The following is a 72,089-nucleotide window of genomic DNA, read 5'->3' as shown; positions in this document are numbered from 1 at the left end:
GGATCGATTGGATTTATGGGACTTCTTATGGGAAGTATCACATCGGTTTCATTCAGATGTTTTTGAACGGATTGCTAACTGAGATATTATTGTATCTAATAATATACAGTATTAAGATGGTCAATACAAATGAGTGGCACATTCTCCAAAGGCTAAGGTGATGTTTTCTCCAGTAATCATTTGCTCAGTTATTGTTAAAACGTCTTCTCCAGGTCAAGAGGTTCCGGATCCTACTGCTGAAATCCGCAGTTTTCCAGCTTGTGTGAAAGCATGCAGTGGATTGTAGTACTGAAAGAGAAGCACAGTGTAAAAATGTGGGCCGGAACTAAGAGGATTGGTTTTGATTCATTAGAGTTTCTCCTTCATCCTGGGTGGAATTCCTCTCCGCATCTCCCCAGGCTTCCCAAAAGGGGGGCAGTGTTTGTAATCGAGCTTCCCAAAATCGTATTATTCTCATCTTCTCCTTCATACCTGAAATCAACTTCATGAGCTTGTGAACTTCACTGTGATTATGAAGCATAGAAGTGGGTATGGATGCCTTACATTTACTGAATTACATTTACTTGTTACTTTTTGGATAAATTATACTTTGTAGAGTAGTTTTAAAGGAGCTAAATTCTATAGTCCCCTCCCCCTCTCCCTGACTGAGGTTGCCAGATACGCAGCCGAATCCAGCTCGATCGACTGGGCTACTCCAAGGAACTTCAAATTTCCACTGCCTCTTACTAAGGATTGAGGTGCTGGGACCATAATGGCTGAATAGACAAGCGTTTTTTTAATAACAAGTCTCTAACCAACACACTTTACACAGAATTAGGCTATTTTCAGGAAGAAGTACGTCATGGCTGTGTACAATATCACAACAAATGGCAATCATATGGTTATTGTTAGTACTATCAGAGAACAAAGACTAAAACGAACTACAACCAACACTAGCAATGGTTATACAGGTGAAAATAAGTAGAGCATGCTTAGCAGCCTAATGTAGGCCCAAAACTAAAGAGGAGACATTTTACCAAGGTATGCCTAAGGCTACTGTTTTAAACGTTTCAGATTTACATATAACTTGGTACATGTAGTCCACAATATGCAAACACGAATTATGAATTCTTTAATCATGTGATTTGGCTGTCTCAATACGTTTCACATTGCCATGATGACAGCTGTGCTAATGTTGTAACCCATTTCCTCAGCGTATCAGCATATTCAGAATGAAATACGCACTGACACTACCCATATCCACATAGGTTTTATTTGTCCAAAATATATTTTGCCCTGTCAGTTGGATGACACATCGACATACACGCTAACGGCCATATAATTCCCCCGTTAGCCTTTATGTCGATTTGTCATTGACCAGGCTAGCATGCCAATTGGCCAGAGAGGGCCAATGAGATGAATAACTTCTTCAACCGGTTCAACCAGCCCGTGTCCTCTCCACCCCTCACTCCCCATCGCAGCCACCCCCTCTTCTTTTCCCCTCAACGCACCTCCCCCCAGCCATGGCAGCACCCTCCTCCACCACCTCTACGCAGACATTAGTCATCTCTGCGGACCAGGTCAGAGGTCAACTGAGGAAGCTACAGCCTAGGAAAGCAGCAGGCCCATACAAGGTGTGCCCCCAACTCCTGAAGACCTGTGCTGCAGAACTGGGTGAACCACTCCAGCGGATCTTCAACCTCAGCCTGCAGCTGGGGAGAGTGCCCACCCTCTGGAAGACGTCGTGCATTGTTCCAGTTCCCAAAAAGAACTGCCCCAGTGAGCTGAACGACTACAGACCAGTGGCGCTCACCTCTCATATAATGAAGACAATGGAGCGGCTCTTTCTCAGCCTCCTCATACCACAGGTGCAACATGCCCAGGACAGCCTGCAGTTTGCGTACCAAGCAGGCGTTGGTGTGGAGGATGCTATCCTTTACCTGTTGCACCGAGCCCACTCACACATGGATAAGGGAAATGGCGCTGTGAGGATCCTGTTCCTGGATTTCTCGAGTGCCTTTAATACTATCCAGCCCCGGCTTCTCCAGGACAAGCTGGACAGAATGCGAGTGGACCCCTGCCTGGTTGCCTGGATTTCAGACTACCTCACCGATAGGCCACAGTACGTCAGACTGAAGGACATCACATCTGACACTGTGATCAGCAGCACCGGAGCACCGCAGGGAACGGTGCTGGCCCCTCTTCTGTTCACCCTGTACACCGCTGACTTCTGCTACAACTCAGAGCTGTGTCACATCCAGAAGTAAGCGGATGACACAGCCATCGTCGGGTGCATCAGGGACGGCAGAGAGGAGGAGTTTCGGAGGCTGGTGAGGGACTTTGTTGTCTGGTGCCACAGGAACCTCTTGCAGCTCAATCCGTCAAAGACCAAGGAGCTGGTCATTGACTTTGGGAGGTCGAGTCCAAGGTCACAACCTATTGTGATCGAGGGAGTCGAGGTACAGACCGTGGACTCATTCAAGTACCTCGGGGTGTGGGTGGACAATAAGCTGGACTGGACTGTTAACACGGACCGCTTGTACAGGAAAGGACAGAGCAGGCTGTACATCCTGAGGAGGCTGCACTCCTTCAACATCTGTAAAAAACTCTTGTGGATGTACTACCAGTCTGTGGTTGCCAGTGTTCTGTACTACATCGTAGTGTGCTGGGGGGGGGGGGGGGGGGGGCAGTATATCTAAGAAGGACAGCTCCTCCAGACTGGAGAAACTGATCAGGTGGGCCGGTTCTACGATCGGAATAAAACTGGACTCACTGGTGACGATGGCAGAGAAGAGGACTGTGGAAAAACTAGAGAGCATCCTGGACGATGCCAGTCACCCTCTGCATACTGTTGTCAGTAGCCAGAGGAGCCTGTTCAGTGCTAGACTGCTTCATCCCAAGTGTAGGACTAATAGACTCAAAAACTCCTTTGTCCCACACGCCATTAGACTGTACAACTCCTCTCTGGGGGAAGGGGGTACTAGGATGACAGGGGATGCAAATCAATAACAGTGCAATACTTTTTCATAACATGGTCACTACTGCCTAGTTTGTCTTGTTATATTTTTATTTTACTGTTATATTTTTATTCTCATTGTTGCTTTTTATTTTTATTCTATTGTAATATTTTTCTATTTTGTTTCCATTTATACCCCCATTATTTACTTTTTACTTTTTACAATTTTGTACACTGCTGCTGGAATTTAAATTTTCTTGAGGGAACTCTCCTGAAGGAATCAATAAAGTACTGTCTATCTATCTATCTATCTATCTATCTATCTATCTATCTATCTATCTAAATGTACTACCTTTGTTAAACAAGATCAGAGACTGCATTGGACAATATAGTTTACATACGAAATGTCCATTTCCATTTATTAAAAGTAATAAAAAAAACATCAATACCATACTTACCTATCAAGGAGGAAATTAGCAAGTTTGGCGTCAGATGAAAAAAATCTTCTCCGCCTCCAATCGTCTCCATCCTTCAAAGGCATCCCCAATACAAATCCTTGTTTTGTTCCTGGCTTTATCATGAATAAGTTGAGAATCACAACGACGCCTTTTAGATTTACTAAGGTCTGACATGTTGAGTAACTTTACTAGTGGTAGTAGCCATATGACGGTGGCGGTGTGTAACTGGCAACCTGGATGTGACACACTCACAGACTTTCTAATTGGTCAAATAGTAGAGGGCGGGACATCGAAATTAAAACAATAACAAGATTTCGGAGCTGTAAATCTAATTTTAAAATGAGCATATCCCGGCTGAACTACTGTTATCAGTTTTAGAGGTATTGGGAAATAACATGATTTATTAATGCCTTTTAACATATCAGGGCCATTCAATGATGACTTGACATGAAATTATTACATATCAATGCAACATAACTTTTACTTTTACTCGAATATTTTTGCGAAGAAGAAACGCTACTTTTACCTCGCTATATTGAGTTTCATTACAATTGCTACATTTATTTATTGTAAGAAGGGAATTCATATGGCCACATTCGCTAGGGTTTACCAAGAAACCCTAAGATTCGGGGTGTGCTCTGAGACTTTAGCTGCCAGATGGCAGCAGAGTGTTGAATATCTTAAAATGCGTTTTGTGGCAATTCCCACTTTGACCTCAGTGTCAGTTGCTATGTAGAGTGGCGCTTTTAATCGTTTTCAGCAGACAGCTTTGCAGAATTATTAGACCCCCTCTTCCTCTCTTATGAGATCCACCCAGGAGGACCATATTAATCCATTCCCTAGTGTATATCATCATCATTTTTACTTATAATCCAGTCCCTCGAGAATTTTGCAGGCTTACGTTGTGATTGTAGCGGCCTAAATTGCATCAACTGGCAGCAGCTTTTTGAGAAAGTTGTGGGGAAAGTCACTATGTTCTGAGTCGTATTTTTTCAATACCATTGACTCAACTGGTGATTTTATGAATTTGTTATCAATGTTTTAAGTGTTCCGAGTAACCTTAAAGGCCTACTGAAATGATTTTTTTTATTTAAACGGGAATAGCAGATCCATTCTATGTGTCATACTTGATCATTTCGCGATATTGCCATATTTTTGCTGAAAGGATTTAATAGAGAAAATCGACGATAAAGTTCGCAACTTTTGCTCGCTGATAAAAAAAAAAGCCTTGCCTGTACCGGAAGTAGCGTGACGTCACAGGAGCTAGTATTCCTCACAATTCCCCATTGTTTACAATGGAGCGAGAGAGATTCGGACCGAGAAAGTGATGATTACCCCATTAATTTGAGCGAGGATGAAAGATTCGTAGATGAGGAACGTTACAGTGAAGGACTTGAGAGACAGTGATGGACGTATCTTTTTTCGCTCTGACCGTAACTTAGGTACAAGCTGGCTCATTGGATTCCACACTCTCCTTTTTTTACTGTGGATCACGGATTTGTATTTTAAACCACCTCGGATACTATATCCTGTCACGTTTCAGTGCACAGTGTCCACACGTATCGGAGAATAAAGTAATACTCTTAATCTTTAGCCTAATGGCATATTTATTACAAGTAGCGGCTGAAAATGGCGCGTCTCACAAAGAGAGCGTAATGACGTCACATCCTGTGTACGTACCGTAAACATATAGAACATACAGCACAACACAATAGGTACCGTAATGCAATGAGTAAGGGCGCAATCCAAACACAACATTTAACACCCCCACTCGCCATTAACTCACTTGGTTACCTTGAGAAAAAATTACAATGCAAGAAAAGAAAATAGGGATCACATGTTGTCCCTTCCCCAATAAACAGAAAAACACACTGCACTTCTAAGTGCCAAACATGTCCTGTTTGAACCTTTTTAGCTTCATCTTGGTGGCTGGCTTTGTCAGAACATCGGCAATCATATTTTCAGTAGGACAGTACTCCAAAATCACTCTGCCACTTTTTATAGTTTCCCTTATGAAATGGTATTTGATATCTATGTGTTTACACCGTTGCCTGTTCACTGGGTTTTTGGCTAGTGCAATAGTGCCTTGATTATCTTCAAATACCTTTGTTTGTGCATAAGGGTAATTGTCAATGCCTCTGAGTAGCTGTCCTAGGTAGATACATTCTTGAATGGCTGATGCCAAAGACATGTACTCTGCCTCACATGTAGATAAAGCAACAGTAGCTTGTTTTCTTGTTTTCCATGAGATTAGAGAGCTACCTTCGCTTAGACTAGCACAATAACCTGATGTGCTTCTCCTGTCAGACACATCTGACGCCCAGTCAGCGTCACTGTACACTCTCAATCCCAGTTTTTCAGTTTTATTTCCTTTGAAACATAACTTGTTTTCTGCTGTACCTTTGAGGTATCTAAACACATGTTTTACTGTGTTCCAGTGTTCGACTGTTGGCTCAGCAAAGTATTGGGATAATTTACTGACCACAAAACTTATGTCTGGACGTGTGCATGTGGACAAGTAGATTAGGCTTCCAACAGCCTCCCTGAACCTTCTTTGATCTGTCATTTTGTGTGCATCACCTGTGTACTCTAGTTTTGGTTCACATGGAGTCTCTCTGGACTTGCAATTTTGCATTTCAAATCTCTCTAAGATTTTGTGAACATATCTCTCTTGAGACATTGTGACTTTACCATTTGTTTGGTCAAAATCTATTCCCAGAAAATGTTTCAATTTTCCTAGATCCTTCATTTTGAATCTTTCAGTGAGCATCATTTTCACACTGTTGAGTACACCATTGTTTTTAGATGCTATGATGAGATCGTCTACCCATACAAGTAAAATCACTTTCTCATAATGCTCCTCTCGTGAGTACACTCTTAGTCCGTCCTCTGCGCTGGATGGACGCTTTTCTGCTTGCTCTCGCTTGCTCTCGCTTCTGCTTGCATTTTTTGCTACTATCTGCTGCTATTTTCTTACACAAAGAGCAACAGCTCTTGGATACTTACCAAACCAGTGGGACTATATTTTCTTTTAGATAACAGAGGCATTTTTCAATATTTTTACGACGTCCTCAACACTACGCGAGGAGGCCTACCATTCAAGATAAGCCTGAGCCCGAGCCTGTGCTACAGTGCTAAAGGTAATCAGCATAAGATGCCTCCTTTCTCTACGGAAGATTACCACAAACTGCTAAAGAAGATTTTACTGTTGGAAATAAAAATGAATCGGTTGGAAGTGAATTTAGAAGTGAATGGACAATGTGGCTACAACACCACTCTAGCACTCCTGTCGACTGAAAACACTGGACAGCACCATGCTACAACCCAGCTAACTAGCAACAATGAAGCTACGAAGAAACGGGAGGTCCCTGTAGAGGGTAATAAATCTACCAGTGAAAATCCTCCCTGGAACACACTTGGTGCAAAGCCAAAGAGAAGACCACCTCCCTGCGACAAGGGAGAATGGATATCTGGCAGGACCCAGCGCCCCGATATCTCTGATCTGACCGGCTGGCCTGCGCTACCATCTTCAGCCAGGCATACTGCGTCATCAACTCCACTGCCACGTAGGACACAGCAGCGGACAGCTGAGAAGAGGAGAACTACCAATAAACCTCCCCAGCAAGCAAGTGTCCAACTAAAGAACAGGTTTGCCCCACTGTTGATGGACAATGGATCCCCCTCTGATTGCCTGAATAACCCACCATCACCACGCAGAAGGGTAAGACCTGCTAACTTTACACCACAGAGAAAGCTAACGAGAGCTCCTGAAAATCTGATTGTGGGGGACTTTTCTGTAAAAGATATGAAAAGCAATAATAACACCAAAGTACTCTGCTTTCCGAAGGATATGGTATCTGACATGGAAAAAAGAATCCTGGAAATTGTCGCTGCACACCCAAATGTGAAAAATATCATCCTGCACATTGGTTTTAATGACATTGTAAAACAACAATCAAGAGAGCTGAAAGAGCACTTCAATAAACTCTTTGAAACAGTCAGCGCTGTGAATGCTGACGTTTTTATCAGTGGTCCTCTACCCCCAATCAGGAGAGGAGCTGAGAGATTCAGTAGACTTTACTCGCTGAATGAGTGGCTATCAAGTGCACTTCTTGCTCGTTCAATGCATTTTATTGACAATTTTAGCTTTTTCTGGGACCGCAGGCATCTTTTTAAGGCAGACGGACTTTGCCTGAATAAGATGGGAGTAAAGCTATTCATGAACAACATGTTTCACTTCCTGCATCTTGCATCTATCATCACTGCCAAGGACAAGAGACAAGAGGAGCCACCGAGGAAGGAAGACACAACACAGCCTATCAGGAACGTCGAAGGAGGACCGCCACTGCAAAAGGAGAACGTCGACCATGAGATACACCAGAGCAAAGAGGAGAGGTGTCTATCCTCCTCTACCGCCCCTCCCTCCATTCTGAATGCATGTGAAGATCCCTCCCCCACATCCCCCAAGCCATCCACGTCTCCATCTTTCTCCCTCCCTCAAGTAGACCTTTCTCCCCCCTTCTCCCCCTTGGAGTTCCGGGAGCTACCCCCACTCATGCCCCACCCTACTCAGATTTTTACCCCCCTAGATCATCGCTCACCTCCACCACCCCCTCCACGAAGGCGTGCTCCACAACCCCCCAGCCATACTTCACCTTTCTCACGCCAACCCCTTACACGCCCTCAACGTCCACCTTCAGTAGTTCGTCCCAGCTCTGACGCTGCTCACTCCCCCTCCCCCTTACGGCAAACCCCGCCTCGCCCTGACAGCAGTCCTGAATATTTCTGATACAGAAAAGGGTTCAGCAGTAGACCACATTATCAGCTGGGCCCAAGGTTGCCTACATCAAATCATGGCACCTTCTACATCCCTGTTGTGACTACCAAGAGAGTAAACATTGGGAAACTTAGCCACCCTGCTAACCTAAACAATCTCATTCCTATTATCTCCAAATCAAAGCCAACATTGAAGCCTGTCAATAACACCATCAGGATGGGTCTGCTCAATGTCAGGTCTCTGAATAGCAAATCATTTTTAGTCAATGATTTTATTAGCACTTCTAAACTTGACTTTATGTTTTTAACTGAAACATGGCTGGAACAAAATAACAGTGCAAGCATTCTGATCGAGACAGCACCCCCCAACTATAACTTCATTGATATATGTAGATCGGGGAAAAGAGGTGGAGGGGTTGCTGCTATATTTAAAAACATGTTTCAGGGGAAACAGATGTCACTCGGTGAGTTTACATCATTTGAATACCTGTGTGCTGTGTTGAAATGCTCTCCCAAAATTCTCTTGTTAATTATCTACAGGCCACCTAAATATTCTGCAAATTTTTTTGATGATTTTACTGAACTATTGTCTAGCATCTCCACTGACTTTGACTGCCTGGTTATAACTGGTGATTTTAATTTTCATATTGACGATTTAAATGACAAGGGCGCAAAAGAACTTTTTACTATTTTAGACACATTTGAACTGTCTCAACATGTGAAAGAGGCTACACATTATAAGGGACACACCCTGGACCTGATTATCACAAAAGGTCTCAATGTTTCTGATGTTCTTGTGATTGATCCTTCATTGTCTGATCATTTCTGTGTTTTCTTTAATATTTCTGTAATTCCGGACACACAAACAGAATCAAAGAATGTCAAAAAGCGGTACATAAATGAACATGCTAATGTCCTCTTTAAAAACGCCATCTCCTCACTACCACCTCTAAACCCATGTCATGCTGATGATCTTGTAAGCAACTTTAATTCCAAAATTGTGAATATCATAGATATCATTGCACCTGTTACAGTTAAAACGATTTCTGGCAAGCAAAAGGCACCCTGGAGAAAATCTGCTGCTGTAACAGCCCAGAGAAGAGAGTGCAGGAAGGCTGAACGAATCTGGCGGAATACAAAACTTCATATTCACCATGACATCTATAAAGAGAGCCTCCAGGCCTACAATTTAGTCTTAAAAAGTGCTAGAGAAACATTCTTCTCCAATATCATAAACAGCAACACAAATAAGGCCAAAACCCTATTCACAATCGTTGATAGACTGACTAAACCCCCAACACAAATACCAGCCGAACTCCATTCCACGCAGAAATGCAATGACTTTGCATTCTTTTATACTGATAAAATTGAAGGCATCAGACGCACCATCAATATCTCAAGTAAAAAAGTTGGATCACCACCCCATTTAGGCAAAAGTAACACAGCAATGATGGCAAGCTTTAATGCCATAGACTCTAAAACTCTAGTGGAAACGGTGACAGCTCTAAAGTCATCCACCTGCTGCCTTGATGTTTTACCTACCAACTTCTTTAAGAATGTTTTTGACTGCCTATCAACAGACATCTTGCAAATAGTTAATAATTCTATTAAATCGGGCAATTTCCCGAAGGCTTTCAAAACTGCAGTCATTAAACCTCTTCTAAAAAAGCAGAGCCTAGATGCCTCTGTTATCAACAACTACAGACCAATTTCAAATCTACCATTCATAAGTAAAATAATTTAGAAAGTTGTCCTCCAACAACTAAATCACTTCTTGGCTTCTACTGGCTGCCACAACAACTTCCAGTCAGGATTTCGACCTCTTCATAGCACAGAGACGGCCCTTCTTAAAGTTATAAATGACATCCGTCTAAACACAGACTCTGGCAAAACTTCAGTATTAATGCTTTTGGACCTCAGTGCTGCATTTGACACTGTCGACCACTCAATACTTTTGGACAGGTTGGAAAACTGGGTGGGGATCTCAGGCACAGTTTTAAGCTGGTTCAAGTCATATCTACAAGATAGGAACTATTTTGTTTCCATTGGTGACTTTGTATCAGAACCAACCAACGTAACGTGTGGAGTCCCCCAAGGTTCAATCTTGGGGCCGACTTTATTTAACATCTATATGCTCCCACTAGGACAAATCATGCAAAATAATAACATTGACCATCATTGCTATGCCGATGACACCCAAATCTATGTAGCGCTATCACCAAATGACTATCGCCCCATAGATCTTCTGTGCCAGTGCATTGAGCAAGTCAAACACTGGATGTGCCAAAATTTCCTACAACTAAATGAAGATACAACTGAGATAATTGTTTTTGGTGCTAAAAAAGAAAGGTTTAAAGTCATCCAACACCTTCAATCACTGTCCCTGAAAACCTCAAATAAAGCCAGAAATCTTGGGGTTATTTTAGATTCTGATTTACATTTCGACAGTCACATCAAATCAGTAACAAAATCGGCCTACTATCACCTCAAAAATGTAAAAAGACTTAGAGGGCTCATGTCAGCTCAAGACTTAGAAAAACTTGTACATGCCTTTATTACCAGTAGGCTAGACTATTGTAATGGTCTCCTTGCAGGTCTTCCCAAAAAAACTGTCAGGCAGCTACAGCTTGTTCAGAACGCTGCTGCTAGAGTTCTAACAAAGACCAAAAAATGTGAGCACATTACACCAATTCTTAAATCCTTACATTGGCTCCCTGTACATCAGAGAATAGATTTCAAAATCCTCCTGCTCACATATAAATCACTACATGGTCTAGGGCCCAAGTATATCACTGATATGCTCCCACTATATACGCCCTCTAGATCACTAAGATCTTCTGAGACCAATCTGTTAGCGGTTCCAAGAGTAAACTCAAATCAAGGGAGCGCATCATTCAGTCACTATGCAACACATAGCTGGAATAAACTTCCTGAAGATGTCAGACTCTCCCCAACTCTCACTACTTTTAAAACTAGACTGAAGACTTTTATGTTCACCTTAGCTTTCAGCTAAATCTTTTAATCTTTTAACTTTTAACGTCTGCACTGTTTTTATTTTTATTGTCTGCATTTTAATTTTGCTTTTATTTTCTTTCATTTCACTTTGTTGTCTGTGAAGCACTTTGAGTCTGCCTTGTGTATGAAAAGCGCTATACAAATAAAGTTGCCTTGCCTTGCCTTGCCTACACACAATGATCAGCAGAATTTTGTACAAAACCATTCTCAGTTAGACATGTGTGCAACATTGCATTCCAATTTCTACCGGACTGTTTCAAACCATAGAGAGACTTGTGCAATTTACACACTAGCTTTTCACCTGTGACTGATTCTTTCTCATAGCCTTCTGGCTGTTCGATATAAATTTCGCAATCGATCGGGGCGTGAAGATAAGCAGTCTTTACATCAAGCTGGTGCAGCACTAGCTCCTCTTGTGCCGCCTTTTGCATGATCACCCTCACACTTGTCATGTCTGCTGTGGGTGAAAATGTCTCTTTGTAGTCAGTTCCCTTTTTCTGACTGTAGCCTTTCGCTACGAACCTCGCTTTGTATTTATCTGTTCCGTCAATGTCACTCTTGAGGGCATAGACCCATTTCCCCCCCACTGCCTGTTTGCCCGGTGGCAAATGGGTGAGGCTAAAGGTGTCGTTTTCCTCCAGTGACTTCACCTCATCATCCATAGCATTTTTCCACTGCCTTGATTTGTTTGACATTATCGCTTCCTTGTAGGTTTGAGGAATGTCACATACTGCTCTGTAGCAAGAGTCCACGCATGTTACAAATTTGTCCATTGTATCCTCAGTCTCAAACTCCTGTAAGTGAACCGGCCTCCTCCTGGTTCGCGATGGGTTCCTTCTGTTTACAGTGTCAGTGACTCTACCCGGCTGTGTGCGTTCAGTCTGTTCAGGTAAAGTCTCAGAAACACCCTGTAAACCTTGATCTGGTACATTTTCAACCTTGTCATCATCAACACAAATTTCTCTTTCATTAACCCTGGGTTGTACATCACCATACCCCATGTATGACTCACATGTTTGTGTTTCTTTTTCTGTTGCAGTTTTGGTTGTGAATTTTACCAATCTATGTTTCTGAACTTTCTCTTGTTCTGGGTAGTACACTAGGTAGGCTGGGCTGTTTTTATCGTAACCCACAAAAACACCCTGCTCACACCTAGAGTCTAGCTTGCCCTTGGCTTGTTGCTGGTAAGCATAGCACACTGATCCAAATTTTTGCATTTTGGAAATGTTTGGTTCTTTCCCTGCGAACAACTCGTATGGTGTTTTCTGTGTACGCCTAGAGTAGCATCTGTTCCGTACATAGGCCGCCGTCTGTACTGCGTAGTTCCACAGCTTATTTGGTAAGTTACTTTCTAGCAGTAAGCATCTGCCCATCTCATAAAGGGTTCTCCACCCTCTCTCGGCCGTGCCATTTTGGTGTGGTGAATAGGGTGCAGACGTTTCATGTCTAATCCTATTCCTTATTAACAGTGCCTGGAACTCTTTGCTTGTATACTCAGAACCATTATCTGATCTGATGCACCGAACCTCACCGTATGGTGCTACGTCAGCTAAAAACCGTTCTGTTGCGAGCACTGCATCACTTTTAGACCTTAGAAAGTACACCATCATGGTACCAGAATAGTCATCAGTAAATATTTGTGCATATTTGTGACCATCAATGCTAGGCGTTTGCATGGGACCGGCTAGGTCAGTGTGGACTAGTTCCAAGGGTTTCTTAGCCCTCCTGTCAGGCTCCTTGTTTCTCGTCTGGGTAAATTTTCCTTTTGTGCACACTTCACATAATTGTGCTGGTTTAGCCGCACTCCCTTTTATCTCCATGCCTCTCACTACACCTTGTAATTTTTGCACATCTTCATAATTACAATGGCCTAAAATTTCATGCCATGTTTGTACATCATGACACACTTTACATAGATCAATATCAGTTTGAACAGTAGGCAAGTAATACAGATTACCACTTTCGTGTATGTCAAACCTGCTACCGTCCCTTGTGACCATGCGATTGTCCCCTTTCTCGAAGGTGATCGTCGCTCCTCCATTTGCGGCACGCGCCACGGAAAATATGTCATGTGGATATGTGGGTATGTACAGAGCATCCCTCAGTTGTGCTCTGTGCTGTCGTCCAGCGCTGTCCTGCAGACAGATGGTCGCTGTTCCTCTTCTCTGTGCTATTCCACTGCATTTGGTTCCGTCTGCTAGCTCCACTGAATGAGAGTCAGGTTGAAACGTGTCATCGAAGCTTTTAAACTTTTCTATGTCATTCACAATATGTGATGTTGCTCCTCCGTCGACCATAATGCCTTTCATCTTCACGCTGCCTGGTGGTCTCTCATTCCTTGCGTCGTTTGCCTTGAAGAAATGGTCCTTTCGGTCGCTGTCTCGTTCCTCCACGACCTTTCTCGCGCCATCTCGTTCCCCCTTTTTCTTGCACAGCGACTCTTCGTGTGTGTTACTTTTGCAGTATCCACACCATACTTTTCTGGAACACTTTCTTGCTTTGTGCCCCTTTATTCCACATCTGTAGCACGTCACGTTGGCATCTTCATCTTTTCTATTGCCAGCTTGTGCCCTTGGTGGACCTCTGCCCTGTTTTACATGGGTCTTCATCACATTGTCTGTAGATTCTGTCTTCTTCATTTTCTCGCTCTCTTCATAAACTCTTAGTCTCCTTTTAAAGTCTGCAAATGTAACTGTATCTTCATTTTGTGTTACATGGACTGCTAGGGGCTTGAAGGATTCTGGTAGCCCATTTATCACCATGGCTACATTTAGTCCGTCACTCATGGTTTCACCAGCGTCTTTTAGGGCCATGATAATGTTCTCTGCTCTTATAATGTAGTCTGTAACATTCTCACCTTCTCCCATGTGTAGCTTGGTGAGTGATGTGTACAGATTGATGATCCTCGGCTTACTTTTTCCGGAGTAGTGTTCTCTCAGTATTTTCAGGGCTTGTCTGCCATCATCTGCAGCCTCGTGTCTTATTAAGGATAAGCTTTTGTCATCAATGAGTCTGATCAGTTCAGCATAACAGTCAGTATTCTTCCTCCTATGTTCAGCTTGAGCTTCTTCATTGCCAGATGGCGCATTCAGGATCGCCTCTTTTAATTTTAGAATGTGTAGATGACCTAAAAATCTTGTTTCCCACAGGTCATATTTTTCATCTGATCCATCAAAAAGAAGTTGCGGGGCTGGTGTCGCCATTCTGTTAGCCATCTCGCGTATTGCGTCGCGAAAAACTTCTTCCGAGCTTTACTCACTTTATCTCCAAGTTGTCCACAGAAGCTCCGTGTTAATCCGTCACGTTAAACTTCCTCCAACTCTTCCTGGGCCCATAACCTGTCATGTTTCAGTGCACAGTGTCCACACGTATCGGAGAATAAAGTAATACTCTTAATCTTTAGCCTAATGGCATATTTATTACAAGTAGCGGCTGAAAATGGCGCGTCTCACAAAGAGAGCGTAATGACGTCACATCTTGTGTACGTACCGTAAACATATAGAACATACAGCACAACACAATAGGTACCGTAATGCAATGAGTAAGGGCGCAATCCAAACACAACATTTAACAAATCCTCTTGAAAATGAGAGTCGAGAACGCAAAATGGACATTCAGTGCCTTTTATCTCCACGACAATACATCGGCGAAATGCTTTAGCTACGAGCTAACGTGATAGCATCGTGCTTTAACTGCATATAGAAACAAAAAAATAAAGGATAGAAGGAAGGATAGATAGAAAATCAACAATACTATTAAACCGTGGACATGTAAATACACGGTTAATGCTTTCCAGGCTGGCGAAGGTTAACAATGCTGTGCTAACGACGCCATTGAAGCTAACTTAGCAACGGGACCTCACAGAGCTATGCTAAAAACATTAGCTCTCCACCTACGCCAGCCAGCCCTCATCTACTCATCAACACCCGTGCTCACCTGCGTTCCAGCGATCGGCAGAAGGACGAAGGACTTCACCCGATGCGTTTGGCGGCCCGGAGACGTAGGAAGTCAAGGTGAGGTCGGCGGCTAGCGCGGCTAGCGCGGCTAGCGCGGCTAGCGCTCCAACAAAGTCCTCCTGGTTGTGTTGCTGTAGTCCGCTGCTAATACACCGATCCCACCTACAACTGTCTTCTTTGCAGCCTTCATTGTTTATTAAACAAATTGCAAAAGATGTCCAAAATACTGTGGAATTATGAAATGAAAACAGAGCTTTTTGTATAGGATTCTACGGGTACCATAACTTCCGTTACTCTGACTTCGTCACGTGCATACGTCATCATACCGCGACGTTTCAGCCGGATATTTCCCGGGAAGTTTTAAAAGTCACTTTATAAGTTAACCCGGTTAATGTTAAGATTTCATCATTGATATATAAACTATCAGACTGCGTGGTCGGTAGTAGTAGGTTTCAGTAGGCCTTTAACCTAAAAAAGCACAATACATTCTGTATTAATGTTTTACTTGTTTTATACCACACAGACTTTAAAGTAGTGGCACTAAAAGCACATACTCAGAGTTCATTTTCAAATTATTGTAGTCTTTTAATAATATAGTTATAATAACAGGAAGAAACACCAACAAAGGCTTCATTATTGTCCTCTGTCTGCTCTGTCGTATAATAGTTGCAGACATTCTCCGTATATGTTTCATGCTTGAAAAGTGTTTGTCCATCCATTCATTTATGTTCTAACACATTTACCTCCACACGTTAAGAGCATTTGTGAATTGTTGGGAGAAATCCATTGCGATCATTTTTGTAGGTGAATGAGAGACGATGAGATTATCCTCACATTGTATCATCTCTAACATGTCATTGCTGCCTCTTTGCTAGGTCATCATTGCAAATGAAATTATTAACAAGACAGAGGTTTTATTGAACAGTGACACTGTAACATTACACACAGGTTGAACAGTAACAGTGTATTTGAATATAGGAAAATAAAACAGTGTACTTAACCCTTGTGTGGTGTTCGGGTCTGTGGGACCCGTTTTCGATTTTTATCAAAAGAAAATTATACAATTAATTAATTTTTCAAACTAAGACTCACTGGCTTTGGCTCATTTTCTGTGAAGAACATATATCAGAATACATATTTATTGAACACACACCATACACACTCCCTACACATTTCTATTACATATAAGATGTTCGGGTCCACTGGACCCGGGGGCTAATAGAACTGTGGAAATTGATGTTCTGTGTACCACACACACAAACACACACACACACACACACACACACACACACACACACACACACACACACACACACACACACACACACACACACACACACACACACACAGCAGGCCTAGACAGGGAGGACAGAGTGTAGGTACACAGAACATCAGAGGGTCAAATGTGCGAGAAAATGAGAGCAGACAGTGTTGACAAACAATGTTGTAACCTTGTGTGGGAACCGCAGGTGCAGAAACACAAAAGAAGAATCTCTGTGGGATGCAGAAACTGGCAGATAAATGTCCATGCAACGTTCATATTGTTGTTACTCAGCCAGCGTTTGTGGGTCTTAGACTTAGACTTACTTTTTATTGTCATTCAAATTTGAACTGTACAGTACAGATAAGAACAACATTTTGTTGCATTAGCTCATGGTAGTGCAGGATAAAAAAGCAATAAGGTGCAGATATAAATAAATAGATTACTGTACAGATAAATATATTGCACTTTTGCATATGCATCCACGTTTATGGATGTATGTTATATTAGCTTTATATTCCAGCCAGATAATCCATTTTTTGGGGGAATTGAGGGGATTATTATGATGCGTTCAAGAGTCTTATGGCCTGAGGGAAGAAGCTGTTACAGAACCTGGAGGTTCTGCTACGGACGCTGCGGAACCTCTTTCTAGAGTCCAGCAGTGAAAACAGTCCTTGGTGGGGGTGGGAGGAGTCTCTGGCAGCTGCTTTTTGCGATCTCCTGGATAGGAGGAAGAGGAGTCCTGATGATCTTTTCCGCCGTCCTCACCACTCTCTGGAGAGACTTCCAGTCTGAGGCACTGCAGGCTCCAGTCCAGACAGAGATGCAGTTGGTCAGCAGGCTCCCTATAGTGCCTCTGTAGAATGTGGTGAGAAGCAGCACATGCAAAAAGTGCATGTGCTGCTGAGCTCTTTTTACAAGAGCTCCGGTGTGTAGGGACCAGGTCATATTGTCAGTTATCTGCACCCCCAGAAACTTGGTGCTGCTTACCATCTCCACCTCTGTGCCGTTGATGTAGAGTGGATTGTGGCTGGACTGGTGCTTCCTGAAGTCGACGATGATCTCTTTGGTCTTGTCGACGTTCAGGACCAGGTTGTTGGTTCTGCACCAGTCAACCAGATGTTTCACCTCCTCCCTGTAGTCTATGTCATTGTTGTCACGGATGAGGCCGACTACTGTCGTGTCGTCCGAATACTTCACAATGTGGTTAGTAGTGGACCTGGCGCAGCAGTCATGGGTCATCAACGTGAACAGCAGCAGACTCAGGACGCAGCCCTGGGGGGAGCCGGTGCTCAGGGAGATGGCACTGGAGGTGTTGTTGCCCACTCTCACAGACTGGGGTCTGTCTGTGAGGAAGTCAAGCAGCCAGTTGCAAAGGGGGGTACTGAATCCAAGGGGGGCCAGTTTGCTCACCAAGTGCTGCGGGATGATGGTGTTGAATGCCGAGCTGAAGTCCAGGAACAACATCCCCACGTGTGTGTCCTTTCCTTCCAGATGTTCTAAGCTCAGGTGGAGTGCAGAGGAGATGGCGTCCTCTGTGGAGCGGTTAGGGCAATAAGCAAACTGGTATGGGTCGAATGTGGGGGGAAGTCTGGAGACAATGTATTCCTTTACTAGCCTCTCGAAGCACTTCATTACAGATGTTTTTTGGGATAAGTCAGTATTTTAACATAAAAGTGTTTGATTGTGAGGCATTAAAAGCCACAAAATGCAACAGGTCCATCAGACCCACAAACACTGGCTGAGTAACAACAATATGAACACCACACAAGGGTTAAATAATGATTCAAATTGTTGGCGTACCACTAGATAGAGCCCACGTACCACTAGTGGTACACGTACTACTGTTTGAGAATCCCTGCAATAGTTTGTTTGATTAAACGGCTAAAACACACTTTTTAGCCTCCATGTGTAATTTAGGGAAAATAGTTGAAAAAAAAGAAAGATTTTTTCTCCATAACTGTCATTCTTTTTTATAATAAGTGCACATCATCAACATTGCAATTACACTTTTAACATGTGTGCAATAACTCCAAAAATAAATACTTTCCACTGTTCGCTGCCACACAGATCACCCACACACCTCCGCTCTAATGTGCGCTCTGTTCCAGCGGCCGTGCGGAAACTATGTCTGCGTATTTAAAGTTCCGGGCACTCCATGTAGAACACATTATTACATGTTTATTAGTTATACCCTTTTAACTGTGAATGGAAGCAACATAATATAAATCAACTGTTACCAAGTTCTAGCAAATAAATAAAGTGCTTACAAGTAAAACATTTTTAAAAAATCCTGGATGACAATCTGATAATAAAATTGCAATTGTGTCAAAATACTGGGGTCTTTTTTTTATTATTACTTATTTTGAATTATGCACACAACTAATTTACTGGAATTAATAAAAAGGATGACAGCACTAATATATAAATAAATAGTGACCATTTGAAATAGTAGATGTGCTGGTGTTTATTTAGTTGGATTAGTTGTGAGCCTCACATTGCATGTGTCTCATTTTCAGTGTCATGTTGTTTTCTGGTGTGTGTCCAGGAAAACCAGCGAGGATTTAAATTACTTATTTATTAATTTTTATTTTTTAAAATAATAACAGAATAATTCATGTACAAAAAATGTATTCACAATTGCACCCATTTATTTGTTTTAAACATCAGTGAACTGTATACAAATAATTACAAAAATAATAATAATTTTACAAATAAAACCAACTCAAACACAAATGGATCCATGAAGAAATGTCTGTTTCAAAGACATACATTTATTTATTAATGCATCACATGTAATACTTTGAGCCATTTAATAAAAGTGGTTTAAAATCAAACCTAATGATGTAAGGCACACCAATAGTAGACCATGGGAAAGTCTCTGATTGTGGGCCTCCTGCTGGGTCCTCTTTGAGGTTGTTTACATCACGGATTTGATCAAGTGCCAACTTTAGTGTGTTCTAAAAGCTTTAGCATAGACGGGCTCCAGAAAATGAAAGGGGAGCAGCATGAACAACGCCATGAGAAAGATAACACTTACTAAAGTTAGCAGCACATAGCGAGCGATGAACAGACTGTCCACTATCTGTAGAGGAGAAGAAGAAGAGTCGATTATTTTCTGTGAAATAATTCCACATTAAATATGTATTTACAGGGAATTAGACGTCTCATTTCAGTACTTCTTACTTTTGTCCACTAGATGTCAATAGAGAGCTTTCACAACACAAACGCATGCATGGGAAACGTAGTAATAAGCACATATTTTCACCAAAAAAGGTTTAAAAAATAAAAATAAAAAAGGAAGAATGCTATGAATGAACAGACATAAAAATAAGTAAAGGCACAAAGTATCATTATCTTGGGTCTGAACTTGATCAAACATACAACTGCACTTACTGAGAACCATAGTACAGAAATCTATGGGAACCTATGATGATTTTCAGCAACATTTAAAACACTTCCTTGTGGTCTAGATCAGAAGTCTTCAACATCAGGGGGGGTTGTGATATTTTTGGTTGATCAGTCTTTTTTTATTTTGCCCATGCAATTTTTCTACAAATGTAAATGTGTTTAAATACATCAGGGCCGGCCCGTGGCATAGGCCGTATAGGCAAATGCTAAGGGCGCCGTCCATCAGGGGGCGCCACGCCAGTGCCACAAATGTTGGAGGGAAAAAAAAAAAGAAAAAAAGTTGGTACTATAATTTCTAAATACATAAAATAATCCAACGTTAATTAAAATGGAAAGTAAAGCCTATTTAATAGAAATATTATTTGTTACAACATTACGCCCCCCCTCCCCCGGCACGGTGCGCCCCCTCCCTTCCCGTATCATGACTCTTTTTGGACGTCCCACATAAAAAAATCAACACAAGATGTCAAAACGGCCAAAACAGTCAGGTGCCCAGGGAAGAAAAAAGAGAAAAGAGGGGGAGAAACGAGAAAAAGACAGAGGTAGCAGGTAGGTAACGTTAGCCTACATGAAATTATTTGTCTGTTACAGAATGTGATAGTAACCTGGCTTTTTAGCATTAAGCTAATGTTACATGATTCGGCAATTGCTATAATCAATAAATAGCTAGTTCTGTTTTAACGTCGGGTTAATATTGTGGAGGGGGCTAAATTGTTATGGAAAATAATAATGTAATGTTAGGTAATTACAGTACTCCCTGGTGTACAGTAATTTGTAAGTCATTCTAGTTAATGCAATATTAAAAAGCACAAAAAGGACAGAGTTAAACAACTTGCACTGAGCCTAGTCTATAAAATCCGCTACACCTCCCTGATACCGAAGTACATGTCAAACTACTTCCTTAACGTAAATGACCGCCATAACCACAACACCAGGGGGTGCTCCACTAACCACGTTAAACCCAGATTCCGAACTAACAAAGGTCTTAACTCATTCTCTTTCTATGCCACATCAATGTGGAATGCGCTCCCAACAGGTATAAAAGAAAGGGCATCTCTATCCTCCTTCAAAACCGCAATAAAAGTTCACCTCCAGGCAGCTACAACCCTAAACTAACACCCTCCCCGGATTGCTAATAATCAAATGTAAACAATCAAATGCAGATACTTTTTCTTTTTCTTATGCCTTCTGATCTCTCTCTCTCTCTCTCTCTCTCTCTCTCTCTCTCTATGTCCACTACTTGATGTCCATACCCCCCCCCCCCCCCCCTCCACACCCCTGATTGTAAATAATGTAAATAATTCAATGTGATTATCTTGTGTGATGACTGTATTATGATGATAGTATATATGATAGTATATATCTGTATCATGAATCAATTTAAGTGGACCCCGACTTAAACAAGTTGAAAAACTTATTCGGGTGTTACCATTTAGTGGTCAATTGTACGGAATATGTACTTCACTGTGCAACCTACTAATAAAAGTCTCAATCAATCAATCAAACAAATAGAGAACTCTGTAGGATCCCCTTTTTTTGTAATATAGTTGTTAGTCATACCGGTTTGATATCTTGTTTTGTGCAGTGCCTTATTTATATTGTATTTTTAATTTATTTTATGCAACTTGTTGACACGTTTTATTTTGTGTTTATGTATGTAAAAAATATTGTATTTCATATATTCATTTTTTATTTTTTGTATTCATTTATTTATCCATATTTTTTTTAATCTTGTTAACTATTCTGATTGTTAATTTGCTTTCTTTAAGTTAAAAAAAAAGGTAAAAGACAAAGCTATTCGGTTTCTTGTGAGTATATACACTTCACTGCCGATGTGGGGGGGCGCCACCTAAAATCTTGCCTGGGGCGCCAGATTGGTTAGGAAATACATATTAACATTGCTCCAACACACTGTGGTGACGTTTAGAAATGGCAGTGACATGGCCACCCTACTCACTGTACCTTGCAGGTTTCAACTAACAACTTGAATAAGTTATATAACACCGGGTATTCAATTAAATGTTAAATGTTAAGCATTTAAGATAGCTTTCGATTAGCGCACTCATTGCCAGCTAGTCATTAGTGCACCAGTTGTCAACTAAGAAATAGCGAACCCGCTGCCAGCTAGCAATTACAACTGTTGCGCTAATCGCTAGCAGACAACTGACACGCTAATCACTAGCTAGCAACTAGTGCGCTAATTGCTAGCTGACAACTACCACGCTAATTGCTAGCTGACAACTACCGCATTAGCACTAGTGATTAGCGTGTCAGTGGTCTGCTAGCGATTAGCACGTCAGTTGTAAAATTAGTGATGCATTACTATTATTATTAGCGCACTAGTTTTCAGCTAGTGATGACTGCTCCAATAGTTAGCAGAAAACTGGTGCACCTATCGCTAGCTAACGATTAGTGTGCTAGCTGTCAGCTAGCGATTAGCATGCTAGTTGATAGCCAGCGATTGGTGCCAATGTTGTTAGCTAGCGATGAATACGCCAATAATCTGCTCGAGATTAGCGCACCAATTCTTTAGCCAACGGTTAATGCGGCAGTTGTCAGCTAGCGATCAGTGTGCCAATAGTTAGCTAGCGATTTTGGCACCAGTTTTCAGCTAACAATTGGCGCGATCGCGTGCTAGTCGTCAGACAGCGATTAGCGCGACAGTAGTTGCGATTAACGCACCAGTTGTCAGCTTGCGATTAGTGCGCCAATTGTCAGCTGGCGATTAGCACGCTAGTTACCAGCTAGCTATTAGTGCCACTATACTGTATAATTTTAATATCTTGTTATTGCACAATAACAAAGGTACCTTACCTTTATGACCAGTTTAATTTAAAACAGCATTTTATATAAGATATACAAGTAGGGGGTCCCTGCTCTACCTGTCCATCAGTCTGGGGGCACTTGGCCTCAAAAATGTTGAAGACCCCTGCTTTAGAGTCCCATTGTGCTGGCTGTCTTTTGCTAATATGGTATCTGGGTTTGCGCAGACTAGAACATGTTAGCAGGCCAGGACATGGCTCCTCTCTTCCTTTTTCTATTGGGTGGCAGCTTGCTTGGCAGGTCTGGCTGGCTTACTGGCACAACCCAGAGGCGACATGGGGCGGGGGGTGTTTGTTCTGTGCTGCTGCTGGGCTAAGATAAAGCAAAGCAGGCCTTTGTGGCAAGCTTGTATGCCGAGTGCACACAGGCAAATGCGTAATAAAAAATAAATAAATAAGAGAGAGCAGCAGGCACATATACACAAAAGAGGAATACTTTATTAAGGAAACATGCATAACAGCTTCTATCGTAGCTGACATTGAGGTTTCGGAATGGTTTGTGTATTTAATAGGGTGGGTGTTGTTTACATATTACAGGATAACGGTGCCTGAACCGGAATTCAAAAAAAGAAATGAAATCACTATTATAAAATAATTATCACAGCAAAATCAGCAGCATTACAGAACGCACAAATTGTGCAAAACAATTGGCAAGATTTTATAGTAGTCTAACAGCAGAAGTTTTGTGAAGGATCCTGAGCTGTGATTCAGTGGATGGGCTGTGGGGGGCAGTAATGTCAGCATAGCGGGTTGAGGCCAACTTGGGAAGAAAGAGATTTTTTTTTTTTTTATGTATAATAGCGCTTCATAAAATAAAGTTTGATGAAGACTGTTGGCAGTGTTGAAAGTGTGGAAAGATAATTATCAGGCTGATAAAAGTAAATACGATACCCTACCGATAAATCGGATGTAAAAAAGCTCAGCTAGAAAAATTTGAAAACACTCCAATGAGGCAAGATTATTCATATTGTGCTGTAGGGGGGTTAAGGTGGGCAAATCAAGTGCTCCTGTTCTCCTGCTTCTGATGTAAACTAAAAAACTACCACCTGAGCTTACTGTAAACAAAAATGGCGTCAATCCAGTGGTACGTTTTCATTGTTTCAGAAGAAAACATTTTGCGTTCTATTTGAACTAAATGTTCTGCAAACGCGAGAAGGAAAACAAAACATTGCACATTGTACATTATCAGCCCCCTGAAAAGCCAGTGGTGTTTTGATACATACAATGGTGTTTCGATAAAGAAATATAAATAAGTTATCGGTCTTGGGAAACAGAAATTTATCTGTATCGGTTTTGTTCTGAAGGTTTTTCATATTTGTGTAAATTGTCCCTTTTTAGTTCTATAGATAGATCATTTCTGTTAAGGGACTAATTATTATTATTATTTATTTCTATTTCATATGTGTTGTTTGGGAAGGTGTAATGTATTTTCTTTAGAGTTGTTTAACCGTTGCCACGGTTACGGTTGCCTTGGTTACGGGCACTTCCGTTTCCGCCGGCAGGTAAGAAAAGTGTTTAAAAGAGCTCCAGCATTGACAGGCAGCGGAGCGTCGGTAATACTACCCGGAAATAGAGTTCACCACAGTTGCAGATCAGATAAGTAACTAGTACTCTAAGCGTTGTGTTTAAGTTTGTTATAAGTGACAGTTAAGTGCCAGACCTCAAGGCCTGGCTCGCCAGAGGAAAGGAAAAGGAGTATCGAGAGGTCTCAAGCGCTGGACCCAGAAAGCCAGAGCGCACACGAGGAGGAAATGGAGTCTGACGAACGCTTGGACTCCCTTTTGGATCGTAGGGTGCAGTATCCACACGCCCCTCCCCCCTCCTCACCATCACCATCAGCCCGCCGTAATGCAGGACCATATGACCCACTTCCTCTTCACCCGCCTGGCTCCATAGTTCCCTTCTTTACCCAAGACAGCAGGGAGAACTACAGGGAGATGCGGCTGAGTTTGGAGTACCTTCTAGGAGAACCACAGGCGTACCACAGTGAGCAGCAAAAGTGGCTCACACTCCAACTCCATTGCAAGCTACCAATAGCTAAGAGACTTTGCTTCTCCCACGCCAAGTCCCTCACGCCCTACACAGACAGCATGAACGAACTAGATCACCGCTGGGGTTGTCCATGGGACCACATCCTCGACGAAGTTGAAGCCCTCGGGGAGTTACCCGAGATCAGAACCGACGTAGCCCTGGATGATTACGCCCTCCGCATCCGCTCTCTGGTCACGATGCTGAAGCTGCAGGGACCGACTGGAGCCAGGGAATTGAACACAGGCTCCACCGTGGAGCGCTTCATAAGGAAGCTGCCCAGACATCGAGAGGAAAGGTTCCGGCGGCGCCACGACCAGCTCCATCCCGACCAGCCAGCAGCCAGCTTGGAGGAGCTATCTGACTTTTTGAGAAGTGAGGTAAAGCACATCCGTCTCCCAACAAAAGCTGAGCCGAAGTACGGCGGACACGAATGGACCAATCGAGCAACCAAGAGGAAGGAAGGGTCAGTCCGGGTGATGACGACGATCCCAGGGGCTGACACTGAGGAGGAGAGGGATACCCCCCACGGAGAGTGGGGCGGCCCTAAGCAAGGTGATAAGAAGCCTCAACCACCTTGCCCGTGTTGCACGGGCCCCCACTGGCTTGAACACTGTCCAGAGTTTGTGAAGAATAACACCGAAGAGAGGAAACAGTGGATCAAGGACAACAAGCGATGTTGGAGGTGCGCCCGTGAGCACATGGCCAAGCAATGCACCCTGAAGAGGCCTTGTCGCATTAAGGAATGCGGCAGGATACACCTCACAGTCCTCCACGACCTCAATAACAGAAGCGACAAGCCGGAGACCGGAGAGTACTACGTAGGCCCAGTCCATGGTAACAACCCCCGAGTGTTACTCAAGATGGTGCCGGTCATCCTACGCCATGATGGGAGGGAGATGTCCACCTATGCCATCATTGATGACAGTGCAGAGTGCACAATCCTGATGAAGGAGGCAGCCACCGCCCTCGGGCTCAAAGGTCATCCTCATCAAATGAAGATCCTCACCATCCGACCCAAGCCCACCCAGGTCGCGGGTGAGATAGTGTCCCTGGAGATCATGGCAAAGAGGCGACCAGGAAAAGTGCACCCCCTGCGCGATGTGTTCACCGCTGATGTGAGCCTTTCTAACTATGGCTACCCAATAAAGGCGCTCAAGGCAAAGTACCCCCATTTGGCAAAGTTGAGGCTTGATCAAGAAGAAGAAGTGGTACCGACCATCCTAATCGGGTCCGATCAAGCAAGGCTGACCCTCCCAAGGCGCATCCTCCCAGGCCCATGTGGCTGCCCCGTCGCCCTGGACACCCCACTTGGTTGGACTCTACAAGGCCCTATCAACCTGAAGAGTGCTAATCCCAGCCAGACCCGAATGCACTTCCTCGGGGCCGAGTACAGAATGGAGGAACCCTCAACCCAGCCCAATAAGGCTGCCAGTGAGACAGAAGTAGTTGTGCAGTTACAACATAACCAGGACAAGGACAAGCTCTCATAAAAAACACAAGATACACTTACAATTAGTGCACCAACCTAAAAAAACTCCCTCCCCCATTTACACTCATTCACACAAAAGGGTTGTTTCTTTCTGTTATTAATATTCTGGTTCCTACATTATATATCAATATATATCAATACAGTCTGCAAGGGATACAGTCCGTAAGCACACATGATTGTGCGTGCTGCTGGTCCACTAATAGTACTAACCTTTAACAGTTAATTTTACTCATTTTCATTCATTACTAGTTTCTATGTAACTGTTTTCATATTGTTTTACTTTCTTTTTTATTCAAGAAAATGTTTTTAATTTATTTGTTTTATTTTATTTTATTTTTTATTTTTAAAAAGACCTTATCTTCACCATACCTGGTTGTCCAAATTAGGCATAATAATGCGTTAATTCCACGACTGTATATATCGGTATCGGTTGATACCGGTATCGGTAATTAAAGAGTTGGACAATATCGGAATATCGGATATCGGCAAAAAGCCATTATCGGACATCCCTAGAAAATATTGAATCTGTCTGAAAGAATTACAGTACAGCTTTTTTGTGCAGGCCAATGAAGCAATGCTAGATTACCGTTACAACGCTGGTGTTTGCGAGGAAATCTTAGAAAGTCATGTATTAAGCAAAATGAAGTCGTCAAGACATTACTGCCCAATATCACCTTCATGCACTTGTTGCAGGTGGCTACATCTTTCTAAAGGCTCAAGATTACTGTAAACATTTTGAAACCAAAAAATATACCACCACCACAGACTGGACTCTCATATTATTACCAATCAATGATGTAAAAATAGGGACACACGGAAGTGATCACAGCACCGCTATAAATAGTTTGTCTGCGCTAGCGCTTATAATAACAATATCACTAATACTTGGTTAATATTCAAATCACGAAATGTAAATGGAGTATTGTTGGTGCTTTTTGGATGGTTATTTATTGGATTTTATGGGTGAAATAGAAGAGTTTCCATTTGCTCTGCTGTAAGTGGACTTTTATTTACTTAGATTTAAGAGTTAAAATGCATTTTTTTTAAATCCATCTGTCGTCATGTCTTGATTGGGAACGATAGGCAAAGTAAAAAAAAAAAAAGTGCAGTTCCCCTTTAACAGTTTTTCGGTGTGGTTAGTACCATTTACGTCGGCGCCGGTGCCAATATGGAACCAGAAAAAGTACTTACAGTATCCATCCTTTAGTATCCAATGCTGTCCTTTACCTCTCTCTTTGTCACACATAAACTCACACATAAAATCCATGCTGGGAAATTATGACGCTACACATTTCTTACACATATTGATGTCATTGGTTAGCATTAAAAGTAGAAATACCCCGATCCAATATTGATATCTGTTAAGATTGTATATATCTGCGCTCTTACTCTGTGTGTTTATTGTAGAGGTTGGATGTTGTAGCGCATGTTCTCCACTTGGGGCGCTCTGGTGCTGTGTAGTGTTTAACACCGCAGCAGTTGTGTGTTCAACAGAAGAAGAAGAAAATAAAGTATCCTCGGAGAGAGGACGTTGATGATCGAACTCGAATAAAGTGTCGTTCATGTGCACGCATAAAGAACTCCATTAAGCTCAAACACCTTAACAGGTTATGGGCCCAGGAACCCCAGTGATTCCAGCCACCTCAAGCAAACAAGGCAAGGTACCGTTGAGTCGACGCACGGACAGAGAAGCCAAGAAAGTTTGCAGGTGTGGACTTGAGCTAACAGAGGAGAACTGCTTGACCAAGGATAAAGGTAATGCAAACGTGAAGTATTACACGGAGCATAACGTAGCGTGTACCCTCGAAGAAGAAGTAACCGCGAAGTATTACACGGAGCATAAAAGGGACTTTAGCCAAAGTAGCGCGTACTCTCGAAGAAGAAGTAACCGCGGTAAAGTTTGAGCTAATTAGCATAGCACAGTGCTAAAGTGCGGAGATTAAAGATGGCGGTTCGTACTACTGGAGCAGTATCCCCGCAGCTGTACTTTGATGGATCCGAAAGCAAGTATGACCTCTGGGAAGCAAGGTTTTTGGGACACTTACATATTTTAAAGTTGAGAGACACTGTTCTAAATGAACCAGTAGGAGAAGAGCAAGCAGCAGCGGACAGAATAAAGAATCCAGACTGCTATGCAGAGCTCATAAGGTTGATCGATGATAAAAGCTTGTCTTTAATAAGACATGATGCTACATACGATGGCAGGAAAGCACTGAAAATACTGAGGGACCACTACTCGGGAAAAAGCAAGCCACGAATAATCAACCTGTACACGTCCTTGACAAAACTACGGAAAGCAGACAGAGAGTCAACTACGGACTACGTCATCAGAGCAGAAAACCTGATTACAGCACTTTGTGATGCCGGTGAGACTCTCAGTGATAGTCTGATCATAGCCATGATTCTTGGAGGCCTACCTGACTCTTACAAGCCATTGGCTGTACATGTAACACAAAACGAAGACAATGTGACATTTGCAGATTTCAAAAGAAGATTACGTATTTACGAAGAGTCAGAGAAAATTAGTACTGCTGAGCCAACAGACAATGTGATGAAAACGTTCACAAGACAGGATAGAAATATCCAGAAGAAGTACACCAGCAGCACTCAAAGTAGAAGTGAAGATGGAGATCTGACATGTTTCAAATGTGGATTAAAAGGACACAGAGCAAGAAATTGTATCCGAAAAGTGTGGTGCAACTCTTGTAAGAGCCACACACACCAAGAAACCATATGCAAAAAGAAAGATAAACGAGACAACGTCAGAAAGGTTACTGATGAACAATCCGGTGATTACCTCTTCAAAGCAGCACAAGAAGAAAGTGAGTCAGCACCCAAAATAAAGATGAAAGGCATTATGGTGGATGCAGGAGCGACATCCCACATTGTAAATGATGTAAATAACTTTACAAGCTTTGACAACACTTTTCAACCAGAGACTCATTCAGTGCAACTAGCTGATGGGACAAGATGCAGTGGAATGGCCCAAGGAAGAGGAACAGCGACGATACACCTAGTGGACAGCGATGGACGACAGCACAGGGCACAACTACGAAATGCTCTGTACATGCCGTCATATCCCCACAACATCTTTTCAGTGGCGAGAGCAGCCGACGGAGGAGCAACCATAACTTTCAAGAAAGGAAAGAGCCACATGATCACTAAAGATGGTAACAGATTTAAAATAAACGAACATGAGAAGTTATATTATCTACCAACTGTTGATGCAAATGAAGATCAGTGTAAAGTTTGTCATGACGTACAAACATGGCACGAGATTCTAGGGCACTGCAACTATGACGATGTAATCAAACTCCAAACTGTGGTCAAAGGTATGGTAATTAAGGGAAATGTTGTTAAGCCAGATCAGATGTGTGAAATATGTACAAAAGGCAAGTTTACCCAAACGAGAAATAGGGAGCTAGATGCTAAAGCAAATAAACCCCTGGAGTTAATCCATACAGACCTAGCAGGCCCAATGAAAACTGAGAGCATAGAAGGACACAAATACGCACAATGTTTCACAGATGACTATTCAGGTGCTGTATTAGTATATTTCCTTAAGTCAAAAAGTGATGCAGTTGCTGCAACAGAAAAGTTCTCAGCAGATGTAGCACCCTATGGAGATGTGAAGTGTATACGTTCAGACAACGGCACTGAGTTTACAAACAGAGAGTTCCAAATGTTACTAACAAAGAACAAAATAAGACATGAGACGTCAGCGCCTTATTCGCCACACCAAAATGGCACAGCAGAGAGAGGATGGCGAACACTGTTTGACATGGCTAGATGCTTACTGATAGAAAGCAAACTACCAAACTATTTGTGGAACTATGCCATTCAAACAGCAGCTCATGTTAGAAACAGGTGTTACAATAGACAGACAAAGAAAACAGCATATGAGTTACTTACAGGAAAAGTACCAAATGTGTCACAAATGCAAAAGTTTGGGTCTACATGTTTTGGTTACAAACAAGGAAAAGGAAAACTAGACTCCAAAAGTGAGCAGGGCATTTTCATAGGCTATGATAAATACAGCCCAGCCTTCCTTGTATATTATCCAGAAATGGAAAAGGTCCAAAAGATCAGATTGGTGAGATTCGCAACCAAAACAAGTGTAGAAAGAGAGACACAAACTTTAGAGCCATACGCAGGACATGACATTGGAAACAGAGACAATGCAGTCTGTGACAGTGACCAGAAGGATGAGGACAGAGTTCAACCTGAAAACAAAACTGAGGATTTAAATGAGCAGGAAGATGTGGAACAGTCAGCGGCAAATGCCGAAACAGAAATCAGAAAGAATCCATTCAGGATAAAACAAAAGCCAGTTTATCTACAAGATTTTGAGACTGATGATTCATTGGACAGATTACAAACATGTGTTGATTTCTGTTATCGAGCAGTTTGTGACATTCCAGAAACTTATCAGGAAGCCGTGTTATCATCCAAGTCAATGCACTGGAAAAACGCCATGGATGAGGAGATGAACTCACTTGTGGAAAATGACACATTCCAGTTGACTGACTTACCACCAGGTAAGCGAGCTTTAAAAGCGAAGTGGGTTTATGCACTCAAAACTGACACAGATGGATCTGATAAATATAAGGCGAGATTTGTTGCTAAAGGATACGACCGGAAAGCAGGAACTGATTACGAAGAGACGTTTTCACCGACAGCTGACATGTTAAGTGTAAGGATTCTCATGCAGAAGGCGGCACTGGAGGACCTAATCTTACATCAGATGGACGTGAAGACCGCGTATCTGCACACACCCATCGACTGTGAAATCTATTTAGAACAACCACAAGGATACGAGAAAAACTCTAACACTGGTGAAAAACTGGTATGTAAACTGAACAAATCATTGTATGGACTCAAACAGTCGGGCAGAAACTGGAATACAGTGTTACACACCCATTTATGTGAAAATGACTTTGTGCAAAATGAAGCAGATCATTGTGTGTATACAAGAGAAAAATATGGTCAAAAGGTAATACTTATTATTTGGGTAGATGGCCTTATTTTAGCTGCTTCAAGTGAAAAATCAATGCAGGATGTAAAAAGAATGTTAACTCAGAGATTCAAAATGAAGGATTTGGGAATCCTAAAACATTTCTTAGGAATAGACTTTGAACAAACAAATGGACTAGTCAAAATGTCACAATAGAGATATATGAAAAAGGTTTTACAAAGGTTTGATATGGAAAATTGTAAACCAAGAGAAACTCCTTGTGAACCAAAACTTGATTATGCAGAAAATGCTGAAAAGTTGAAACAACCAAGACAGTACAGAGAAGCAGTGGGAAGTTTAATTTACTTATGCACATGCACTCGACCTGACATAAGCTTTGTTGTGAGTAAACTATCTCAACACTTTAATGAACCTACTATGGAACATTGGAATACAGTGAAACATGTATTCAGATACCTAAAAGGTACATCAGAACAAGGACTTAACTTTAAGAAGAATGTAACTGAAAGACTCGGTCTGACAGTTTACTGTGATGCAAGTTGGGCATCAAATGAAACAGACAGACGTAGCACATCAGGCTATTGTGCAACTTTGTGTGAAGGCAGTTCATTCATTTCATGGAAGACAAGAAAACAACCAACAGTAGCTCTTTCTACCTGTGATGCAGAGTACATTTCGTTAGCTTCAGCTATACAGGAGTGTCTTTACATTGAACAGCTACTAAAAGGACTTGATAACTATCAATATGTTACAACAAAAGTGTACGAAGATAACCAAGGTATGATTGCACTCACTAAAAATCCTGTTAACAGACAAAGATGCAAACACATTGATGTGAAATACCACTTCATAAGAGACATTGTTGCTACTGGTAGGGTATTACTGGAATATTGCCCTACAGAACAAATGGTTGCTGATATCCTGTCAAAACCAGCTACTAAACATAAGTTGAAATGTTTTTCACAGAATATGTTTGGCATTTTGGGATAAAGACTAGAAGGAGGAATCCTAACAAAACAGGATGATGGAAAATGTTCTTAAATATTGTTTACAAATTGATTTAACACAGTGAACTAATAGCGAATGGGGGTGTTAAGATTGTATATATCTGCGTTCTTACTCTGTGTGTTTATTGTAGAGGTTGGATGTTGTAGCGCATGTTCTCCACTTGGGGCGCTCTGGTGCTGTGTAGTGTTTAACACCGCAGCAGTTGTGTGTTCAACAGAAGAAGAAGAAAATAAAGTATCCTCGGAGAGGACGTTGATGATCGAACTCGAATAAAGTGTCGTTCATGTGCACGCAAAAAGAACTCCATTAAGCTCAAACACCTTAACAATATCGATCCCGATCCAATACGAGCAAAAAAACATCGGATGATATCAGCTTGCACTTAAAATAATAAATGATAAATCTTAAAATCTCTGATATAAGCTCCGATGCACGCAGTCCAGCAATGCATTTACTTGTGCAAAGCTGGACAGCCAGTTAACATCTAAATGTCCTCCAATAAGCCCACAAGGTTGGACTTGTATTTATATATTAAATATTTTAGTCATTTACAAAAGGTAAACAAACATGGTAGGCTAAAGGCTACTCAAAGCTTGCAGCTACACAATAGCTGAGCATAGGCAGAACATGGTTTTATGTGTGAGGATTTTGGCACTATTTTGACACCATATCCATCTTCCCAATAGCTTTAAAGGCGATTTAGAAAATATGTGTCAAGAAGCAAGCTAAAATGGTAAAAAAAAATTGTCCCGTGCAACTTCTGTAAAGAGACTAAAGTAGTGCAAATCACACTTCAATGTAGCAATTACCATTTCTATGGTCTTATTTTTTGGATGCAGAATGGCGTTAATGCTTGCTCTCACTCGTCTAACATACACAGTATTAGTATCCTGTCAATGTATTGCTCAGATACTTTTAACCCATGATAAGCATGATTAGAAGGAGCAAGTACATGTGCACAGCTTCACCTCTATCTCTTTGAAAGGAGGTCGGGTCTCTGGAGTCCGAGGGAAAAACACCAGTGCCAAGGTGATGGTGAGAGCCAAGAGGAAAACGGGGATAACTCCCAGCCTAGACACACACACACACACACACACACACACACACACACACACACACACACACACACACACACACACACACACACACGCACACACACACACACATTCATGCAGCGAAGACAATGCTTATGAAATTTACATACAGCTTTTATCAAGATAACTCCAGACTTAACATTTGAAAAAGTCTTTTTAACCTTCAAAGTACTCAATTTGTAAAGGCTTTTTAACTTTCCAAAGTACATGATATCATTTCAGCTCGGAATTTTCTGAACACTTGATTTAAATTTGTCTTGAACAATTTTTCACAGTACGCATTTATTTATTTAGTTCGAAGCTGCTTACTACGGCATACAAAGATTTATCAATCAATAAACATATTCCCATAGTTACATCAGGTATACATGTCAACTTCACCGGCGGTTGAAAAAATATCTCGGATGTGGGAGAAATCTGGGGAGCCCATGGAGCCCGATTTTTGGTATGATGGTTTACCACAGACACTTCAAACCAAAAATTGGGTTCCATGGGCTCCCCAAATTTGGAGGCAGCGTACTGAAAAATCAAAGTATGCGTGTGGCCACTTAGAAATATTTATAAGAGGAGACATATTTTGTGATGATGATGTGTTTAGAAAAATGCACACAGGTACATGGATAAAGGACTTTGACTAAAATGATAGTAAATCTGTTTTTCACACAACTTCGTCTCTCTCTGTCGTTAGCTAGCTAGCTAACAAGCTAACTAACTTGCCGAGAATAGTCGGGGAAGCCATCCTCCAGATGTCTGACAAACCTGCGCTTGAGATGTTCCCACATAACAGAAACAGAAGATGTGCTTTGCAAATTGAGTAAGTTAGTCATGTCTTTGACGTCTTTAGTTTTTACTCTGTGTTTTTCCCTTTTGTTGTTGCTCATCAGTCCCTGGTCACGCAGACATGTGTGCATTCATTTATGTCCAAAAAGACACCAGCGATGACGTTGCAAACTATCAGCCGCAAATGAATTTGTCAACGACAAATTGTGGCTTGTGCAGCCCTTTGAGACACTTGTGATTTAGGGCTATATAAATAAACATTGATTGATTGATTGATTGATATTAATGATTTTTGTCGACAAAGTTGCACCCCTACTCGTTACTTTGATTTTAAACACAATGTACAGTAGGAAGGGGATTCTTATGGCCTCATTGGTCACGGTTTAACTGAAACATGAAACATGACCACTTTAGCCGCCAGATGGCAGTAGAGTGTTGAATATTTTAAAATGTGTTTTGAGGAAATTCCAACTTTGACCACAATGTCAGTTGCTATATAGAGTGGTGCTTTCCATCGTTTTCAGCAGACTGCATTGCAAAATGTTTAACCCACTGCCTCCCTTTTACGGGAGATCCACCCAGGAATGGGGCCATATCAATCCCTTCTCTACTGTATTGTTATCATTAGAACATTGAGAAAAGTCCATAGGAATCAAGGACAGTGAGTTGACTACGTCCTTTGAGATATTTATGCATCAGGGACACAGGAGAGAGCCAAGCGGACACCACTTTTGCACTTTGCTACGAATTCTTCCCAACATCTTTGTTAAAAGTGCTGGTATTTGCAACTTTCTTTGGCCCCCTGGTATGGAGGCATATTTGTGGCCAAATATAATAATATAATTTACAAGCACATACATTATATTTTGAAAAGAAATTAAAATCAAGCGAAAAATAAAAATGTTGCGCAAATATACGTTTATTTTGTGCTCAATAAACGTGTTTGCTGTTATCCACATTGACATGCAATAATTACTGCATTCCGCATAGCCAGATCGCTCTTTCGCTCTTAGGTTTTTTCTCTGCACTCGCTCCTGTAGGCACAAAGCTTTTCATATGTGCCAAAAAGGCAAATCAATCAGAGAATTTTAAAAATGTACGTTCAAAGTGGCTGTTTGGTCTCCAATTAGATCGCTTGTTACATTATTCTGGAAGCCTTGGTTTGCAGCTAATGGTGTCAATAATGAAACAACAATGAAACAACTTGGCGCACGACGACCACAGGTGAGTTGTTTCATTAATTTGGTTGTATGAGCTGGGTAAAATGTTATAAACATTATGAATATTTTTTTGTACATTTGTCTGCAATGTAACAAGCGACAATAACATTTGGCGATCAATAATTAATTTGTTGATAATAGTCGATGACGTTATCCCTCGTGTTTTCTGGATGGAAAGGAAAATGTGATTGTCAGCGCGACAGGTGACTGGGAATCAACGATGAGAAAAATGGCAGCAGCCACTCCACTGGAAAAAAAACTACGAGCAAAAATATAAAAAGTATTGAAACATTCCACCCCTAAACATGTCAAAAACGCAAATAACTTGCTCGCTTAGCAAAGCGGTCCATACTTTTCATGGCAGTAAATCGGTTATATGTGAACATTTAAAGCGGAGGCTTGTTGGACATCTGGAGGACCTGGTTTTGACTCGTAAGATAGTTAGCTTGTTAGCTAGATAGGGGAGACAGAGTTGTTTAACTATCATTTTAGCCTATGTCTGCCAGATAAACTGTGTTTATATACCTGTGCATCTTTCAAAACACATCATCAATATCACAAAGTTATATTTTATTTGTGAGGAAGTTAGTTAGCTTTGGTGTTGTTTTGTTTAAATACAAAGGTTTAGTAATTAATTGTATTTTTGTAACAGCCTAATGAGCAGCATATTTCATAGATAAATATTTCTGAATGTAGTCATATTTGGTGTCTGTTGTTAATTAAAAACACACATAAAAATATTTCAAAGCTGCATTTAAAAAGTTGATGACTAAATTAGGGCCACTAAACAAATGTACACTTTATAATCCGATTGGTCGACTAATCGTTAAAATAGTCGATGATTAGAGGGGTAAGCGGTAGCAAATGGATGGACGGATGGATAGTTGACTATTACATCTATCATTAGTTGCAACCCTCATACTGAGATTTTTTGTCGAAAACCGAATCATATAAAAAGTGGAGCGTATGCAAACAGAGGTGCTACTTTAATTGCATTTTTTAGAATGGGCCGGAAAAAAGAGCCACACTTTGGACAATTTTGAGCAAGAATCCTGACAGCCACCATGTCAAAAATATTGTTATAAATAAATGAAGTACAGTTTTTAAACAGCAATGTTTAATTACCAAAACATATTTGACGCCTCGCAGAACTATAGTGTAGTTTTGTTTCTTTCATATCAGGAATGCTTAGTTGTTGTTTTTTTAGAAAAAGGGGTGTGGAGAGGCGGGGCCGGCAGTCCGACAGCAAGGCAGGGCACACCGGAGCCCGCTCCTAGATGGCGGCGAGGAGGCGTGGACGGCGAGCGAGCAGCGAGGCGGGGCGCGCCGGGTTTGACGCCGCAAACAGTATCAGGTGCGTGGATCGCCCAGCTGGGCACAATCAAATAATCCTCTTGAACTGTATAAAAGGGCGGCAGCTGTGGACGTGAGGGAGAGAGGCAGAGAAACGAGAAGGAGCCAGAAGGAAGCTGATGCAGAGCGAAAGAGACTGAAAGCGCAAGGGAGACGATGACGCCTGAAGCTGAAAAGCTGGAGCGGAGGAGCGAGCAGCAGACGGAAAGGCTGAAAAGCGACCCGGCAAGAGACGCATTCTTTGAAATAAAGAAGTCTAAACCTGCTCGCAAGAATGTCATTCCTTGGTGGTCCTTGGAACCTGCACGACAGCGAGCGACCGTCACATTTGGCGCCCAACCGGGAAGGACCACCAGAGGCGGGGGAGGAAGATCCTCTGTGGGCTCTCATAGGCACACTCGCTGGCCTCGCGGCAAGCAGCCGACTGCAATGTCGGCTCTTGCAAACATTGGCGGACCAGATGGAGGGGGGGCGGAGAGTGGCCCCCCGAAAAAGAAGTTGATGTTGTTGAAGAAGAACAAGAACAAGAACAAGAACAAGAAGTAGAAGTAGAAGTAGAAGAAAATAAGTAGAAGAAAAAGAAGTAGACAAAGACAAAGAAGAAGTAGACAAAGACCAAGAAGAAGAAAAAGACAAAGAAGAAGAAAAAGACAAAGAAGAAGACAAAGACAAAGGCAGAGAAGATGAAGAGGAAGAAAAAGAACAGGTGAAGGAGGAGAAGACCGGGGGCACAGATGGCCGTGGCCGTCTTCACTTCCCGCTCCCTCAAAAAGGGGGCGGGGGGGGGGGAATAGGCTCAGCCGGTCAGAGTCTCGGCTTGCGTCCGGCGATGGAGTACTGTGGAGAGGCGGGGCCGGCAGTCCGACAGCGAGGCTGGGCACACCGGAGCCCGCTCCAAGATGGCGGCGAGGAGGCGGGGACGGCGAGCGAGCAGCGAGGCGCGCCGGGTTTGACGCCGCAAACAGTATCAGGTGCGTGGATCGCCCAGCTGGGCACAATCAAATAATCCTCTTGAACTGTATAAAAGGGTGGCAGCAGTGGACGTGAGGGAGAGACGCGGAGAGACGAGAAGGAGCCAGAAGGAACCTGATGCAGAGCGAAAGAGACTGAAAGCGCAAGGGAGACGACGACGTTCGAAGCTGAAAAGCTGGAGCGGAGGAGCGAGCAGCAGACGGAAAGGCTGAAAAGCGACCCGGCAAGAGACGCATTCTTTGAAATAAAGAAGTCTAAACCTGCTCGCAAGAATGTCATTCCTTGGTGGTCCTTGGAACCCGCACGACAGTGAGCGACCGTCACAAGGGGAATGGGTGTTCCTGGGACCTCGGAAGGAAGACTCTCTACATACAGTATTTTAGCCTTTGTTCCACCAAAAACACTCTTTAAAAATGACCTATGAGGATGTTCCTCTTTTTTGTCTTATCAATGTTGTTACAATGTTGGATACTCGTAAACAATACCAATGTGTCAAACTATGAGGTTCATGCATTTGGGCGTGAATTTGCATACCATTTAGGATGCCTTTAAACACTGTGTTTTGCAGTCTTGTTTAACAGTCGGCCATTTCTGACGTTGCAGATTGACAAATGAATTTATGTGGGCATCCACTACATGCTGTCGGCTGGCCTCCTTTCCCTCTGCTGAGCCGAGACTGTTGCTTGCATGTTATTCCTTCTCGTCTCATAACCTTTCGCCTGCTCTGATGTCTATGAAATACATACTTCGTGTTTTTTGTCCACAACATTTTACACGGGAGTTTTATCAACATGGGTCGGTATTGTAATTGTATTAGCCACTTGACGAAAATGATGGCAACATTACTACTTGCTTAGAGGAAACACAAGAGAAAGGTAGGATAAAATATGATTTTCATGCAGTGTAGTTAAGTTTAGTCTTTATTTGAAGGGACAATGTACAGAAACATTAAGCTCAAAGACAGATATGTTCTGTACCAGATTATAGCTAAATAGCTAATTTCCATCTGCAGTCCCTGGCTACCTAAATTAAAGGGATACAAAAATCATGCAATAAAATTATGACAATAAAAACATACACAAGTATTAAGAAAAAAGTCATAAAATGCCCTTTCATGGACACATCCTTAATATACAATACAACCACACCTCATTTACATCATCACACAAAGACAATACATGCTTTTGTTCACATCTGTCATCATTTGTAAAAACAACCATGATTTTAACACACACACCTAACAATTTACAATAAAAATGCTCTCATGGATAAATATAATACACATTAGGTTGATGTGTCAAACATAATGCCCATCTTAGTGACCGTGTGAGCAGCTTTGATTGCTCAAAGCCACTTTTTAACTTCAATTGTGAATGAAGAGTAATCTGTTAGACTTTTCAAGTTTGTTGTGAGGTCGTTCCATTCCTTTATGGCTTTATATGAAAAGGCTGATTGTGCAAAAGAGGCTTTACATCTGGGTATGCTACACTTCCCCCTGGTGGAGGCTCGTGTGTTTCTAGTTGTCACAGCAGATGTAAACTGGACAAAGTGCTTAAGTGGCGCTGGTGCAGTGTTATTTAAGATTCGATGGGCCATTCGTATTGATGCTAATCTTTGAATGTTAGCTAAATTTAACAATCTATATTTTTGGAGAACTAAACAATGATGGTGGTGTTGTGGTTTTCGGTCAAGGATTTTGAGGGATTGTTTGTGCAAAATTTCCAATGGCCTCAGTGTCATTTTGCTTGCCTGCGACCAACATGTTATACAATAATAAAAACGAGACATAATCATTGCATTAAAATAAGTTTGAGCTGCCTCCAGTGTTAATGAATTCCTGATACATTTGAACGTTTTTATGTTGTATTTAAGACTCTGGCACATCTGTTTGATATGTTTTTTAAAGCCAAGTGTTGGCTCCAAAATGACACCCAGGTAACGATATTCACTAACATTTTGTATTATTTCCTTATTAACCGTTATATTTGGAAAGGATGACATTTTATATTTGTTTACAAAATACATTGTTGCAGTTTTCTTAATGTTTAATGTAAGACAAGAGTCATGTAGCCATCTTGCCACCTTCTCCATGGCTGCTGTAAGTTTTCTGGCAACCGTTTCAGCGTCCTTTCCCCAAGTATAAATAACCGTGTCATCTGCATACATCTGGATATTTACATCCTCACATACAGATGGCAGGTCATTTATATACATGGAGAAAAGAAGAGGGCCGATATTAGAGCCTTGTGGCAGGCCAATATCAGTAGCAGTGAGACTGGATGTTGTGTTATCAATACGGACATGACATAATCCAGGTCAGAGTATCTGTCGACAGTTTAAAAGATGTTAATTTTGTAAGTAACGTGGGGTGACTGACTGTATCGAATGCCTTGCGAAGGTCTAAGAATATTGCTCCATCTACACCTCCATTATCAAGGTTTTGTTTGATTGTTTCTAGTAGAAGGCAACATGCAGTTTCGGTCGAGTGATTTGCCCGAAACCCAAACTGCATGGGATGTAGGAGGTCTTCATAGTCCAAATGTTCTGTGAGTTGCTCAACGATCACTTTTTCTATTGCTTTGGATATAACGGGGAGAAGGCTAATTGGTCTGTAATTGTTGATGTCTGTACAATGTAGCTTGTAAATGCAGCTATTTCTAGACAGTGTTGTGCTCCACACAAGGTGTACCTAATGTTGCGACCGGTAAATCTATATACTATATATGAAGTTTATTTTTTAACCATGTTTGGAAAAAAAATAGCGGTGATGTTCGTCTTCAAGATTTATATTTAAACTGTGTACATTTTCAAAAGATAAATGCTGATACTTTTGGAGAGTGTAGGGCGTTTATCTAAAGTGACCTGTGAATGTATATAATGTTTATGAAGTTTATTTTTCAACCATGTCTAGAAAAAAAATTCTGGTCATGTTTGTCTTCGAGATATATACTTAAACTTTTTAGATTTTCCAAAGATAAATTGGGATACCCGTGGAGAGGGCAGGGCAGGGTTTCATTTGCAATCCTAAGGGAACACCTCCACAAACGAAACCGTTTGCAGACATACACACCAAATGGGTTATAAAAATGACTGTTGAGCAAAATGTACTTTTATTTTATCTAGACCACAAGGAAGTGAGTTAAATGTACCAGTAGATTAGAAACATAAAAATGTAGCAATCGCTGTGTTTTCGAAAAATTTGCTACCCATAAAAATTTGCTGCCCAAAACTACTGAGCATGCGCACTCATGCGCATCAAAGGTTTCCTCGAACAAAATAATCATAGCAATTAAGGTAAAAAACTTTGAAATATTGTGGTTATTTTTAGCATTTTTTTTTTTGCATACCATGAAACAAACCAAAACAAAAGCGCTATAAACCTTTATGCGGCTGAAATGCATGGCTGGTTGTTTGTTCATACTGTATGGTGACAGAATGAATGTCAACAATAAGTATTTTGACAAGCTCATTTATGAATAGTAGTAAATACTACAAAAGCACTTGTTCTAGGACTTATTTTGGACATTTCCTGAAATTGTTATCAAAATTTGTCCATTACTTACTTATTTTTTTATGTAGCAGCACATTTTTTCAGTACACCGTGTTGTAATGCAGTAGTTTTTCCAATAGATGGCACTGTTGTACTGTTTATCATTTTCATTCCACTTTGTATGCACTTGCTCTCTGTGTGTTTGCCAGTTAATAAAAACTCTGCCAAAGAACAGGTTATGGGCCCAGATCGTCGCTAAAAAGTTGTTGTGCACGGACTTTGTGTGAAGATAAACGGTATTGTGGGAACTCACAATGGAGGATAAGATGTTTATTGACAGACTGAGCGGACCAGAGAATTGGGCAACATGGAAGTTTCAGATGGAACACTTGCTAAAGGCTAAAGGACTATGGGGCATGCTAACGGAGACGGAGACGCTAGCCGCAGATGCTAACGCAGCAGCACAGGTGGAATTCACAAGACGGAGAGAGAAAGCGTTCTCTATGTTAGTGCTAAATGTAAGTACACCCCAGTTGTACCTGATAACAAACTGTCAAACTCCCAAAGAGGCGTGGACCACGCTGAAAGCCCATTTTGAGAGGGATACTTTGGCTAATAAACTGTTTCTGAAGAAAATATATTTCAGATGTGAAATGAAGGAAAGAGAGGCTTTAACTGATCATTTAAAACAAATGAAGGAGCTAACTGATCAGCTATCGGCAATTGGATCTGTAATTGAGGAGGAAGACCAAATTGTAACACTGTTGGGTAGCTTGCCACCAAGTTATGCTACAATTGTCACTGCACTAGAAACAAAGATTGACAGCCTGACACTGAAGTTTGTTCAGCAAGCATTAATAAATGAAGAGCAAAAGCGAGTGAATGCTAATGATTCCAGTGGTGCTACGTCAGGTGGTGCATCCGCCATGTCATCACAATTTCGGGGAAATGTGCAGGATAACTCCAAGATAGTGGGAGCAGCAGACAAAAGCAAATGGAGATGTTACAAATGTGGTAGAGAAGGCCATATCAAGCGTGAACGTCCAACCTTGAAAAACAAACCAAAAAAGAAATTTCACAAGGCTAAGCACATGATGTGTGAGGATGAAGAAGATTCCTCTGAAAGTGCCTTTGTGATCAGGGATGCAAACAGTGACAGACCACAACAGGCTGAGTGGTTAATTGATTCTGGAGCATCAAAACACATGACGTGTGATAAAGACATTATTAAAGAATACCAGCAGATCACAAAATCACAGTCTGTGAAACTGGGTGACGGCAGGGTGGTTGACGCCCTAGGAATTGGAAATGTCAACCTGAAAATGACTTTTAAATTAAGTGATGTAAAAAATGTCACAATGTATGATGTGCTGTATGTTCCAAAGCTGTCTGGGAATTTATTCTCAGTGGGAGCTGCTACCAAGAAAGGGAATACAGTGCAGTTCAGAAAGTCTCGTTGCTACATACGTGGAAAAAGTGGAACACTTCAAGGAATGGGAACACAAAGAGCTGATGGACTATATCAGCTGGATATTAAAGGAAGTGAATCTGTATGTCACAGTGCTTCTGTAGCGGCCAGCCTGTGGCACCAGCGCCTTGGTCACACTACCAAGCTTAAAGAACTCATAGATCTGGTGAACGGAGTGAACTTTTCTGCAGATAAAGAGATTCCCTTCTGTGAAGGATGTGTGGAAGGCAAGTTGGCGAAAAAGCCTTTCAAGTCGATTGGAGGAATTCGTTCCAAACGCAAGATGCAGCTGATTCACAGTGATGTCTGTGGTCCCATGCAGACTGAATCTATAGGTGGAGCAAAATATTTTGTGACTTTCATTGATGATTACACAAGATGCTGCAAGGTATACTTCTTGAAACAGAAAAATGAGGTGCTAAGCAAATTCAAGGAATTTGAGAGAACATTCTCAAATGAGTCTGGTCTAAGCGTCACAAGGCTGAGGACAGATAATGGTGGTGAGTACACATCAAAGGAGTTTCAAGAATATTTGAAGTCTCAAGGCATCCACCATGAAATGACTGTACCTCACTCACCACAACAAAATGGTGTTGCAGAAAGAAAAAACAGGACATTAGTTGAAGCAGCTAGAAGCATGCTGTCACATGCAAAGTTGTCAAAGATGTTCTGGGCAGAGGCGGTAGCCACCGCAGCTTACATACAGAACAGGCTGCCCACAGCTGTTCTGAAGGAAGAGACACCCTATGAGAAATGGTGTGGAAAGAAACCTGACATGAGTCACATGAAGGTGTTTGGCTGTATTGCTTATGCACATATCCCAGATGAAGAAAGAAGGAAACTGGACAAAAAGGCTGTAAAGCTTCGTTTTGTGGGATATGCAAACAATGCCAAGGGATATCGCCTGTATGATGAAGAGAAGAGGAGGATTCTAATCTGTTGTGATGTCATCTTCGATGAATTAAACTTCAGCTGGAAGCAGGAAATGAAAGTACTGTGTTCAGAGAATGAGATAACCATACAAACAGATGAGAATGAAACACAACATGATGAAGTCACAGTTGACAGCACTGTCAGAACAAGTGGAAGAATCAGAAATGCTCCAAGGAGATTTGGATATGATGAGTTTGTTGATATAGTGACTGTTGATCATCATGCCAATATGTGTCGTGTGACAGAGCCAATCACACTAAAAGAAGCATTGGTGAGTCCTAATGCAAAAGAATGGCAGGAGGCGGCTGACTTGGAATATGAGTCACTGCTTGAAAATGAGACGTGGGACTTGGTGAATTTACCAAGAGAAAGAAAGGCAGTAGGATCGAGATGGGTGTTTAGAGTCAAGCATCATAGTGATGGAAGAGTGGAGAGATACAAGTGCAGGCTCGTTGCCAAGGGCTACTCACAGTTGTATGGTGCTGACTATGATGAAACATTTTCACCTGTGGTACGTTTCAGCTCTATTCGTACATTATTGTCCTTTGCCATTCAAAACAATTTACATGTACACCAGATGGATGTTGTAACTGCATTCCTTAATGGGCACCTGGAAGAAGAAATCTACATGGAGCAGCCAGAGGGCTACATCAAACCAGGGCAGGAACACCTGGTATGCAAACTAAAAAAATCAATCTATGGACTGAAGCAGTCTCCTCGCTGTTGGAGCAAGGCTTTCACAGAGTTCATGATGGAAATTGGATTCAAGCAAAGCACATCAGACCCCTGTGTGTTCGTGAGATCAAGAAAAGAGCTTGAGATACTCGCAGTTTACGTCGATGATATGATTGTGATAACAGAGTCAACTGAGAGCATGAACAAACTCAAAGTGGCTCTCAAGGAGCGCTACAAGATGAAAGACATGGGAGAGCTGTCCTATATCCTGGGCATCTCTGTGATCCAAGATAAAGAGAAGAATCGTGTAATTCTTCATCAGAAGCATTACATTGAAGCCATACTTCAGAAATATGGAATGGATAATGCAAATCCTGTGGCAACTCCTGCTGATGCCAATGTCAAATTGAGAAAGAGTGATGGTGTCAGTAAGCAAGTGGACCAGCATACCTATCAGTCAATGGTGGGAAGTCTACTGTATGCTGCAATGGCCACACGACCAGACATAGCTCAAGCAGTGAGTGCTGTGTCAAAGTTCAACGCAAATCCAGATGCTGCACATATGACCGCTGTGAAGAGGATACTTCGATACTTGAAAGGGACAGTGAACTTTGCTCTCAAGTATGAGCAGTCAGACTCTGGAGCTTTGATTGGATTCTCAGATGCTGACTGGGCTGGAGATCAGGATGACCGACGCTCAACAACAGGCAACGTTTTTCTACTGAGTGGAGGAGCAGTGAGCTGGCTCAGCAAGAAACAAGCAACAGTTGCACTTTCAACAGCAGAAGCGGAGTACATCGCACTCAGTCAAGCCGCTCAAGAAGGAATCTGGCTAAAAAGATTACTGAGTGATCTCGGAGTGAAAACTATGTCCACAGTGATCCTGGAAGACAACCAAGGAGCCATCGCAATCGCGAAGAATCCTGTGAACCACTCCAGGACCAAACACATAGACATTCGCTATCACTACATCCGTGAATGTGTGCAGAATGGACAAATAGAACTACAATATTGTCCAACAAATGACATGAAAGCGGATATATTTACCAAACCACTGCCTAGACAGAAGTTTGAATATCTCAGAAGTGAGATTGGACTTTTCCCTATTTAGATAAAGTGGTTAGTTGTGCTTGACAGGTGTACGCCGAACGCTGCCTGATCAAAGCAAGTTAAAGAAGAAAAAAATGTGTGAAAGAATTTCAGTGAAATTATTGTAAACAAACTAAAAGAGTTCCTGTGAAAACAATGTAAAAAACAAAAATATTTTGTTGTTGTTGTTTGACATATTGTAAAGGAGAGCACGGCTCTATAATATTATTTAAAGGGACTTTGTCATTGAAAAAAAACTAAGTGGGAGTGTTGTAATGCAGTAGTTTTTCCAATAGATGGCACTGTTGTACCGTTTATCATTTTCATTCCACTTTGTATGCACTTGCTCTCTGTGTGTTTGCCAGTTAATAAAAACTCTGCCAAAGAACACACCGGCATGTTCAAAGTGTTTCCCGGGGGCCAATTGTAGCCTGGGGCTTGTTTTTTGTTGCCCCGCGGCACGTTCTATAATTAATTCTATAAATAAAAGCAAAAAGAACCTAAAAAACGTTTTTTAGCCTGTCGACAAAATGAACAACATCAAAATGGCTTTTGCATCTTTAAGTCATTTTTATGCAGCTCTTGGTGGAAAAAAGTAGCCTTTGCAACATAATCAAACCAATCGATTATTTCCCAATTGTCAAATACATTGTCTAATCCGGTGTTTTTCAACCACTGTGCCGCGGCACACAAGTGTGCCGTGAGATACAGTCTGGTGTGCCATGGGAGATTATGTAATTTCACCTAATTGGGTTAAAAATATTTTTTGCAAACCAGTAATTATAATCCGCAAATGTGCCGTTGTTGAGTTTATGTGCTGTTTAGAGCTCGGCAGAGTGGCCGACTAATACTCTTCCATATCAGTAGGTGTCGGGAACATGGTTTGTCGTGATCACAATATGCAGGAGGAAGCGTGTAAGTAAAAAGGTATCTAACACTTAAACCAAAAATAAACAAAAGGCGAGTGCCGCTAAGAAAAGGCATTGAAGCAAAACGAAACTAAAAGTGAACTGGCTGCAAAGTAAACAAAAACCGAATGTTAGACGACAGCAAAGACTTACAGCGTGTGGAGCAGACGGCGTCCACAAAGTACATCCGTACATGACATGACAATCCACAATGTCCCCACAAAGAAAGATAGCGTCCGCACAACTTTAATAGTCTTGATTGCGAAAACAAAGCAGGTGCGGGGAATAGCATTCAAGGAAAACATGAAACTGCTACAGGAAAATACCAACAAAAGAGGAAAAGCCACCAAAATAGGAGCGCAAGACAATAACTAAAACACTATACACAGGAAAACACTAAAAAACTCAAATTAAGTTACGGCGTGATTGACAGGTCGTGACAGCACACCTACATTAAGACAAGAGCTATGGTGATGCATGGTTGGTTATGGTTTGAATTAATATTCAACAATTGCAAGAACTACTTTTTATTGTCAATATCGGCTACTGAGTTTCATTTTTTAATGTTTTCTGCTGGTGGTGTGCCTCGGAATTTTTTCAATGAAAAAAATGTGCATTAGCTCGGAAAAGGTTGAAAAACACTGGTCTAATCGAACCTTGCATACACTCATGTAACGGATGCCAACCAGTGTGGGGGTGCTGGACAATAAAGAGTTGACAGCTTTGTGGCGTTTAGCTCATTGACCAGCACTGCTCGAATTTCCCTCAATCACCGGGGATTTGTGGACCCCTTTTTGTGTGTGCAGGGCTGGACTGTACAAGATGACCACTTTTACATTTACCCTGCTGATACAGAAACATGTTTCATTCCCTACAAGACATATTTAGTGACAATTTATGATGACGCAATTAAATACTGGTGCAAATGAGTAAATATTAGTAAATGTTCTTAACACCCACGCGGTTTATTTACTACAGCGTAACTCCCAAGAACATTGGTAAGGTAGATAGATATTGCGAACAATTATATTATAAGCGGTAGAAAATGGATGGATGGATGGATGGATATTTTAGAATCATTTATGTGAATTCAACATTAAAATAGAGGTTAGTGTGAGGCAAATGTTGTTAGTCACTTACTTTAATGATCCAGATGCTCGAAGAAGGATCATCCAAAGTATCAGAGCCACAATCCAAACTGCAGCAACGACAAAAACCCCTGTGCCGACTCCCAAGACTGTAGTAACCATATTTTCAAATCAGAAAGATCCTTTGTATATATAGAAAAGTTTGTATTGTATAATATTTCAGGGTGGTAACAACTAGCTTTAGCGCTGCGCCGCTATGTGGACACATCCGGTTAGTCGCCACTGTTAACGCTCCCCTACAAACTGTCGACACAACATCAGGGATTGTAAATTAGCGTTTAAATATTTTTAAAGGGTTCCGTTTTGTCCACGCAAAAGTGACTTGTCTAAGTCCATAATTCGAATACAGCTCAGTATAGGCATTATTCGACGCTTCCTACACTTCCTGGTAACAGCAAACTTGAATTTCATTGGATGGTGCAGATCTTGACAAGCCAATAGAATACGTTGTTACTCAAACAACCGGATTGGGTGGTAAAACATTGCCAGATAATATTTTCTGTTTCAGTTTTTACGAAAAAAGTTTCTCATTTTGTTAGTCCATCATCTCTTCTGTTCTATCCCGGCATACTTCTGAAATATGCATACGGTTACAAGCCCGAGGAAATATACATAAACCAAATTAAATCAGCAAAAATGAATGTCAAAAAGTTCAAAATGACGCCGCGCATAAAAATGTGCTGCCCAAAGCTACTGAGCATGCGCACACATGCGCATCAAAGGTTTCCTCGACAAAATAACCATAGCAAAAAAAAAAAAACGTTGAAATAGTGTGGGGTTTTTTAGCATTTTTTTTTTTACACACTATGAAACATATAAAATATAAAATAAAAACGCCAGAACCCTTTATTTAGCTAAAATGCATGGTTGGAGGCACAAGACTTTGGCACAACGTTGATTATAAATACATGTCCTTTAAAACTGACTTTGAAACAACGTTGCAAAATATATATGTAAATTGAGACAACATTGATGTCTAACGTTGGATCCACGTTGTTGGTTGAGAAATTACCAATTTTCAATGATCAAAGCAACATCACAACCTGACATTGAATAAAGCATGTTGTTTCAATGTTTTATTTGTGTTGTGAAATATTGGTTGGAAAATGACCAAAATTCAAAGGTCAAATCAACGTCAGAACCCAACATTGATTAAACGCATGTAGTTCACATTAGGTTTGAGTTGTCCTGTGGGAGTGCTCAGAGCGTATGGGGTATCTGACCGCCTGATTGTGGCGGTCCGTTCCCTATATGATCGGTGTCAGAGCTTGGTCCACATTAGTAAGTCGGACACCTTTTCCAGTGAGGGTTGGACCCCGCCAGGGCTGCCCTTTGTCACAGATTCTGTTCATAACTTTTATGGACATAATTTCTAGGCGCAGTCAGGGCATTGAGGGGATCCGGTTTTGTGGCTGCAGGATTAGGTCTCTGCTTTTTGCAGATTACGTGGTCCTGCTGGTTTCATCTGGCCAGGATCTTCAGTTCTCACTGGAACGGTTCGAAGCCGAGTGAGAAGCGACTGGCATGAGGATCAGCACCTTCAAGTCCAGAAAAGGGTGGTGTGCTATCTCCGGGTAGTGGAGGAGAACTTTCCCCAAGTGGAGAAGTTCAAGTACCTCTGTGTCTTGTTCACGAGTGAGGGAAGAGTGGATCGTGAGATGGATAGGCGAATCGGTGCGCCGTCTGCAGGAATGCGGACCCTGTATCGATCCGTCGTGGTGAAGAAGGAGCTGGAAGGCAAAGCTCTCAATTAACCGGTTGATCGATGTTCCCATCCTCACCTATGGTCATGAGCTTTGGGTTGTGACCAAAAGGACAAGTGGCCGAAATTAGTTTCTTCCGTTGGGTGGCGGGGCTCTCCCTTAGAGATAGGGTGAGAAGCACTGTCCTTTGGGAGGAGCTCAGAGTAAAGCCCTTGCTCCATCACATTGAGAGGAGCCAGAGGAGGTGGCTCGGGCATGTGGTCAGAATGCCCCCCGAACACCTGCCTGGGGAGGAGTTTAGGACACGTCCGACTGGTAGGAGGTCATGGAGAAGACCTAGGACATGTTGGGGGGACTATGTTTTTAAAATGGCCTGGGAATCCCTCAGGATCCCCCAGTAGAAACTGAACAAAATGACTGGTGGAGAAGGAATTCTGGGCTTCTCTGCTCAGGCTGCTGACCCCGTGACCTGACCTTGGATAAGCGGAAGAAGGTGGATGGATGTTTATCAGAATAAAACACCTTATTTATGAACAATTTGACAAAATATTAGATGTAACAATATCAACAAATAATATATGATATTCCCTACTACAGTGATTCTCAATCTTTGGTACGTGTACCACTAGTGGTACGCGGGCTCTATTTAGTGGTACGCCAAAGAATCAGTTAATCAAACATTCAAACACACTGTTACTGGTCAAACTGTGTGTAATGTTACAGTGGCCAACAATGTTAAATATACCTGTTAAATAAAACTTCTGCCTTGTTTGTAATGAATATTTAGGCCTACTACGCTACTGTATTTTAATGCTGATCATTAAGGAGGTGTTTTCTGAGGTGGTACTTGGTGAAAACGTTTGATAACCAATTTTCTTTTACATACAATTGCTTGAACAAGACAAAGTGCAAAAAAAGTATATATCATCCATCCATTTTCTACGGCTTGTCCCTTTCAGCAGGGTACACCCTGTACAAGTCGTCAAAGATAACTAAAAAGAAGCAAAAACTACTGGAGGCTGTCAATTATTTAAACCAGGGATGTCAATAATTCGATAAGTTAGCTAAGTTTAAAACTGAGCAGAATTTTTAAATCAAAGAAACTGCTGTTCTCAATGTGTCCACTGGATGTCGCAATAGCAATTCTGTTTAGCAAGCAAATAGCTTGTATATATAGCAAGAGTACAAAGCAAGACTTCTCCCTTTTGACTTAACATAAAAGAAACAGGAGAAATATAAACAATTGGTAACCCCATTTAAAATGCTGCATGAACCACTGAGGCAGTTCATAAATAAAAGCGTTTTTATTCATGCTTTATTTTGTTTTTTGTTCAATCTTAGATGGGCTGTGACTTAAAGTTTAACTGCTTTGTAGATACACTGAGATTAACTCTAAATTCATTGTGTTCTTCATTGTGTTTTTGAAACTGCACATTTTTTTTCTCAGAATTTTTCACTAACTAGAAGTGTTTTGACAAAATGATTATTTGTGATATGTACATTTTCATAATGTGCTTGTTCTATTTTGGTAAAAAAACAAGAAGAAAACAATCTGAAGTTGTTGTAGTTCTATTTTTAAGTTATTATGCCATGATTTTACCCGTCCGGCCCAAATGGGAATACATTTTCCTCCATGCGGCCGCTTAGCTAAAATTAGTTTGAAACCCTTTGGCTCCTAAACCCCCTCTACTCAAGCACGTACTATTCCTTGAGTAATTTAATGATCTAATCCAATCCACTTTATTTATATAGCACATTTAAACAACAGACATGTTTCCAAAGTGCTGCACAACAATATTAAAAACAATATTCAAATACTATCCTTGGCTCCACCAATGACTGAATAAAAACAAAAAATAAATAAATATAAAAACAATATAAAAACAATATAAAAATAAATATGATTAACATATGATAACAACAATGTAACAATACAAACGAAACAGCAACAACCAACACAGATTGCTGTGAACAGAACAATATGGATCTCATTGACCCAATACTTATGCACATGTATCGATATGAACGTACATTTGTATCAACCCGCCCATCTCTCGTGTCCAAACGTAAAAAATATACAAACAAATAATTATAATTTTTTTTGCATACAGAAGATGAAATTGAGAATAACAACAAATTTAACTATGCTTGAAAACTCGACGGGGTATACTAGTGCCGTATCCTAATTGTACTTGTGTGTACTTTAAAGTCCTACGTAATTTACATGACACAACCTAAATAAAGACAATGCGGTGATTGCAGTCACATCAATGACATGACTCTATCGGGCCAGCATGTGTTGTCATACACTACACCTAACAATAAACACGCCGCAATTTGCCATAACATCATATCGCAACTTTTTCACAGAGCCCGACATATGCGCCAGGTTTTTCCCATGGACACAAGAGGAACCATGTCGGCAACTGTATTGGGAAAAACCCGGGAGCCGAGACAGAGAGGGGAGGTGGGAGGGGCTTGTTGCTTGTGACGTCACCGGCTGTGTGGAGGAGTATAGGCTGTGCTGTCAGCCCAGTGTCAGTCTGATGAAGATTGGCATGCAGGTAAGCTGTCATTCATTTTCAATGTCAGTGCTTTGCGGGCAGGGCTTTACCACTTGAGCGGCCTTTCCCCCCACTTCCCTCCCCGTCATTACAAAAGGCAGGACATTGTTCATGGAGTCAAGACAGGCAAGCCAGGCCGGGAGTGAGAGAGGCTGGGAAGGGAGGGCGGGAGAGCGAGGGAGGAGGAGGAAGGAGAGGAAGGGAGAGAAAAAGAGAGGGAAAGGAGGGAAGATGTGTTTTTGTGCCGGACTCTTTAGTCAAGTGGATTTTTTCCTTTCCTTTGGATTTTAATTTGCCGGTTTTTCCTTTTGCCGTGCATGCACGCAGGGTTCTCTTGTGAAGACGGGGAAAAGGCAAATGTTAGTTTGGAAAAATGCATGGTCGCGGACTGATCTCACGCAGCACTCCTGATAAATTACTACCTTTAAAAAAACAAACAAATAGTGCACAGGCGCGTTTGTTTTGACTGGCACACTTATTTATTTTAAAAAAAAAGGTAATGCACATTTCAGATTTTAACCACAAAAGACATGATTATTAATATGTGTTTTGTGTTGCCGGGTGGTTCTTTACATATGAGCAAGTTTTACAGTGTGTGACGTTGTGTGTTTGGAAGAAAACAACATTTCTTCATTACATGACAAATTGAAGCCTTACTTTTGATGAAATGTCCTCATTGGATTGTGTTTGATATTTAAATAAACTATATGACTCTCACAAACAATTACTTTCTTTATAGAGCATAGTTTTATTGTCACGGTACACATGTGCAATGTAATTAAGCAGCTCTATAGATTGTTTACAGCTTAATAAATACAAACAGAAAAAAAGTACAGAAGTATAACATGTATTTTAGCCAAAAAAACATTGCAAGAAGGAAAAAAGTATATATGTTTATACATATATATATATGTATATTTAAACAAAAGTTTATGGGGTACTACATTTATTTCCCTTTGCCTTGTCATTTTGAACCTTAAATATGTGATAGGTTTACATACAATCTCCAATAGACATAGCTATCGACTAAACAACCACAGATGTGCATGCTGTATGCAATCATATGTCCACAGCTAATTTTTAATCACATGCCCCCCCCCAGGCCCCCCACATCAGCCTAATTAAGCCAGTTGTGGACTAATTACATTCTTCCCTGAGAAATCACATAAAGCATTTACACCTTGCCTTGCCTAATTAAGCTTATACTGTAAGACACGTTTGACATCTGCAGACTTCTGAGGATGTAGTGCTTTGTGATCGACACTGCCGCTGCTTCCTTTTTTTTTTCTTTAGACAATTGGAAATGATTGGCTGCCTTTTGTCATTGTGCCCATTCATTTTGGACGTTACATTCATAGAAAAACACCAGGAGTTGAATAGACTCAGTACACGTCACCCGTGCATCTGTGTACAAGGGATCATTTTAATGTATCACTAAAACTAGTTCAATCGATCATTTATGTCAGGGGTAGTGTTGTCCCGATACCAATATTTTGGTACCAAAATTATCTCGATACTTTTCGGTACTTTTCTAAATAAAGGGAACCACAAAAAATTGCATTATTGGCTTTATTTTAACAAAAAAATCTTACGTCACATTAAACATATGCTTTTTATTGCAAGTTTGTCCTTAAATAAAATAGTGAACATACAAGACAACTTGTCTTTTAGTAGTAAGTAAGCAAACAAAGGCTCCTAATTTAGTCTGCTGACATATGCAGTAACATATTGTGTCATTTTCTATTCTATTATCTTGTCAAAATTATTAAGGACAAGTGGTAGAAAATGAATTATTATTCTACTTGTTTATTTCTTGTTAATATCTGCTTACTTTCTCTTTTAACATGTTCTATCTACACTTCTGTTCAAATGTAATAATCACTTATTCTTCTGTTGTTTGATACTTTACATTAGTTTTGGATAAAACCACAAATTTGGGTATCAAGCCGATACCAAGTCGTTACAGGATCATACATTGGTCATATTCAAAGTCCTCATGTGTCCAGGGACATATTTCCTGATAATATACATTTTAAAAAAACGAAAGAAGATGTGATGCCAAAAAATATCGACGTAATCATAGTAGCATCAATTAGATACGCTACTGTACTTGGTATCATTACAGTGGATGTTAGGTGTAGATCCACCAATGGCGTTTGTTTGCATTTTGACGCCGGTGAGCTACGGTGTGTAGTGAAGCATGTTTAGCTATTCCTCGTCCTGCAGGGATGATACTTGTAAGAAACTGACTTTATTTGTCGCCATGGAGGCGAGGATTAGTGATTTAGAAGTAGCTAAAACACTGCAGACTGGGTCTGGACTTTAGCTGCTAGCTAGCTAGCCATGTCTTAAAGCACCTCTTCCAGTGGGCGTTTTAGTGTTATATTTTCACCTTTATCTTTAGTTTTTAAGCCAAAATACGCCTGTTCTCCCTTTTCTGCCCACACACTGTATCTGTTTGTAAGTAATCCGTGATTGCGCACTGCCGAACATGCTCGTCTGCTCGTAAACCAGCAATGACACAACGTGACGACCGGTGGCGGACCGGTACTTTACAGAGGCGTATAGAACCGAATATGATTCAGTGGTATCGCAGTACTATACTAATACCGATATACCGTACAACCCTTGTCAGGGGTATTCAAAGTGCGGCTCAAAGACAATTTTTTAACATTCTTAAAATGCTATTACCAAAAAAAAAACCACCTGAAAAAGTGGAACGAAAGATCACTAAAATATAGGCATGCACAATGCTTCTAAAGAACGATACCAATAAGCATATAACTTATTGATATTTGTTAATTTTAAAAAAATAAGATTTACAAACGTACATGTTAAATGTGCTTTTGGGGTAGCTTCTGTATCAGCAGCCTTCTTCGTAGGCTTTCAAAACACTGTCAAAGCAATACCGGCGTTTCAGGTAGTTGAAAAGGTTTGATGTGTTAAAGAGTGATGTTTTTTTTCTTCCTCACGGAATATTTATGGAGCATTTGGTGCAAATAGCATTTAGGGTGGGCTATATGGCTTAAAGTCTACAGTACATTGCGATATGTATTGCAGCCTCCTGCAATAACAATGTATATTATATATAACTATTTCAAAACACATTACTATGGCTCCTAATTTAGAAGTTGACGTATGCAGTAAAATATTGCATATTTTCCGGTTGTATTATTTTCTCGAAACTATTATAAATCTACTTGCTAATTTACTGTTATTATCTGGTTATTTTCTGTTTCTATCTACACTTCTGTTAAAATATAATAAACACTTATTCTTCTGTTGTTTGGATACTTTACATTAGTTTTGGGCAATACTACAAATTTGGTCTCGATCCAATACCAAGTACTTTCCGAAGAAGTATTGGTCATACAAATGCTGATACTTTTAAGTACTTAAGATCATTGAATGATTAACTTTTTGGTAACCGCTATAATCAGAAAAAAACTCAAGATGGCGGTGTAACTACCGTAATTTCCGGACTATAAGCCGCTACTTTTTCCCCTCGTTCTGGTCCCTGCGGCTTATACAACGGTGCGGCTTATTTGCGGCCTGTTCTTCTCCGACACCGACGAAGAGGATTTCGGTGGTTTTAGTACGCAGGAGGAACACGATGACACAATGATTAAAGACTGACTTTTCATATACTGGTAGGCTGGTTATTTTGATAACATACAGGCAAGCACTTTGTATTACTTTGCACCGTTGTATTATTTGTACTCTGCACGAATGCTGTTCGCCATGTCAAAGATGTGAAAGTTTGATTGAATGATTGAAAGATTTATTGTTAATAAATGGGACGCTTTGCGTTCCCAAACAGTCATCTCTGTCCCGACAATCCCCTCCGTGGTAGCAGGAACCCCTATATACTACGGTAATTACACATCAAAACCCTGCGGCTTATAGTCGGGTGCGGCTTATATATGGAGCAATCTGTATTTTCCCCTAAATTTAGCTGGTGCGGCTTATAGTCAGGTGCGGCTTATAGTCCGGAAATTACGGTATATCAATTACATTTTCAAAAACGTTCCTACAATTGGCTCTGATTTAAATCATTTGGTTTTTGCCCTAAAGTCCTCATGTGTCCAGTGACTTTCTTCCTGATCCTGTAAACCATAACAAAAACAACAATCCTTTGATAGTAAAAAATATTAATCTAACCATTGTAGTATTGACCTTATACTGATATTCTCGGTATCGTTACTGTCGACATTTGTATCGATCCGTCCACCTCTGTTTACACTGAAGAGCTTTATCTTGTGGTTAGCAGTTAGCGTATCCTCCTACGGTGTGTAGTGAATTATATTTATATAGCACTTTTCTCTAGAGACTTAAAGCGCTTTACATAGTGAAACCCATTATCTACATCTTTAAGCTACATTTAAACCGGTGTGGGTGGCACTGGGAGCCGGTGAGTAAATTGTCTTGCCCAAAGACACAACGGCAGTGACGAGAAAGGCGGAAGCGGGGATCGAACTGGAACCCTCAAGTTGCTGGCACGGCCGTTCAACCAACCGAGCCACGCCGCCCCATGTTGCATGTTTAGCTATTTCTCGTTCTCCAGTGATAATGTTACATTTAAAAAACATAGTTTATTTGATTGCTGACTTAGAAGTGGCTTTGCACTGTGAAGGGACGTTAGCTGCTAGCCCACTAGCGAGGACGCTACATTGCATTAAGGACGCGACTGTTCGCCTGTTAGTTTGCGGGACACAATTAGAATGTGTCATCAACTTGCATTATCAGGATATAGCAATAGTATTAAAATCTCTATCGTCGGCCAAATTCATAATGTCTTCCTTTAAAACAGTGAAGAAGTTAGTCCCGAGTGATCATGGTTAAAATGGTTGTTAACAATGGGCTCAGGGGAAGTATAGACTTAGACTTTCAGACTTAGACTTAGACTTCCTTTTTATTGTCATTCAAATTTGAACTTTACAGTACAGATTAGAACACAATTTTGTTGCATTAGCTCATGGTAGTGCAGGATAAAATAGCAATAAGGTGCAGATATAAATAAATAGATCACTGTACTGATAAATGTATTGCACTTTTGCATATGCATCCACGTTTATGGATGTATGTTATATTGTCTTTATATTCCAGCGAGTTAATCCATTTTTGGGGGTAATTGAGGGGATAATTATGATGCGTTCAAGAGTCTTATGGCCTGAGGGACGACGCTGTTACAGAACCTGGAGGTTCTGCTACGGAGGCTGCGGAACCTCTTTGTAGAGTACAGCAGTGAAAACAGTCCTTGGTGGGGGTTGGGGGAGTCTCTGCAGATTTTCTGAGCCCTGGTCAGGTAGTGGCTTTTTGCGATCTCCTGGGAGAAAAGGAGCGCTTGTTTTGCTCACCCTACAGCACAGTACGGGTAATCTCCCCTCATTGGAGACATTTTTTTTTTACAATTGGTTATCTGAGATATTTTCAATGTTATTGGATTCATCAGTGTGATATCATAATTCCTCATATTGGCATGATAATTATTTGTCCAATATTTATCATTCACCCCTAATAAGGTACAGTATATAATGTTATGAAAATTTCATATCATGGTTATCGTGACCAAAATATCACACACTGAAATCATTTGACCAAGTTTTTTTTAAATAACTAAAATTAGGCCTGGGCTGATACTCGATAAGTCTATTAACCGGACGATAAATGAAAATGAAGTCGGTAAGTTTGCTAGCCAGGATAATCGCCATATGTATGCGTTGTCACGGATTACAAAAGTGGTCACTCTTTCAGCAGCTGTAGGCGTTTCTACTACAAATAAACAGTAGTAATGATAACCACTGTACAACTCCTGACAGTTGGTATTACTGTATTAAATGAAAATGATCGAGAAACCATGATTGATAGCCACACATTGATAAAATTATGGAGACCAACTAGCGATAGCTTTTTCGCTGTCTTAAATGCTAACATGTAAACAAGAGACATTATTGTATTAACACATTATTGTCTGAACAACTGAGCTCCAGTATTCATATTAACAAAAAAGGTTTTGCTGTCTTTGCACAAAGTTATTGGTATAAACTCCACAGTGTCGGGTTGAAACAGTTGGACACGGACTCCGTTCAACAGGAAGTGAACTCGCGTGAAGTGAAACAACTGATCAAAAACTTGCATTATTGGCTTTATTTTAACAAAAAATCTTAGGGTACATTAAACATATTGCAAATAGTGAACATACAAGACAACTTGTCCTTTATTAGTAAGTAAGCAAACAAAGGCTCCTAATTTAGCTGCTGACATATGCAGTAACATATTGTGTCATTTTCCATTCTATTATTTTGTCAAAATTATTCGGGACAAGTGGTAGAAAATGAATTATTAATCTACTTGTTCATTTATTGTTAATATCTGCTTAATTGATCTTTTAACATGTTCTATCTACACTTCTGTTAAAATGTAATAATCACTTATTCTTCTGTTGTTTGATACTTTACATTAGTTTTGGATGACACCACAAATGTGGGTATCAATCTGATACCAAGCAGTTACAGGATCATACATTGGTCATATTCAAAGTCTTCATGTGTCCAGGGACATATTTCCTGAGTTCATAAACATAATATGAACTTGAAAAAAAAATTAAAAAATGTAGTGATGCTAAACAATATCGATGTAATCATAGTAGAATCGACTAGATACGCTACTGTACTTGGTATCATTACATTGGACGTTAGGTGTAGATCCACCAATGGCGTTTGTTTACATTTTCATGCCGGTGAGCTACGGTTTGTAGTGAAGCATGTTTAGCTATTCCTCGTCCTGCAGGGATGATACTTGTAAGAAACATACTTTATTTGTCGCCATGGAGGCGAGGATTAGTGATTTAGAAGTAGCTAAAACACTGCAAACTGTGGATGGACTTTAGCCGCTAGCTAGCTAGCCATGTATTGAAGCACCTCTTCCTGAGGGTGTTTCAGTGTTATAACTTCACCTTTATCCTTAGTTTTTAAGCCAAAATGCGTCCGTTCTCCCTTTTCTGTCTACACACTGTGTCTGCTTGTAAGTACTCCGTGATTGTATGCTGCCGAATATGCTCCTCTGCTCGTAAACCAGCAATGTCACGACGTGACGACAACGGGGCGCCGGGGTAGGGGACTGGTACATTTTAGAGGCGGTATAGTACCGAATATGATTCATTAGTATCGCGGTACTATACTAATACCGGTATACCGTATAACCCTACTGTGGAAAAGTTGCCCCTTCATCGCAGGGCCAACATAAACACACAAATAAAATAATATGGCTCTTATGAAGACAGAAGAATATTTCCTTTGCCAAGAAAGTGTATTTTGTGGCTATTTATTTTAGTTATTTAAAAAAATACAACTTGGTTAAAAGATTTTAGAGTGTGTGTAATACATTTTTGAGCACATTCAACAACATCACAATAATAATGATAACCATGATCATTTTAGTCACAAGACCTTTTATTTATTTATTTATTGTTTTGGTTGTGTATATTTGAGGGTCCCCCACCTCATCCTTAACAGTGACAGAACCTATTTTGTTGCTTTGGTTGTGATCTGTGCAACATTTTGCTTACTGACATCTTTTTTATTTGTTTGTTTTATTTAACTAGGTATTTAAAAGTGTACATTTCAATTACTGTACTATGTTAGAATATAAATATACATTTAAAGACGTTAATGTCTTTAGTTTTCATGTTAGCATTTAAGCTAGCAAGCTTTTGCCAGTCAGTCTGTGAGTTAATCAAAGTGCAGTTAGTTGTCAATCACGTTTTTTCGATCATTATTAATTTAAAATAATAACACTAACCGTCAGGAGTTTAATCGCGGTTATCATTAATAGAGTTTATCGTTACATTCCTATAACTCAGTATAGTTGGCGGTTTTTGGATATTTTATAAGCAAAATAGATGTCTCTCCTTACTAATTTTCTTCGTAGTTTGTTTTACACACTTGTGTTTGAGGTGGCCACAACTTTCCGCGTTCAACAGTATATTCGGTTTTTAATGACCAATTCAGCGATTCCGTCTGCTATTAAGTTAATGTTGAAATCTTAGGGCCATAAGCTCCAAACTGATTAAACATTTTACGAACCAAAAGTGCGATTTTTTCACAAACCATTCCATCCTTAGTGTCCAATACTGTATGTTTGGTTCCGAGGCCACCACGATAAAATGGAAATTGTAATGGAAATTGTAAATTGTAATGATGTGTTTAAAAAGAAGCACATAGGTATAATATTGATTATTGATTAACTCCTGTACTTTTTAGCAATCTAGTAGACTCGTATGGAAGTGTATCATTGATTCTCAACATTTTAGCTATCTGAAAGATTGTACGTTTAATCTTATGATACTGGCACATTGTGTGTGTGTGATTGATGTTTGCGATGTGCCTTTCTGCAAATTGACACTGCTTTGAAAAGTACTTGAATTGATTCAGACAAAGTTTAGCTGGCGGACGTTGGCTAAAATGATATTTAAATCTATTTTTCACACAGCTTCATGTCACAATTGTTAGCTAGCTGGCAAGGTAACACAAGTGACGATGTCACAACTATTATGGACAAATACATTTTTATTAAAGTTTTATTGTCGATATTTGTCGACAATGTCGATGATTTGTTACAGTACTAGTTGTCATGTGACTAAACGGGGCGGCGTGGCTCGGTTGGTACAGCGGCCGAGCCAGCAACTTGAGGGTTCCAGGTTCGAGCCCCGTTTCCACCATTCTCATCAATGCCGTTGTGTCCTTAGGCAAGATACTTTACCCACCTGCTTTCAGTGCCACCCACGCTGTTTAAATGTAACTTAGAGAATGGGTTTGACTAGGGCTGGGCGATATGACTAAAAAATGTATCACGATATAAGTGTTTCATATCAGTCGATATCGATAATTATTGATAAAAACAAACAAACAACTATTCTAAATAAAGACCAGGAGAAAAAAGGATGAATTTAAATACCTTTATTTTAAATATAACCTTTAATCTTTAGAACAAGGTCAGCATTATGAAAAACAGTCAAATAAATGAAAATACTGGTCGATGTGCAAATATTGACATTAAATAAATGCTTAATCCAACAAAATGTGCAAAGTATTGTAATTAAGAAATTAGTAGTGTACACCACTGCATCCGTTATTTCTTTATAACGTTTTGAATTTTTGTCGTATGGCACTGCTGCCGAGTAATACTGTCTGCGGCAACAACAGACCACCATCGAGACGATGGTGGTCTGTTGTTGTCGCTTCGGTGCTGTTCCACTTGCACCGGCTGATGTAGATGGTTGTGGCTGTTTGATACTGCTGTACTCCAGCGGGTGAGAGCGGCTCAGGTGGTAAAATAAGTTTGTCGTGTTCCCAGTCTTGGTCGGGACGACGACCTTGCAAAGTTTGCAGGCAGTATTACTCTGATTCGTATCGGATTTTAAAAAATCCAAAATACTGCCAAACTGGTGACGTGACGTTTCCTTTTTATTTACAATTTCCTCTCGTGCTGCCGCACTCATATTCCCGTTTCGTTTCACTCCTCGTCGTCAGCTAGCCGACAGCCGTTGTTGCTTTTTTTTTTTTTTTCCTGTTAGCATTTCCCAGAATGCCTTGTGGTTCAGGCTCGGCCGTGATAGGTCGAGAGGCCAAAGCCCTTCCTCTGCCTACACCCTCCAGAATGCCGTGCGGTTCCGGCTCCGCCTTTCTTCCTATTTTTTTCTAACAGAACTAAGTGAAATTATCGAACGTTCTATCGACCCCATTTTCTATTGATATTGATCACATGTCTATCGCGATATATATTGTTATTGTTTTATCGCCCAGCCCTAGGTTTGACTATGTAAAGCGCTTTGAGAAAAGCGCTACATAAATCACTTCACTAAACCAAAATAGAGCTTGCTTAAAATAGCAGTGTGTCAGGTAAGCTAGCTCATTTTCTAAAGGCTTTATTTTTTTATATTTAAGCCATTTAACAAATCTAATGCTTCAACAGGGTGTCAAATAAATATTACAGTTCAACTGTTCATGTAAATGAAACTAGGAAAATATTGCTATCAGTTTCTATGGAAAACATAGACACTCAAATAATTTTAACTGAATGATTTTTATTTTAATTATATGTTTTATTCGATACAAGTATATTTGTGATATTAAGCACAAACAAGGGTCAAGTTGAGTTATTTTCAAAAAAGGAATACTTTTGTGTTGTAAAGGTGGTAACAAAGCTCCATGGCTTCCGACATCGTATGTTGTCTTTGAATTGTTAAAAAACAAAGACTTCAAAAAAATTTCAAAGGTACAACATTGATACGTACCATTTACAGCATGTTTTATGTTTTGGAATTCCTTGCTTTTATGAGAAAAGCCCACTCGTCAAACAGCATGTTAGTGTTTTCACAATTGCATATCGTAGTCAGTGTTCCAGACAGTCATCATTAGGAGTTGCTGTATTTGCCCCAAACTATGTACGTTAAAAGAGAGGCTGGTACTTTTTTTTATTTTTTTATATAAAAGTTCATTGAATATTGTGCCACAGAATACTGAGTAAACAGTTGTCTCTTGGGTCGAGTGAGGTGTCAGTCAGAAGTTCAAAGTTTAGCCCATGGACCATTGGAACGGCACATAATTAATTTAGATTTTGATTTATTTGTGCAGCCCGGACTGAAAGTGAAAGGAGTAGGGATGCACAATATATTTTCTTCGAGGTGATATCAATAATTCCTGCTTTTTAGACCAGTACCGACAACCGATAACTTATTCATACCCATCATTTTTTCAAATTTAGATTTAATTGTGGTTTGGGTAATACGATATACCTGTGTTGGCCCTGCGATGAGGTGGCGACTTGTCCAGGGTGGACCCCGCCTCCCGCCCGAATGCAGCTGGGATAGGCTCCAGCACCCCCGCGACCCCGAACGGGACATGCGGTAGAAAATGGATGGATGGATGGATGGATATATAACTGTTACTTGTTTATGCTACAAAACAATAATTTCATTGCTAGCCAATATTAAACAAATGAAAGAACTCCAAATAAAGCAATAATTTTATAGTCATGTTTAAGGAATACATCTTAGGCTACTTACTCTAAGCAATCAGATAGTGAGAGATGTGAGTTTCATTTCGGTAAATCAGGCTGAGTAAAAAAAGAGAGGCTGTTCAGAATTATTCATTAGCTTTTTTAGTCTGCTGGGTATCCTCAGCAGAGTGTCGACTTTTTATCCAGGCCTGTGAGCGATGTGATGTGTTTAGTTCTCGTCAGTAGTTCACCAAAACCTTAAGACAATGTTGCGATGTACGTTTTGGGCCCGTCTGGGCCCCCACTGGTCATGCCCACTAAGCCTGCTTGATCCGGATTGCGCTCAAGAGGAGACAGAGGCCTGTTTATACTGTCAGACAGCTCGGCTTCAGAACAGGCTGCACGCTTACCGTTGCTCATTCCACAGCCAGCGTTGCATTGGCATGCTTCTAAGTAAGCCGCCTGGGACTGAGGTCGGAGGGAAATAGATTGGCTTGATTTATGCTCCAGGAAGCTAAACAGGCAAACTAATGAACTGCCATTTACTGGAAGGAAGCAGAGAAGTCCGATCAAACAGTATCTATGACTTTTCTATGTATTGCAGCCTCCTCCGATAACTATACACTACCGTTCAAAAGTTTGGGGTCACATTGAAATGTCCTTATTTTTTGAAGGAAAAGCACTGTACTTTTCAATGAAGATACCTTTAAACTAGTCTTAACTTTAAAGGCCTACTGAAATGATTTTTTTTAATTTAAATGGGAATAGCAGATCCATTCTATGTGTCATACTTGATCATTTCGCGATATTGCCATATTTTTGCTGAAAGGATTTAGTAGAGAAAATCGACGATAAAGTTCGCAACTTTTGCTCGCTGATAAAAAAAAAGCCTTGCCTGTACCGGAAGTAGCGTGACGTCACAGGAGCTAGGATTCCTCACAATTCCCCGTTGTTTACAATGGAGCGAGAGAGATTCGGACCGAGAAAGTGATGATTACCCCATTAATTTGAGCGAGGATGAAAGATTCGTAGATGAGGAACGTTACAGTGAATGACTTGAGAGGCAGCGATGGACGTATCTTTTTTCGCTCTGACCGTAACTTAGGTGCAAGCTGGCTCATTGGATTCCACACTCTCCTTTTTCTATTGTAGATCACAGATTTGTATTTTAAACCACCTCGGATACTATATCCTCTTGAAAATGAGAGTCGAGAACGCGAAATGGACATTCAGTGCCTTTTATCTCCACGACAATACATCGGCGAAATGCTTTAGCTACGAGCTAACGTGATAGCATCTTGCTTTAACTGCATATAGAAACAAAAGAAATAAACCCCTGACGGGAAGTATAGATAGAAAATCAACAATACTATTAAACCGTGGACATGTAAATACACGGTTAATGCTTTCCAGGCTGGCGAAGGTTAACAATGCTGTGCTAACGATGCCATTGAAGCTAACTTAGCAACCAGACTGCACCGAGCTATGCTAAAAACATTAGCTCTCCACCTACGCCAGCCAGCCCTCATTTGCTCATCAACACCCATGCTCACCTGCGTTCCAGCGATCGGCAGAAGGACGAAGGACTTCACCCGATGCGTTTGGCGGCCCGGAGACGTAGGAAGTCAAGGTGAAGTCGGCGGCTAGCGCGGCTAGCGCGGCTAGCGCGGCTAGCGCTCCAACAAAGTCCTCCTGGTTGTGTTGCTGTAGTCCGCTGCTAATACACTGATCCCACCTACAACTGTCTTCTTTGCAGCCTTCATTGTTCATTAAAAAAATTGCAAAAGATGTCCAGAATACTGTGGAATTATGAAATGAAAACAGAGCTTTTTGTATAGGATTCTACGGGGTACCATAACTTCCGTTACTCGGACTTCGTCACGCGCATACGTCATCATACCGCGATGTTTCAGCCGGATATTTCCCGGGAAGTTTTAAATGTCACTTTATAAGTTAACCCGGCCGTATTGGCATGTGTTGCAATGTTAAGATTTCATCATTGATATATAAACTATCAGACTGCGTGGTCGGTAGTAGTGGCTTTCAGTAGGCCTTTAAAGAAATACACTCTATACATTGCTAATGTGGTAAATGACTATTCTAGCTGCAAATGTCTGGTTTTTGGTGCAATATCTACATAGGTGTATAGAGGCCCATTTCCAGCAACTATCACTCCAGTGTTCTAATGGTACAATGTGTTTGCTCATTGGCTCAGAAGGCTAATTGATGATTAGAAAACCCTTGTGCAATCATGTTCACACATCTGAAAACAGTTTAGCTCGTTACAGAAGCTACAAAACTGACCTTCCTTTGAGCAGATTGAGTTTCTGGAGCATCACATTTGTGGGGTCAATTAAATGCTCAAAATGGCCAGAAAAAGAGAACTTTCATCTGAAACTCGACAGTCTATTCTTGTTCTTAGAAATTAAGGCTATTCCACAAAATTGTTTGGGTGACCCCAAACTTTTGAACGGTAGTGTATATATCACAATATATTATTCGGTATCTAAATGATAATAGAATCATTTTCAAACGGGTTACAAAGGCTCCTAATTAGGTTTTGTGGTAGGCGATATGGCCTAAGAAGTAAAATCTCCGATTTTTTCACAAACAATTTGATTTACATTTTTTTTCCATTTTATTCTCTTTTTAAAGAACTAATTTAATACAAATGACAGAGATAATTCATGACAACTTTTGCTTTTATTTGATCAAAAACTAGTCGTGTGAAATGACACTGCATCTCCAGTGTTGCTTTGTGTGCAAGTTCTTAAATGAAATTTAACTTATCTAAACAATATCCAGTGTGGTATTTCAATTAACTGGAATCCAGTGTGCTGTGGGGCCCTATTGTTTTGAATCACACCTGAGCCATCATAAATTAATCAAACATTTAATGGACATGTGAAAGTAAACAATGTGATAAAGAACATTTTACATCAATCAATCTAGGGATCTAGATATCTGGGGCCGTACTTATCAAGCTTCTTAGAGTGCCATTTTACACTTAAGTCCTGAGAATTTGCGAAATTTAGTCCTACTCTCAAACTTAAGAATAAAAGCTTTTTATCAACGTTCTTAAGTCTAAGAATCACTCCTACTCTCCACGATATTTAAGAGACCTTCAGAGGTGTCTTAAGTGGTTATGAGTTGCCAGCAGGGGATGGCACTGAGGCGAGAGAGACGTGCGCGAACGTTCAGGGAACGGAACAATGTTTTGTTTTTTTTGATGACGAGCAGCTGATCAAACAGTATCGTTTAGACAGAGCGGATATTATTTTTGTCACAGATTTAATACTTTTCCATTCCTTGTTGATTTCTGCATGTGTCTGCAGTGGGCTAGTATATATAGAGCCACCCACACCAGTTTCAAATTAGTTGCCTAATTAATGAATTGGAAAGAAAATGTTATGACAGTAGCGTATGTGTGTGGCCGTGAGGTGAGTGACGTCAGTGAGTGTGTGGGCGATAGAAGAGAGGGAGCGGTAGCGTGAGTGCCGGCGGGGACTAGTTTGTTTTGTATTATTTTGCAGTTTATTGTCAAAATATACACTCCCATTGTCCACTTAAATATTTCCAAGATATTTCTTTATTCTTAGACAACGGATTCCCTTCCGTGATTGGTCATTTCTATGGACACAGAAATGACGTCACCTAAAATTCCGTTTACGGCACATAGTAATGTCGTAATTCAGCTCTGAGTGTGACACTTAAGATTCAGTCCTACACTTCGCTGAAAGTGTGAGTAAGACGCTTGATAACTAACTTTTAAGTGCAGCTTTCAGCGAAGAATTTATTTACTCTTAAGTCAACTCTTAGCAGACTTCTTAGGAGTAATTCTAAGAAGCTTGATAAGTACGGCCCCTGGTCAGGACACTCCTCACTCGTTTGCCTTCACCTTTATTGTCCATTCGTTTTTGGTGAGTTTTTATACTCTGGACCTAGACGTTGAGTCCGCGACATACATTGCGGATAATAACTGATACAGTCTATTTTGCCAGTCCAAATGCATTCGATGTTTTCCGTAGTCTTCACTCGACGGCCAGGTAATGCAAAGCAAACGCTACCTTTTTTCATCACATCCACGGGAGCCCGCATTCTTGTTGTCTCCCCTACGACAAATGGACGAAGCTTTTCGCCAAGTAGAATTACATTCGGAAGTTCTCTTGCCGTCTGAGATGTGTAGTCAGTGTTTCCCATAAACTGCCAAGATACCTGTGGCGGTGGGGGCGTGGCTATGGGCGTGGTCACCATGACATCATCGAGTAATTTGCATAATTTACTACAATGATTTGATTTTCTCTTAAAAGGCTAAAGAAATGTATACTTACTAATGAATAATAACAGTTTTGTTTTAAACATCCATCCATCCATTTTACAATATAATTACAACACTTTATGTACATATTAATATACAGATTTGAACAATAAGTTATTCACTAAAATATATTTATTAATTGTGGTTCTTACAAAAAATATATCTTATAAAATATAAAAGCTAAAATGTCTCAAAGCTCTGCCCCTTTAATTAGTGCATACTAAATAATTTAACTTTAGCCTACTACTACAACCATATTATTTACCAGCAACATAAAGTGAAACAGAGGCAGAGGTGTCCTGCCACAGTCAGTAACAAATAAACAGAAAACAGTAGTGGTGGTAGATAGACCAGAGCTTCATCAAACATCTGATCCACTGAACAAAGAGCTCCAAAAATCTTGAACTTTAGACTGCCATCAGTTTTACTCCCTACACTTAACCATGTGTTTCCTACTGCCTGCAGACTTTGCACCCTTTGTTATATACACATGTTGTGTTTCTAATATAAATACATTTAATAAAGTTAAATACAAATAAGGCAACAAGAGAAGTATCCTACACTTCTCTTTTGTAAAGTAAATCTGAACAGCCGATATGGGCATCTACATCAACTACATGATTTGCCTGAGAAGCTGGAGAGGACAAAAAAAAAAAAATAATATATATATATATATATATATTTTTTAATTTTTATTTTATTTATTTATTTATTTATTTAAATTTGTGGCGGACGTAATTCTTTTGTGGCGGGCCGCCACAAATAAATGAATGTGTGGGAAACCCTGGTAGTATCCGTAATAGCTACAATCGTCTTTCCTTCACTTAAGGTATTCATGTGTGATTTCCACAAGCGTCTGTACATGTAGAAAAATTAGCAACACGGGCATGTCTGGATGACTCGCCTTCATCTTTCCAGTGGTTATCTCCGGTTGTTATCAAGCTGGCTGTGGCGTGTTCTTTCTGACGTCACTTCCTGTGTGGGGCGCGGTCTTTCTGACTTCACTTCCTCTCCGAACTCAGTTTGTAAATGATCAATGAGTCCATACAAAGCTAAGAGTCGGAGATTCAAGAAATACACGACGCACCCACCCGTGTAAAAAATTATCCAAGGAGGGGGGCCTTAAACGATGGTTTAGTGTGGCTGACACGGTTAGGCTAAATAATTATTCGTTTAAGGGGTTATCCGGCTTAGTGTAGACAGGGCCTTACTCTCAGCAAAATTCTAATTTGAATAATGTTGTTGTTTTTAGACCAGATATGAATTTTACTTTTTATTGAATAATTTTTAAATAACTAAATAAGACCTTTCTCTGGAAAGCAATACTTGATTAAAATCCTTCTATTAACTAAAATGTAACATTATACATTGCATGCAAATAAATAATAATCTCCAACATTGGGATTAATAAAGTGCAAACTTAAAACTTCTGCCTTGAATAAAATACTTCCGTAAATAAAATGAAGTATTATAAAATGTATATTAATAAAGTAAAACACTATGAAGACTATAGTTTCAGTCAGTCAAGTGGATAAACAGCCTCTTTCATTTACACATCTTGGCGGTGTGCAGAGCGACTGCTTTAGTGATAGCTCTCCACTGTGCTTCTTTCTCATCATACATGGTATCATCATCAGTGTTTGGAAAATTACTTTAAAAAAGTAATTAATCATAGTTACTTGTTACCTTGCCGAAAAAGTAATTAAATTACTAACGGAACTTCTCAAATGTAATTAAAGGGGGCTGTTTGCGACATTTACACAGATGCCTCGAGGGCACCAACTTTCCAATGTATTTTACACAGTATAACCCGCCCTCTTACGGCTTCTCGTACGTAATGACGTCATTACGTACGTATGTAACACATGCACGCGCATTAGCTTTAGGTGTTGTTTGTTGATAATAGAAATTTGGAGAACTAGCGTCACCTGTCATTGAATGTATATTCTATTATGACAACATGACTGCAAAATGTTTGTTGCTTCTCTTGGACTGCTTTTGTGTGTGTGCCATAAACTCCAATCATTTTTTTCCGGCCGGTAACATTTTTTGTTACATAAACTTTGTAATTGTGAAAAATATAGACGATTGTCAAACAAATGTTAAACAACTAATGGTAACATGAGCTAGCTGTTCTTGTTATATTTTCTGCTTTGAGGAAGTTGCAAACAGCAACCTTTAATTACTAGGGAAAGTAATTAATGCGTTACTAAAAAAAAAAAAATCAAATATCTGGCAGTTGAGAGACATTTATTATTAGAACAAAGTGTAAGTGTCCATCCATCCATCCATTTTCTACCGCTTATTCCCTTCGGGGTCGCGGGGGTGCTGGAGCCTATCTCAGCTACAATCGGGCGGAAGGCGGGGTACACCCTGGACAAGTCGCCACCTCATCGCAGGGCCAACACAGATAGACAGACAACATTCACACTCACATTCACACACTAGGGCCAATTTAGTGTTGCCAATCAACCTATCCCCAGGTGCATGTCTTTGGAGGTGGGAGGAAGCCGGAGTACCCGGAGGGAACCCACGCAGTCACGGGGAGAACATGCAAACTCCACACAGAAAGATCCTGAGGCCGGGATTGAACTCACGACTACTCAGGACCTTCGTATTGTGAGGCAGACGCACTAACCCCTCTGCCACCGTGCTGCCCTGTGTAAGTGTGTGCCTTTAAAAGGTGGTGCCTGTTGCCAAGTGACGTGTGACGTCAGCGCCCAGACAGAGCAGCATTAGCTCAGTTGTGTTTGTTACCTTAGCGGTGGCAATTTGTCGGCAGTTCCAGCAGCTCTGTTGGATGTTTCCACTGGATTGTGTTACATTTGGTTAATAAAGAGATTGAATGTGCTTCCATGGCTGTGATATCTTCTGGTCCACGAAGGAGGTATTGTTTGGATTGGTCATTACAATCATTGATTTGTTCCCTGTAGAAGGTAGTCGTGTGTATGTGTGCGTGTTGTAGGGCTGCAACAACTAATCGATTAAATCGATTAAAATCGACTATAAAAATAGTTGGCGATTAATTTAGTCATCGATTCGTTGGAACTATGCTATGCGCATGCGCGGATGCTTTTTATTTATTTTATAAACCTTTATTTATAAACTGCAGCATTTACAAACAGCTGAGAAACAATAATAAAAAATAAGTACAAAAACAGTACAAAACTACGTCTCATGAGGTGGCGTAAGCTAGCCATTGATGTGTCATGTGCAGCTCATGTGACGCCGCCGTCTCCTTTGCTGGAAACATTCGAAAAATGGCGCAGGAAAACAGTACGGATAGTTCAGCGGAAAAACTTCTTGAGGTTATTGCTTCAATGGAGAAAAGTGTATGACCTAAGTCGTCAAAAGTGTGGGAACACTTTACTTTAAAGACTTCAAAGAAGACCGTTTCCTGCAAATTGGTACGGAAGTACAACATTGTTTCAGGAGCACCTGAAAAGGAAACATGTTGGAGCCATGGATGAAGGGAACTCACGGTACGTAACTTTTTAAGTCCATAGTGGCAACAGGCAGTCATGAGTTCAGCTTTTTTGTGAGTAACGTTAACGTTATGGCTTTTTTGCAACGCGGGGCTGATAATGTGTATCCAACACATTTGACTCCGTTTTGAGAGAAAACGCACGGTTACCAATTTCGAAATAAACGTAACCGACGGAAATATCTCAGGTTCGTTTCATAATGGATCAATGTAGCCGGGCCCGATAAAGCTATATAAATATATTTAGATTTGAGTGACGCTTTAGTATAACTAAACGTTATGAAGGTGCTGGAATATTTCATGCTATTATTCAGAGGCAGCCTAAAATGAATCCTTTATTATTCACAACAGAAACGTGTACAATATCTGATTCAGTTCTGATCTGATGAGTTACATTTCTGTGTTATTATTGGTGTATGCTGCACCCCCAATGTCCAGAACATGGTGCCAGTATGCTGGTTTTTTTCAATAAAATACTGGAAAGGATAGAAATGTAGTTTGTCTCTTTTATCCAATTATTAATCGATTAATCAAAGTAATAATCAACAGATTAATCGATTATCAAATTAATCGTTAGTTGCAGCCAGAGCGTGTTGCCTCTTTTTTTTTATATCGAGTTAATTTTCGTGTTTAGTTCTGGTTGTTGCTTTTATTAGTAAAAGGATATTTCCTGCATTGAACTTGCTGTGCTTCTGACGCTGTCATGTTGACATAAAACCACATCAAAGGTAGCGTGCTACGTTACATCAGAACACTGATCATCATACTTACCTTGTGTGAATGATTCCACCACGTTCGCTTCATAAAGTAGTTGTATTAGCCGCACTCAGCTGGAGGCTTTGGTAATAAAATGCAGTAATAAGTTTGTTGTGCTGCTACCTTTTTCAAACCCTTGGCCGTGTGCAGTCATTTATTCCACTCCTGCTGCCGACGTTTAATGTCCTCCTAAACCAGGGCACTTTATTTTACATTTTGTTCTTTTTGTATTTTTGTTAGCTGAAGAATTGAGCATAGATAAATGTTTTTAAAGAAGATTGGAGATCATATTTGACTTTTCTTACATAATTTTCAAGGCTTTTTCTTTTTTCTTATCCGAAAACACCTCTTAAGTTGAGATCCTATTATACAAAACAAACTTTTCTTACTTGTTTTTGCGTATTTGGGATCCCCATCAGTCCCAAAAATTGAAAAACAATTCATGGTGGAGATATTTAGTTACGTCAACAAATAGTTCCATTTATGGGTTAGTTTGTGGGCTAAACTATATCAATATATGAGTTTTGATCTATATCGTGTTAGCGACAGTGCTAGCACAGTTCAGGGATGTTCTCTGTGTATAATTGAGCGTTACAGTAGGCCTTATGTTGACATTGTGTTTATATGTATGAGGGGGCATGTGTACCTTGTTTGATAATAAATAATAAAATTGTGATATTTAAGACATTTGATATTGATACGAACATTTTTCTGTGCTATAAAACAAATTCTGTGTCACTATTTTTTTTCATTTAGTAGCACCGGTGCTACTAGTAAAAAAGATAAGCGTAAAGCACCGAAGTCTGAGTGGAGTAGAGGCCACGGCATCTCATCCAACTTGGTGAACTACTTAATTGTTCAACCCAGCCCATTTTACACCTTGACGGACTTTCAAAATTATAACAGTCTGGAAAGCTATGACGGCTTTGTTTGTGGATGGGTTTGTGACCTTTGTGTTTATCTCTATAATCCCAGTGGAAATCGTGTCATCAAGCCAGG

The 72,089-nt window shown here is 40.6% G+C and overlaps 2 protein-coding genes across 2 annotated transcripts in view; one reads left to right on the top strand and one right to left on the bottom strand.

The window, feature by feature from the left end:
- Nucleotides 1-19,034: 19,034 nt before the first annotated feature.
- tmem218 (transmembrane protein 218) lies at nt 19,035-47,667 on the bottom strand. Its single transcript, XM_062046423.1, has 3 exons — nt 47,260-47,667; nt 33,106-33,208; nt 19,035-19,486 (listed from the first exon to the last, which is right to left on the bottom strand). Exons 1-3 carry the CDS (start codon nt 47,367-47,369, stop codon nt 19,352-19,354), a joined length of 348 nt encoding a protein of 115 aa, XP_061902407.1. The 5' UTR covers nt 47,370-47,667; the 3' UTR covers nt 19,035-19,351.
- Nucleotides 47,668-51,474: 3,807 nt separating this feature from the next.
- LOC133649945 (uncharacterized) overlaps nt 51,475-72,089 on the top strand; it is a 333,671-nt gene continuing 313,056 nt past the window's right edge. Inside the window, exon 1 of the mRNA XM_062046662.1 lies at nt 51,475-51,534. The gene's annotated coding sequence lies outside the window, so the exon portion shown is untranslated. The remainder of the gene's footprint in view (nt 51,535-72,089) is intronic.

This window comes from Entelurus aequoreus, linkage group LG05 (assembly GCF_033978785.1).
Source record: "Entelurus aequoreus isolate RoL-2023_Sb linkage group LG05, RoL_Eaeq_v1.1, whole genome shotgun sequence".
NCBI classification, from domain to species: Eukaryota; Metazoa; Chordata; class Actinopteri; order Syngnathiformes; family Syngnathidae; genus Entelurus; species Entelurus aequoreus.
This window is presented reverse-complemented; position numbering and strand designations above follow the sequence as displayed.

Coding starts and splice junctions, on each gene's coding strand:
- tmem218 (XM_062046423.1), bottom strand. CDS start 47,369: ATGGTTACTACAGTCTTGGGAGTCGGCACAGGGGTTTTTGTCGTTGCT. Junction 33,209..47,259: donor CGAGCATCTGGATCATTAAA/GTAAGTGACTAA, acceptor GTGTGTGTCTAG/GCTGGGAGTTATCCCCGTTT. Junction 19,487..33,105: donor CTCCTTTCAAAGAGATAGAG/GTGAAGCTGTGC, acceptor TCTCCTCTACAG/ATAGTGGACAGTCTGTTCAT.